The 72,089-nt window shown below is 39.3% G+C and overlaps 2 protein-coding genes across 2 annotated transcripts in view; both read left to right on the forward strand.

Annotated features, from left to right (window-relative positions):
• The first annotated feature begins 8,289 nt into the window (after positions 1-8,289).
• LOC108709516 (uromodulin) lies at positions 8,290-27,268 on the forward strand. Its single transcript, XM_041583902.1, has 11 exons — positions 8,290-8,346; positions 15,108-15,165; positions 15,866-15,958; positions 16,171-16,373; positions 18,493-18,644; positions 20,567-20,806; positions 21,094-21,250; positions 22,413-22,479; positions 23,452-23,475; positions 24,453-24,476; positions 25,949-27,268. The coding sequence occupies exons 2-11, from the start codon at positions 15,117-15,119 to the stop codon at positions 26,011-26,013; spliced, it is 1,074 nt and encodes a 357-aa protein (XP_041439836.1). The 5' UTR covers positions 8,290-8,346; positions 15,108-15,116; the 3' UTR covers positions 26,014-27,268.
• Positions 27,269-44,253: 16,985 nt separating this feature from the next.
• LOC121400562 (uromodulin-like) overlaps positions 44,254-72,089 on the forward strand; it is a 30,216-nt gene continuing 2,380 nt past the window's right edge. The window contains exons 1-7 of the mRNA XM_041583903.1: positions 44,254-44,305; positions 65,689-65,781; positions 65,976-66,181; positions 68,108-68,265; positions 69,905-70,144; positions 70,450-70,606; positions 70,897-70,963. Coding sequence (XP_041439837.1) covers positions 44,257-44,305; positions 65,689-65,781; positions 65,976-66,181; positions 68,108-68,265; positions 69,905-70,144; positions 70,450-70,606; positions 70,897-70,963 — 970 coding nt within the window. The 5' untranslated portion in view covers positions 44,254-44,256. The remainder of the gene's footprint in view (positions 44,306-65,688; positions 65,782-65,975; positions 66,182-68,107; positions 68,266-69,904; positions 70,145-70,449; positions 70,607-70,896; positions 70,964-72,089) is intronic.

Here is a 72,089-nt window from a genome sequence, read left to right on the forward strand (position 1 = left end):
ACATCAAAATAGCAAAAGAACCGCACAACCAGGTCGTTTGAAGGTGAAAAAATCTAAATATATTTATTTCAACGTTTCGGCTCCTAACTCAAGCCGTCCTCAGGAAGTGAAAACAGCACACAAAACACAAATATTTAAAAGCTAAAATGGCGCCAAAGTTCAAAGAGTGACTCATCCTAAGACAGTGCTCTTGTTGGTGATCACAATTATATAGTATCTGACCCCATTGTGAATGGGTGTAAGTTAATTTGTGACTAGATCTGCCTATTTAAGCCCCATGGGAGACTTGTGAATCATGGCAGTCTCAGCAAATCAATCTAAATAAAAAGTGTCCTACGTGTCCCTGTGTATTATATAACAATCTCGTGACTGAGTGTCAATAAAAACATTACGTAGCGCATATCACATGCGCTACTTTACTTACGCCCCTAGGACATTGTCAACTGCGCTATTTCCAAAGATATCGCCTCCTCTGTAGAACACATACCTCCGATTAGGGCAGAAGTGTCCGTCATCCGCTCCACATCAGTCTGTCAGAGTCAGCCCGTAACCAGCCTGCAGCGAGCTCCTCCCGGCTTCAATAAAACCCTTGTGTCTCCTGCGATTGGTGTACATACACCCGTCCATCAACCATTGCGCCTAGGCTCACATAGCCATTGCCAGTGCTGCTGAGGCCAAAACTCCTGCCTCCTTCTTCCTATCTGAACTGATTGGCGCGTAACACAGGTTACTGATAGGCACCAATACTCACACCAATCAGTCCATCAGTAGGGTATATGTTGCTCATATATAATATATGGTTTTTGGATGGGGTTGTCTCAGGCACTATAGGGTTAATTTATCCAAGCTCTAAGCAGTGTCTGGGTATTATGCTCGATATTCTGACAGACGTATCACCTTCTGTCGGGGTTCAATTACTTCTGCACTGAGGCATGTGTCTCTACTGTCGGCCGACCTTCAATCGCCACTCATCTTTGTCCATCCAGGGGTTAAGAAGAGAAGCCTGAGAATCATTACATAAATTGTTAAATCACCAAACCTTATGATGAACACTAAGGGGCAAATTCATCAAGGGTCGAATTTCGAGGGGTTAAATCCCTCGAAATTCGACTGGGGAATAGAATCGAATAGAATCGAATAGACTATTCGGGCGAATTTACGCGCTGGCGAATAGTCGAATTGGCGAATATTCGCCAGTTGAATAGGCGCTCGATCGAATATTCGCTCGAAGGATTTTCATTCGATCGAATGCCTTTTTATTCGATCAAAAACTTGGAAAACAAGCCTATGGGACTTTCCCATAGGCTTTTAAAGCAATTCGGAAGGTTTTAGGTGGCGAAGTAGGCAGTCGAAGTATTTTTAAAAGAGACAGTACTTCGACTATCGAATGGGCGAATAGTCGCAGCGTTTTTGCGCTCGATCCAGTACTTCGACTATCGAATGGCGAATAGTCGCAGCGTTTTTGCGCTCGATCTATTCGAATCATTCTACTCAGGCGAATTTACGCCAATTCGATAGTCGAGGAGCACAAAAATTCGAAGTTTTTTTACTTCGAATCCTTCACTCGAAGTTAGTGAATCGGCCCCTAAGTATCAATTTCCAAGCCTTCTCATCACAATATAGTATCAATCTGTGCATATTTGGTCAACAGATAGCAACAATGTAAATCAGAATGAAAATCAGAATGAAAATAAGCTCCAATAAAAGTCTCAAAAGAAACCATAAACTGTCCAAAGTATTGTTGTTGGTATCTTTTTGTGAGTTGGTCCTGATGAATACAGTCCTTGATTCTAGTGTACACTAAGTTTGAATAAGCCAGTATCCTCCTGCGTTGTTTAATGGAGAAGTCAGACAACAGAATCAATCCATAATGGAAGTCTAGTAGAGGATGTTACTTAATATCACCAAGTTAGTAAAAGGGAGATATTGGTAGAGTTTCATTTAAACCATGGGGAACCAACGTATTCAATTTGTGGATCCACATTAACTCTCTCTGTACAAGTAATAAGTCTCTATTTCCCCCTCTTTTGGGGACAGGTATATGATCTATGATCATGTGTCGGAATTGTGGTAATGTGTGTTTGTAAATCAGCCAATGCTTCGAGATTGGTTGGTCCACTTTTCCTGAAGTCAAGGCCATTCTAATAGCACTCCTGTGATTGTTCATTCTCTCACGGTATGTAGTGGAGGCTTTCCCTACATAATGGAGTCCACAGGGGCACCATGCCATATAGACCAAATGGTCTGTGGTATAAGTCACCCTATGTGTTATGTTGAATTTATGTCCAGTCCTTGGATGAGTGATCTGGGAGCCCTGTACCATTACAACTAAGGCAGCTAGCACACAAAGCAACCATTCCTTGTCTAACCATGTCCCTCCCGCCTTGGGGGTGTCAGTTAGGTCTTTCTTCACAAGTAAGTCACTTAGGCTGCGGCCCTTTCTGTATGCCACTAGTGGAGTCTTCTTCTCAAAAAAGGGTAAACTAGCATCAGATTTTAGAATTTCCCATCTATTCTTCAGGGATTCCTTCAACCGGGCACTCCTATCAGTCCAATCCATCACAAAAAGTCAGGGTTTTCATTGGGGCAATGTTCCTGTTTAACCAACAGCTCATCCTGTGTATGGATTTTAGCCCGTTGTAACTGTTCATTAATCAACTCTCTCGGATATCCCCTGGAGGCAAACTGTGACATTAGTGCAGAGAGTTGCAGTTCAGCCGTCGTCCTGTCAGAATTATTCCGAATAATCCGCAAAAATTGTGAATAAAGGACCCCTCGGGACATGTGTGGTGGGTGATGTGAGTGCGCATGTACTAGGCTGTTACGTCAGTCGGTTTCTTATAAAGGGAAGTCCCCAACCTATCCCCTTGTCTAAAAATAGTAATATCCAAAAAAAAGTGGATATGCTGTGTGTCATACTCTAAACTAAGTTTGATAGGTAGGTTTAGATTATTCAAAGAAAGATGAAACATCTTGAGTTCTTCCTCTGTCCCTTGCCAAATCAAAAGCAAACCATCTATATAGCGTTTGTAAAAACAAATGTTTCTTCCCCCCATAGATAACAGATATTGGACCTCAAACTGTTCCATAAACAGAGCGAATGAGGGGGCAACGTTTGAACCCATCGCGGTCCCGGAGATTTGAAATTGGAGGCCCCTTTAAAAGTGAAGTAGTTGCGGGACAAAATCAAATCAAGTAGTGAGATCAAAAATTCTGTGGGAGGTGAGCCCAAGTGTGTTTTAATCAATGCATCCCTGCATGCCTCTATGCCACTGACATGTGGAATAACCGTATACAAACTAGACACATCCATCATGACCAATAAACTGTCTTCCGGCACATTTAAAGGGATCCTGTCATCAGAAAACATGTTTTTTTTCAAAACACATCAGTTAATAGTGCTACTCCAGCAGAATTCTGCACTGAAATCCATTTCTCAAAAGAGCAAACAGATTTTTTTATATTTAATTTTGAAATCTGACATGGGGCTAGACATTTTGTCAATTTCCCAGCTGCCCCTGGTCATGTGACTTGTGCCTGCACTTTAGGAGAGAAATGCTTTCTGGCAGGCTGCCGTTTTTCCTTTTCAATGTAACTGAATGTGGCTCAGTGGGACATGGGTTTTTACTATTGAGTGCTGTTCTTAGATCTACCAGGCAGCTGTTATCTTGTGTTAGGGGGCTGTTATCTGGTTACCTTCCCATTGTTCTTTTGTTTGGCTGCTGGGGGCAAAAGGGAGGGGGGTGATATCACTCCAACTTGCAGTACAGCAGTAAAGAGTGATTGAAGTTTATTAGAGCACAAGTCACATGACTTGGGGCAGCTGGGAAATTGACAATATGTCTAGCCCCATTTCAGATTTCAAAATTGACTATAAAAAAATCTGTTTGCTCTTTTGAGAAATGGATTTCAGTGCAGAATTCTGCTGGAGCAGCACTATTAACTGATTCATTTTGAAAAAAAATTGTTTTCCCATGACAGTATCCCTTTAAGTCCTTCAGGAGTGTCAGTAGATGAGACGTGTCCCTAATGTATGAGTCCATAGTTTGTACTGCAGGTTGTAGGTACCGGATGGAATAGGGAACCCATTACTGAAATAATCGGACGCCCCGGGGGCTCAGTGATTGATTTATGGAACTTGGGTAAAGTATATATAAATGGTACCTCAACAATGGTGTTCCCATTGATCCACCCCCAGTCTAGGGCCAATTTAGTTAAAGAATCCAAAGAAATTTTATATGAATTCCAGTCTGGTATATGTGTTTGTATCAGCCAATTGTTGGCAGATCTCACTTTCATAATATGTCCTGTCCAACAGTACTATGGCGCCTGTCTAATGATGAGATTATTGTCCGCCTTCAAATATTTATTTAAATATTTATGCAAACCTCTCTAACTGTGAAAACTTTGAAGGCGTACAATTCATATGTTCTCTTATTCTCGTTTTTAGGGTTCTATTAATCCTTCCTATATACTGCAAATTGCAGTAACGAAAGAAAAGTAACTAGATTTAAATCGAATGTAACCAATGAAGAATTTAACATCAAAACAGTAATAGCATGCAATAGCAACAATGTAATATATTTACTACAATGTCCCTGCAATTTGCAGTACATAGGAAGGACTAATAGAACCCTAAAAACGAGAATAAGAGAACATATGAATAATATTAAAAAAGGCTAACTTACCCATAGTGTATCTGCTCACTTTAAATCACATCAAAATTCAGATCCCTCCCTTCTCAAAATTTATGGGTATTGTCCAAAAGAAAACACATTGGCGAGGAAGTGATATTATACAGATTATATCAAAAGAAGAAACACTTTGGATTCTAATAGAAAACACTAACACCATGTAGTTTAAATATAGCTATTGACCTTAAATGTTTTTTAAACGAATAATAAATTAAATTAGTTTTTACTAAAATTTTATCATACACATTTCTGGAATTATATGTAACTAATTATGTTGTAAATTAGAAATTTTGTAACTGTGTTCTTAATTAACCAATTGTGAGCCAATGAACAGATCTTAAAAGGATGATGCAATATATCATGTGATATGTCCCTGAGGAAGTACTACAGATACGAAACACGTTGGGCTTTTCTAATAAAATTTCCTATTGATTGGATTCTATACGTAAACCAAGCACATCCAATTCCGGACCACCGAAGAATCGCATTCTGCAGATCGCTTCGCTGACAGAAAGCAGGGACGATTTCTTTCCATTGCAATGCAGCGGATCCTACCTAACAGCGTGGAGAAAAGAACTACTGACAGCGATCTCAAAACAAAGTCCCCTAAGTTTCATCCTTTCGGTAAGTGCAAGTTCCGGCGTTACTGCTCTATAAAGTTTTAACTTGCAGATAACTGATCTTCAGCTTTTTGCATCTCCACAAGCGGCTCAAGTTTCCGCGATAAGCCACACAACTAATTAACACCTTGTGAGTAGATCTATTTATTGTGGAGCACATTCCAAAAAGAACATACTGCACTTTTTATCTTTACATCTAGGTGCTGAGATATAGTCGCATCGTTCCAGAGTGCACTGAATCTATATATACTTACATTTTTTTTTATTGTGGACCAGTGGATCCGTGATTCTCCTCGGTGCTGCTAATTAACTCTAATTGGAACTTTTGCGCAGAGTCTACCTTTGATTGTTTTATTGCCAGAGTTTCATTCACAGGTGTGCATTGCACCCCTATGCTTCATTAATACCGAAGAATCCTCATATGTTATAAGTTAGAGCCACCTGTGATGTCTCCTGAAATAATCCTTAACAGGGTCTGGTGTGGCATAGCAAGTGCTTGCTATCCCAGAATATTGCTATTTGGTGTTGCACTTAAGTGAAGAAATCTGCATGTACTGAGATGAGGCTGCTTGAAAGTAAAAAATTTACTTTTTATCTTGCCATGACTAAAATAGCAACTCTTGCTCTTGTGTTTAGCAGATTTTACATTAGTTCTCCAGCAGTGAAGTTTTGGTTGGAATCCTAAGTGCACATCTCAGTAGCCTCAAAGGAAGGCTGTATGAAATATGTTAGTAGTAAACCACATTTCTGGAGTGTTACACCACATATTCTCAGGAAAACCAATGAAACACAGGTTGTTCCAATACATCCTATTTTCCATATCGTATGCTTTGAGTTATGAGCCGATTACTATTTATCATAGATCCTGCATCCTGCTTGTCATGGGGCCACATGTGTCCTCCAGTAGGCATATTCTTTCTTTGTTTATACTGTATATATGTACACACACGCACACACACAAACATATATATATATATATATATATATATATATATATATATATATATATTTATACTGCACAATTTCACCCCAGCACTCCAATATATAGCCCCCTGGGAAAAACTATTTTTGCACAACTTAACTGTAACATCTAGTAAAAAAGACAGTTTTAGTTACAAAGTTCATACAAAGTATGCATAAACTGACGCACCCCGTCAAGGCAGTGACCATGCATCAGTCCTAACTAAGTAAAAAAAGAGAGTTTTATCTTTGGGGGGAGAAAGACCATACCTGCTTTTCTTTTTATTTATCATGATCTCTTCCAAAGACACCATTTGATGGGGGATGAAAGAGCGAGCATTGAGCAGAGAGCCACCTCCCCATAATAAAAAAATAAAAAACACAAAGAAGTGCCGCTCATTCCTTTTTATTGTTACAGTTAAAAAGTCACCTTTTTTACTAGATGTTACAGTTAGCGTTGCCTAATTTGCATACAGTGGGAAGTTAAAGTTGAATGGACGTATATATGTTGCAACAAATACATTACACTACACAAGCCTGGGAAACCTTAATAAAATAAAGTTGTTAATATTCCCCTACACATGTGCCCAGTGTATAGTTTATGTGCCATATGTTAGGAAATTTATGCCTGGGTACCCAAATAAAATGTATGGACTTTTGCAGCCTATCACCGTGAATAAGTAAAAGACACCAGCGTTTTTTGGGACTTAGAAAATGTTTTCAACTAAAAATTGAAGAACCCCTATACATTTCGTTGCACTTCTCCTGGTTTGAGCTGGCAAAGGCAAGTCTGGCGGAACAGGTAACGTTGAGTAAAAGGCGCATCTTAGTGAATTTGTGAAGTAGTCAGAGGGAACTTTGCCTGGCGTAAGAGTGCGAAGTAGCGCTAGAGTCGATCTCCTTCGCTAGCGAAATTACACCTGCGCCCGTTAGTAAATCCGCAAAGTCCCAAAATGATGTCACGCTGGCGAATTTTCACTAACGTTAGTCACTTCGTCCTTTAGTGAATTTCCCCCCTATGTATATATACGAGTATATACTGTAGGTACATTTTTGGGTGTGTCACGTCACAGGGGGCCCACATCACATGTTACAATCCGGTGTTTGGCGCCGTTTTGGCATTTAAAAAAGGAAGTTGCTATTTATAACTCACTGTGCACCAGATGTGTCTCTCTCTCTCTTGTTATATAATTTGTATGTCAGCTGGCAGAACAGTAGCCTATTTAATATATTGATATATTTAAATATCTGGGTGCACGGGCACTTGGTTTTTACCCATAGAATATGGATTAAATAGCACCAGACCTAAGAGGAAACTACATAGAAGCCCTGTTCTAATAGGAACCTGCCCACCACCCATGGCATAGATAATGAATTCCTTTACAGAATAATGGGAAAATAGTAAAAACAGCTACAGTCTAATTATTCTTCTTACTTCAAATCCTTTCATCTACTAAGGGGTATAGGAAAGGAGTTCTTAACAGGCTACTACATATATATACTATAAGGGGGTAGACTGAAGTATAAACAGATTAATTAGCTATGAAGAAATGTTTCCTTGAGTAAGTAGATATATTTACATTACATACAAACTCAACATTTGCGGGAGAAAATTCTAAATAGAATTTACAAAAATATTTCCTTTTCAACAACTGTGAAATATATTAAACACATGATGTCCTTGACATTGCGGGAAAAGCATGCAAATTACTATTTACAGACAATTTAAAGATGTTTGCAGTCAAGCAACTGTTTGCACCCTGTGGTGCCATCTGCCAGGAAAGAATAAAATATTCACTGTTTAAACTTAAATTCTACTTAGCCCCACCCACTCTTTACAATTTCCATTTGCTAATAAGGGATTGGTTATGATTTTTGGCCATTCCTGGAATATTCTGAAAAAAATATTTCACATTTGTAGCTATATTTTTTTTTTACTAGAACACACCCCTTCCTCCATATCTAGAGTATATAAAGCACATTTGAGGAGTTTGCCTATAACACTGAAACCAGCATCCAAAAGCATCAGAACTTACATTAAGGGGACTTCATTTCCTCATCCATATCAGAAGGTATACATTTCATGTGTAGATTTATGAATATTGAATGTAATTAAATTTTATGTCTGCCCTTTTCAGGATAAATGATTATGTATAGGAACTCGTACAATGGTAACAACTCAATAGGAGTTTAATAATACAGGTATGGGACCCGTTATCCAGAATGCTTGGGACCTGGGCCTTTCAGAATACTTTCTCCATACTTAATGGGGCAGCTTTATCAAAATGCAATTTTTTTCTATAGGAATTCAAATTTTTTTCCCAAAAAACTCACATTTTTCAAACTTTAGTAAGCTCTGAACTACAATTAAAATCGACTTCAAAAATACTAAAAACAGTTCAATTCATGTAAAATTCAATGGCAGAGGTCCCTTTAACCATTGAAAGATGTATATGGTCATGGGAATGTCTGGTTTTTGTCTCTGTTTTTTTCTCAAAAACTCTAATTATTCAAGTTATCGGGTGTCAATTTGAGTTTTTGGGAATCAAAGTCGAGTTTTCAGGCATCAAACTTGAAAAGTCGCATGATTCAACTTAGGGGCAGATTTACTAAGGGTCGAACTTCGAAATTAAACCCTCTAATTGAAATCCTTTAACTTCGAATATTGAAGTCAAAGGATTTTCAGCGTATTTGAATAGAAATCAAACTATTTAATCGTATGATCGAACGATTAAATAGTTTGAATCGAACAATTCGTTTTTTAGCAATCAATCAAATGATTTCTATTCGATCAAAAAAACCTTAGAAAAGTGCTGTGGAAGGTCCCCATAGGCTAACATTGCACTTCAGTAGCTTTAATTTGGTGAAGTATGAAGTCAAAGTTTTTTTAAAGAGACAGTCGAATGGTCGAATATTCGAACGATTTTTACTTCGAATCGAAGTCGAAGTAAATTCGAAGTCATAGTATCCTATTCGATGGTCGAAGTATTCAAAAAATTACTTCGAAATTCGAACTTTTTTAACTTAGTAAATTCACTCGAGCTTAGTAAATCTGCCCCCTAATGTTCATATTTTTTCCTCGATCCAAATTTTGTAGTCAAATTATTAATATATAAGACACATTCATGTATGTGAGTTTAGTAGAGTTTATTTGTGATTAAAACATTTAAAAATTCTAATTTTAGCAAATAACCCCCTAAGTCTACAAAAAAAAATAAAATCACTTGTACATTAAGGGGGTTATTTATCTAAATCTGAAAAGTTCTCACTATTTTCTGAAAACTACTGCAACCAAATCCGCACTGACTTTTCTTGTGCAGAAAAAGTCACAATAAAATTGTAAAAAATCCAAGTCGTATGATTTCTTTCGGATATTGTGCTCAAAGCGTAAATTTTTTTTCTGTAAAATCGACCGAAAGCTACGAACTCAGAAAATCCAATTGTTGACGGGACACTGCCATTGACTTTTACATGTTCTCGGCAGGTCTGAGTTGGAGTACTTTTTTCATCTGACTTTTAACACCATTAAACTTTAATAAATAGTATTTTCCCCTTTAAAAGTCTGACTAGAAAAATTCAGAGCTTAATAAATAACCATCTAAATAAACCCAATAGAATTGTTTTGACCCTATTATAGTTAGAACCTAGTACAAATATTTTTTTATTATTATAGAAAAAGGAATTATGTTTTAAAATTTTTAATTATTTATTTAAAACTGGAGTCTACTGAGGGCGACTTTCCCGTAATTTGAAGTTTTTTGAATAACAGGTTTCTGGATAACAGATTCCATAATTGTATGTAATTTATTGATAATAGATACATTTAATTATAGAAATATGCAACATGCAAATGCATAAAATGTAGCAAATGTTTAAACAAGGGACATTTTGAGACGATAGCATGTTTAAATGTAGTATGTACATCAGAGATGGAAATCTACTGTTTTCTTCTTTCATCAATTACACATATTCATATGGGCATATTTTGTCCTGTAACCAGGTAGCACTGTCAGTAAACCAAGGTAAAATAGCTCAAACTAAGGGGCAGATTTATCAAGGGTCGAAGTGAATTTGAGGCAATTTTCGAAGTAAAAAAATTTAAAATTCAAAGTAATTTTTTGGATACTTCGACCATCGAATAAGATGCTAATACTCTGACTTTGAATCAAAGTAAACTAGTGTGAATATTCGACCATTCGATAATCTAAGTACTGTCTCTTTAAAAAAAACTTCGACTTCAATACTTCGCCAAATGAAACCTGCCGAAGTGCTATGTTAGCCTATGGGGACCTTCTACAGCATTTTCCTACGATTTTACTTCGACCGCAGATATTCAAAGTATTTAAATTTGATGGTCGAATTTAAAAGTATTATTTACTTCGAAATTCGACCCTTGATAAATCTGCCCCTATGTTTAGGCTTTATTTGTCCTTAAAAAAATCTAGATCTCAGTAAGCAGCTAAATCCATTTGATGTTTTTAGGGTTATGTAATAAAACATGAACATTTAGAGACATACAGCAATTGATCAGACATTTATGTTGAAATGGCAGCTGGTGAGTGCTGAGAATTGGCGAATGTGTAAAAATTGCAGATACATTTGGTCATTCTGAGTGGAATTTTCTGATTGTGCCAAAAGCTTATCACACAAAAATGAGAGATATTATGGCACAATTTCTTCTCTGGTAATTTTGAAACTATGAGGTTTATACAAGAACATAAAACAAAAATAGAAAATGGCACTATGAGTATAATATCCGAAAGGATATTAATTCTGCTGAATCCTAATAAATGACTCACTAGGGAGTAGGTGAAATCTGGTATACATGTAGCTGTACCTTAGCAATAATAGACCATTTTATGTGAAAACATGAACATTTGCATTTTATATATATATATATATATATATATATATATATATATATATATATATATATATATATATATATATATATATATATTCGAGATCCAAAGGTGCACTCCGTTAACTCAGTCGATTCCTGGGTGCCAGCCAAAGTGGGTAAGTATTTGCAGAAAGAAGCGACACTCACAGGTTGTTTTTCAGTGCAGATAAATTGTGCTTTATTCCACTCAACGTTTCGATCCCTCACAGGGATCTTCGTCAGGAGATTACAAAAAAAAAAAAAAAAAAAAAAAAAAATTTGACGAAGATCCCTGTGAGGGATCGAAACGTTGAGTGGAATAAAGCACAATTTATCTGCACTGCAAAACAACCTGTGAGTGTCGCTTCTTTCTGCATATATATATATATATATATATATATATATATATATATATATATATATATATATATATATATATATATATATATATATTTGGACTTACTTAGGCATCATTTTAAAAGTGGTATTCGCCTTTGAGTTATTTTAAGTATGATGTTTGAGTTAACTTTTAGTATGGTGTGCCATGTTCCATAAAGGCAGCCACTTGGTGTAGTTCCCTTAAATATATGTAAGGACCTCCTTGCCAATTCCTAGTAACATAGTAAGTTAGGTTGAAAAAAGACACATGCCCATCAAGTTCAACCTTTTAAGCATATATGTAACCTGCCTAACTGCTAGTTGATCGAGAGAAAAGCAAAAAAAAACCCATCTAAAGCGTCTCCGATTTGCTTCAGATAGGGAAAAAAATCCTTCCTGAGTCCAAGAAGGCAATCGGACTAGTCCCTGGATCAACGTGTACTATGAGCTATCTTCCATAAGCCTGTATTCCCTCACTTGCTAAAAAGCTATCCAACCCATTCTAAAAGTTATCGAATGTATCAGCCTGTACAACTGATTCAGGGAGAGAATTCCACATCTTCACAGGTCTCACTGTAAAAAAACCCTTCTGAATATTTAGCTGAAACCTCTTTTCTTCTAGGCAGGTGCCCTTGTGTCAGGTGGAAGGACCTACTGGTAAATAAAGCATTAGAGAGATTGTTATATGATCCCCTTATATATTTATACATAGTTATCATATCTTTTCTCCAATGTGAAAAACCCCAAATTGGCAAGTCTTTCCTCATAGCAGAGAATTTCCATACCTTTTAACAGCTTTGTTTCACTTCTCTGGAACCTCTCTAATTCAATAATGTCCTGTTTGAGCGCTGAAGACCAAAACTATACAGCGTTTTCTAGATGGGGCCTTACCATTGATCTGTACAGTGGAAGAATAACCCCCTTTTCCCCATTTAATACAGCTTCAAAACTTGTTTGCCCTTGAAGCTACCTACTGGCATTGCTGACTACAACCAAGTTTAATGACTCCAAGGTCCTTTTCCATTATGGATCTACCCAGTGCAGTCCCATTAAGGGTATACGTGACTTGCATATATATCCTTCATAAAGCCATGCTGATTACCGCTCATAATGGCATTCACCGGGACAAAACTTTGAATGTGATCCCTTAACAAGCCTTTTAAATAATTTGCTCACTACTGTTGTCAAATTTACTGGCCTATAATTGCCAGTCTTAGATCATAATCACTTTTTAAATAAAGGAATTACATCAGCTTTCCTCCAGTCCATAGGAACCAGTCTCAAGCCAAACTTAGTACCCAAGGGTATATTTCATCTGGCCCTGGCGCCTTGTTCACATTTATTTTTAGTAAAGCTTTATGAACCATACTGCCACTGACTAGATTGAGCTGAACCAACAGAGCAACTATGAGGTGGATCTGGGAACTCTGATTCCTCAATTGTATATACTGAAAAAGAGAACTGATTTTCAGTGATTCACTGATTGTAGTTTTACAACATTTATTATAGCATTTATATGCATTTAAATGCAGCTTCTGTCCCCACAGACTTGTAGTTTTGAAATGCCTTTCTCTTCATTCCTATTAACTTCTTTACTTCTATATTAAGTCATATAGGGTGGTTCTTTTTTTTTGCTCAAGACATACTTCTTAGTGCTTCTATATTTACTTCTCAAGGGAATAAATTGAGAACAGTAACATTTAAATGTCATTTTAAATGACAACCATTGCTGTTTTGTGTTTTTAGTAGAAAACATAATGTCCCAATCTAAGTTCTGAAAGGAAACCCTGAAGGAGTTAAATTAGCTTTTCTGAAATTCAGGGTTTTTGTTTCCCCAGTATATATTTGTTTTTTGCCCCAAACATTAAATTAAATAACATTATGGTCACTATTACCCAGGGGTTCAATTGAGACCAGTCAATATCTGGGTAATAAAAATCCCCCATTACGCAAAACCCTCCTCCCTACACCAATCTCTCAGCCACACATTAATCTCCCTAAGATCCTGTTGGCTTCTTAATTTTGCTTTTGGCACAGGTAATATATCTGAGAAAATTACCTTGGAAGTCCTCGCCTTCAACTTTACAAAAACAAAAATCATTCTGACTTTGCCATTGTCACATATGTTCCCCAGCCCCTCCCAATAATTTGTCCACTCGTTCCACCACATGCCGAACCCTAGCACCAGGCAAGCAGCAGACTATTTGGCATGTAGGGTCCTTGTGACAGATTACCCTGTCCACCTTTCTTATAATTGAATCCCCTATAACTAAAACCTGCCTTTCCTACCTCGCACTCCCCCCACTACCTGTATTTGAGGGCTCCGAGCGTCAGCTCAGTTCAGAGCTGTCCTCCCCAGCATCTTTAGCCAAAATGGAGAATCTGTTATTTTGGACTAGCTGAGGACCAGCCCCCTACACTTCCGTCCCCTATTTCCCCTCTTGACCATCACAAATCTGCCTACATCATGTGCCTCCACTGCCCCTTCTCCACCACCCACTACACTGGCCCTGCCAGTGGTTGCTTTCCTCCCCTGTGTTTGCTGTGCCACAAGTTCCCAGCTGCAGTTCAGATTCCAAGATGAAAATCCACCCACATCTCTCACATAAATACTGCATGAAACTGCTGCTCCAACACCATATACATATGACTAGACACACACTGAGTGTACAGGTTGGCCACAACAGGACAGAGTGAAGAAACCATTGCACAGCCATGTTTCTGTCTGTAAAAATGCTCCTTGTATTTGAAGTATGTGGTGTTTACGCACAAGTCTAGCAACAAGAATAGGTTAGGACTGAGCTCTGCTGCTGAAGGAATTATCTTGCTGCAGTAGATTTCTTACAGTCTCAGTTGCCTCTATGGTAGCTATAGATGTGAACAGTGGAAACATATGACACCATTATTTAATCAGCCCCTAATTTTATTGACAAACTCTTTGGCATTCTAAATGTGAACTGAAGAAGCTGCTCATATGAGTAGTAAAACATCCTCAGTGATTACTCAGCTTGTGCAGTTGCTCTAGAATATTTACTTCTACTAAATATACCATCACCTGGATGAATGAAAACATTCATATTTCTATGTATAATCACACCATCTGACATCATAAACACAACACCCTGATTGTGGTGTCAAACTCTTATTATGCAAGACCCTTGCCTGCTCAAGGGTCCGAAGCAATACCACATATATATTCTTTTATGCATCACATTTAATGAACTCATTGTCATGGGTGGCCCTCAGTATAACATCATCCACCCCTTTATAAGGTCACTGTTAACCCTTGTGCTATAGACAGAGGCTCTCTTATTCAAATCAATGAATGTGATCAACATACCCCATGCACATTTAGCCTAAAGGGACCCCAACCAGTTTTTCCCACAGTCCAAACAGATATTGTGTACATTGGCTATACATGTAGACTGACAAACAACTAAAGGTGATCTAGTCTGAAAGTTACATTATGTCATTACATATTTTACATGGTCCTAACATATTTATTGTGCTACAGTACAAAGACTGCAAATAATTAATGGTTTCAATCTGTATACAACAATTTTGTTTTCACAGACTGCGAAAATGAAGTTCTGTCTGGAATTCTTCCTTATTCTGTGCAGTTTCACAACAGGTAAAATGGTGGTAATCTTTGAGACTAGAAACTACCGTGATTGTGATTTCAGTCTTCTTGCGAGGCTCACTTGAATTTCTTATAAAGGCTGAAATTCTCTTTGCTCATCATTCATGGACATAGATGCTGATTATAAATTTCCATAGAGCAAAGTGCCGGTTTGTTTTCTTTACTGAAATGCCATTTTTGTTGTTTTTAAGAAGAAAAAAAGGTAGTTACAGCATTCTTCTGCCAAGAAAATTTGTATTGGGCTTCCTTTTCTCTAAAGAAGGCCCAATTAAACATAAGTCTCAGATAAGTCAATATCTATCTATCTATATATACGTATATATACCTATTGGAGATCATTTTCTTTCCAGTACAAATGAACATTAGGCAAATATAGAGCAGGAAAATCCTATGGAAGTATTAAACACTGTTGACTTAGCCTTAGACCATCATGTATTGTACTGTATTTAGATTGGCCTTCAGATTCTCAAATGGAATATCATGACTTGAGATAAATTAACAAACTGTTCACATTTACACAGATACCTATACTTAGTAAGCTTAGCATGCTAACATCAAATTTATTAACAGAAGTAATAGTATTATCAAGCCCCTACATATAAAGGCATACATGGCTTGGAATCATGATGAGATGAGCTTATACTGCCTTATACATCATATAAATTTGCGATTTTTATGTCTCTTACTTTAGTTTTTACTGTCTGTCCATCATGCTTTTCGGATGAGGTCTGCAACAATATAACCAATAACTGTGATTGTAATCCTTCAAAGTACATTGAAACAGGTAAAGTATATACTTTTTGTGATCCAGAAGTCATGGTGAATTAGTCTGTTTTCAACATATGTAGCTCATTGTATTTAAACAACTGAATTTACGAGTGTGCATTTGTGCCTGAATATTGATAGAATATAACTATGAAAGCAGGGTGTTATACATTATTTATTCTTACCTTGATGATGTAATTATTATTCTGACTTCCTTCTGTGTGTACCTAGAGCAATATCCACAACCAGAAATAACATGCAACTATGACATGGTTTTGCGGATACCAAGGTGCCAGATGGAGCGAAATGGATATGACTCTTCCAGTTTGCGTCTGATTAATCCAAACTGCAGACTTTCTACATACCCAGATAATATATCATATTTGGGTCTTTTGTGGCACATTGGGACAGGAGAGTGTGGTAACATTAAAACGGTGAGCTTATTATAATCCAAGTGCATAAAAGCATTAAACAACATTGCTTCAGAAAAATGGATTTCTGTTTTCTAAGCCTCGAACCTCACAAAACATAATATTAATAATATATGATAATAGATTTCTCTCATTTGTCATAAAATTAGTGCCTATAGCAGACTAATGTAGAACATAGAACTAATGCTAATGTAGAACACAGTATAAAATTATTTAATTGTATATTATATACTACATATACAAGAATCATCTGCAGATCAACATAGAAAAGGGGTTCGGCCGAATCCAAAATAGTGGATTCTGTGCATCCCTAGTTGTTGAGCAACATGTTGCCTCAAGCCCTTGGTTGGGGATCACTGACCTAAAGTATGAAGCCTCTAAGGGGCAAATTCACTAAAGCGCTAAGTGGCTAACGCTAGCGCAAATTCGTCAGCGTGACGTCATTTCATTACTTCGCCGATTTACTAACAGGCGCTGGCGTAAATTCGCTAGCGAAGTGGACCTACTCTAGCGCTACTTCGCATCCTTACGCCAGGCGAAGTTGCGATATGGCGAAGGGACGTAACTACGCTAATTCACTAACTTGCGGATTTTCATGAAAGTTAACTCTTGCGCCAGACTTGCCTTCACCAACTGAGACCAGGCGAAGTGCAATAGAGTAGATAAGGATTGCTTCAAAAAAAGTTGAAATTTTACTAAGTCCCAAAAAATGCTGGCCTCTTTTCCTTTTTTAAGGGTGATAGGCTGAAAAAGATCGTACATTTTTTTGGGGTACCCTCCTTCCCCCCTACATTTCCTAACATATGGCACCTAAACTATACAGTGGGCACATGTATAGGGCAAAATAACAACTCTATTTTATTTTATGAAGCTTTCCCAGGCTTGTGTAGTGTAATGTATTTGTTGCTACATATACGTCTATTGTACTTTAACTTGGCGCCGTATGCAAATTAGGCGTCGCTAGTGTAACTTCGCTTGACGAATTAACACTAGCGCAACTTCGCTACCATTCGCCTCCCTGAGCTCAACTTTGCATTTTAGTGAATTTGCGTAGCTCTGGCGAAACTACGCCTGGCGAAGTGCGGTGGAGTGTGGCCAAGCTGTCGCCGGCGCAACTTCGGATCTTAGTGAATTTCCTCCTAAGTGCTAAAAATGATACAAAGTGCTCAGTCTTTCAAAAAAGTGCAATGCTAAATTACTAATCCCATAGGCACAAGTGTTAAGCTGGCCATAGACGCAAAGATCTGATCGTACGAATCGAGGATTCGTACGATTTTCAGAACGTGTGTGGAGAGTCCCGACATTTTTCGTCCGGCGGAGATCGGTCGTTTGGTCGATCAGACAGGTTAGAAAATTTCTGTCGGCTGCCGATAATATCTCTGCGTGTATTGCCGATCGTACGATTTTCAGTGGGAGACTGTCACTAGCTTTGGTTGGACATAGATATCGTACGATTGCTGTCAGGGGCAGAACATTGCTGATCTGTTCTTTAACTAATCTGACTGGTAAGACTTTGATCTGAATGGTTAGTGGTTGGTCGGGAGATGAGAAAGTCTGATCGTACGATGATTCGTACGATCAGATCTTTGCATCTATGGCCAGCTTTACAGCTAAGCTCCTTTTATAATAAAGAAGAGAAAAAGAAAGAAACCTTGTTTAAGAATGTTTAATTTGACTTATTTAAATTGAATAAACAATCCTTGTATGTTTTAAGAATTTGGGAATTATTTTGAATAAAAGGAATTGGTGTTATCGATATCAATTGAGAGCTATGCTCCTTATGAACCATCCCTGCAGAACTTGAACCCATGAGATTTAGTATTGTGCTTTAGGGCACGGTGAACATAGCAAACTTCTGGTCCTCTACTTAATGCTTGCCAGATGCAGGTGGTTAGTACTGTGTCCCAGTGCAATTGCACCTGTTGGTGCTCCCAAGGTTGCAAGTCTAAATGCAGGGAACACCTATGTACTATCCTTTGTACTGAACACAGTCAGTGTGGAGAAGCACAGGTGTTTTCATTCAATTCTGGAGAGGAGCAGGGTCCATATATAAAGAATACTATTAATAAATGCAGTTTGCTAGCAAATTCTGATTATTTCTTTACTTTTCGTTTTTTAACAGGAGAATTCAAGTCATATAACTTACTCCAATATTTTGTACATAAACTCAAAAACATCTGCATTCATCACAAAAAATAACATCACTATAAGCTTTTCCTGCAGTATTCCACGAAACATGGATATTGGATCTTTTCCTCTGAACGTTGTAGCAAAGTGAGTGATAAACCTAATAACAATCACAATAGAATCAGTCTTAAAAATGTATGCATTAGTGAAGAACATAAATACTGAATGAATATGAGTATAAGATGGAATTAAAGCATAAATATTGCGTGGAGATGTGCATGAAAGTACAGGAATTTAGGGATGTTTGCTGAAAATAAGCAAAGTGATTCACCCATCCATGAAAAACGATATTTGAGGAGAGTTTAATTGTATCATTATTGTGTCAACTGTTGGATAGATTTTGTTGGAATGATATGATCGTTCACACACCTTTAGCAGCCCATTCATTAAGTTCGAGTGAAGGAATAGAAGAAAAAAAACTTTGAATTTTTTTTGGCTACTTCGACCATCGAATGGGCTACTTCGACCTTCGACTACGACTTCGAATCGAAGGATTTGAACTAAAAATCGTTAGACTATTCGACCATTCGATAGTCCAAGTACTGTCTCTTTAAGAAAAAACTTCGACCCCCTAGTTCGCCACCTAAAAGCTAGCGAGCTCAATGTTAGCCTATGGGGAAGGTCCCCATAGGCTTGCCTAACTTTTTTTGGTCGAAGGATAATCCTTCGATCGTTGGATTAACTCCTTCGAATCGTTCTATTCGAAGTATTTAATCGTTCAATTTAATTCCTTTGATCATTCGATCGCAGTATTTGCACAAAATTCTTCGACTTCGATATTCAAAGTCGAAGGATTTTCATTCCCCAGTCTAATATCGAGGGTTAATAAACCCTTGTTATTCGACCCTTGATGAATTTGCCCCCAAATGTTACAATAAGCATACAATTTTATTGTGATAAAAGCTGTCATTTGCCACAACAAAATCTGTGCCATCCATGTGTATTATAACACCAGAGAAGTAATATGGGGGGGTGGATTATTTATCAAAATCCGAAAATTTCTGATAATTTTCTGTTAAATAATCCTAACCATGAAATCTTCTGATTTTTGCATGAAACCCAGAGCAGACCAGGCTATCTTCGGGATTTCTCCTATTGACTTAAATTCAGACTTTTAACACCCTCGGGTTTTAATAAATTCTGAAAAGAATTTTCACACTGAAAATTCGGATTTTATAGTTATAAAAACTAAAATTTTTCGAGTTTTTGGCATTCGGACTTAATAAATAAATCCCACTGAGAAATTCGATCAAACCATGCAGCTAATTTCCTAGTTTTATGCTTCAAGCTTTACAAACTTTAGACAGATATAACAAATTATTAATTTTAATTAATATTAATATTCATTTTGCCCTCCCAGACTGTAACTACTGTTACATGTTACATATATAGGGCAAAGGAAAACACAAAAAAATAACCAGGCATATGAAACCAATATTATAAATTTCAATGTTTGATTTATTGAAACAGTGGTAGCTAATTTGTTTTATAAAACTGCTTTGAGTTGTCTAGTTATTTTAAAATTTTTTCCATACAAAAGGTTGACAATTGACATCTTTGAATCAGCAGCTCTGAAATCGTTTTTTTTTTAACTATTGCTGCTCATTCACCCATCACTTGCATCTCGGGCATTGATGCAACTTGTGGTAAATTAAAGATTGGTGTGCCGTACAGCTTTCCATAGGAGAGGCAGTAATTACCCTGCACCCATTAGTGCAGATTGAAGGGCTGCAAAGGATGGGTGAATGCTGCAGGCTCCTGTAGCCCTCTGTTTGTGAATACAGAGCCACCATCACACTATTTATTGGGGGAAGTGCAGGTCCTTGTAATCCATTGTGGCATAAATTCAGGTGTAAAGATGCAAAACATAGTCTGTGTGCTTCACACCTTGACTAGCACTTTATAAAACATCTCTATAGATTTTCATATAGATTTTCACAAAAAGTGTTATTTTCTTCTGTATACATAAGGTATTGGTTTATGTGTTTATATGTATATTTATATTTCAGGAACGTTTCATTGACTATCCCTGGTGTTATCGGCAAAATCACTTTAACCATGGAGATTTACACTGATTCCGCATTTACCACCCCTGTCACCACTAGCACTCAATTGGTGGTGGAGCAAACAGTTTATGTCTCGTTGGTGATGCAAACAGTGGACATCTATGCCCTAAAAGTGGTCAATATGTATGTTTCTAATTCGTCAAACCCCTCTGCTGATCCAAGATATTATCTGCTTCAGAATGGGTAAGTTGAAGAGATGCCACTCCTCCTATATTCTTTAAATACTGACTGAGAATAAATCTGGTTCTTGTAGGTGAAAACAGAAAAAATGAACTCACAGATGAAGTGCATAAATTTACCCTATGCAATAAAAAAGCATGGCAAGATTTAAAAAAAAGTCACTATTTGAATTATTGGTTTAAACAATTACAAAAACAAATAAGTAAGGATAAATAAGTTGTACCTGTCTTGGTATATAATTCTACAGATGTCTCAGTAAAATACATAATTTCTGTCTTTTTTCTTGCCAGCTGTCCAAACCTTAACCTTGGAGCCTTTCAGCTTGCACCAATATGGAATGGACAATTCACTCAAGCGAGATTTCAAATGAAAATGGCCAAGATTTCTGGCTCAGATTTTATTTATCTATACGCAAATGTTGCCATGTGTAATAATTCCTGTACTCAGGTAAACACATTTTAAAAATGTCTTTCATGAAATTAACTACATTTTTAAATAATCTGCATAGTTTGTTGTGCGTAATTTGTATTTAGATTTGAAATTTGTTGCCCAAATTATATTGTGGGTGAGGGTTGGTTTATGCAATAAAATATGTCTCCAGAAATTAGGACTGGACTCCTGTTTTAACAGAAATGTTACTAGATATACAGGTGTGGGATCTATTTTTAAGTTATTCCATTCATTTTTTTCAGTAATAGTGTAAAGCACTTTTTCAACAATAAATTTTTATTGCAGATTTTTCATTTAGTTGTACAAATAGTGAGTACATTTACAAATGAAAAATGAAGGAAACATTAAAATTAAACAGTAATTAACACAATCTGCCAGATTTATAATCCTACAAATCAAATCAAAAGATTGTGCTGGTATGTTGAATATAATGTAACTTGATAACACTCCTCGAGAGGTTTATTAAGTGCATTTATTAGGCTCAGGTTGCTGAGAAAATCTCCATCAGTATGATGCTGAGACTATTAGGGGGTTATTTATTATAATCTGTTTTTTTCTGGTCGGACTTTTAAAGGGGAAAAACACCATTCTTTCATAGAATTTTTTTTTTTAATTTTTAGAGATTTATTAAACCCTGATGGTGCTAAAAGTCTGATTAAAAAAGTACTCCATCTCAAACCTGCGGAGTTCATGTAGTCAATGGCTGATGTCCTGTTGACATTTTGAAGATATACTGATCTCCGCTGGGTTTTGGTCAATATTCTGAAGATTTCATGGTTTTCCCATAAAATCTGAAAAAGTCTCAGGTTTTATAAGATTCAGATTTTTTCACGATTTTATCGAGTCTTTCACGCACAAGAAATGTTTGGGAAAATGTAAATAGATAAATAGGGAAAAAAAATCTTTATTTGTTAGCATTAGTATACAATTTCTGTTGGGACCAACGCAGCTTATTCTCAGCATCTTGACCACTTGTAACTTGTCCCAATGTGGGTACCTGATATAAAAATACTGAGTTGCACAGCTGGGTTGGCAGGTGCCATTTCGCACCACTTTGGATCCTTTAGTTGGCAGGGTCTGGGTTTGGGGAGGTGTTTTGTTTTATTAATTTCCTTGCACATTACAGTATCTAAATCTCTTCTCTCTCTTCTTGAATTAGAACTGTAATAGCCGCTCTGCAATTGATCAAAGCTATGATTCAACAATCGGCGTGCGCCTTGACTTCAGTAAGTGACCACTTTTCTTGCTACCTTGCTTGTCTTGCCAAACACAGGAATTAATACCTACTACATTAGTAGGTAGGTACTACGCAGTGTGAATAAATCCTTTAAAAAATAGATGTATTTTAGTTCTAAAAATATTAATGGAATTGTGTCTGGGTAAAGCATCAGTCCCATGCAAAAGGTATGTGTTTCTTTGTTGAAAAAAACTATTCAATTACTGTCATAAAGGGGAGGAGGGTAACATTTAGGGCTGCCACCGCCTGTCCAATTTTCCAAATTAAGAAAACTGGGTAGGGCTCTCCTAGATTGATGTGCAATCACAGATCTCCACCTCAAAGCCCCACCTGTGATGTCGCCGACCAACCCAGCGACATCACTGTTCCATCCTGTGACATCACCTCCCGCACCCCTGTCTGGTTTTTGGGACGAGGAAAGATGGTAACCCTTGTAACATTTTTGTTTGGAGAGGTTACTGGCAGAAGTGTTTCTTTGCAGAACTTGTAATTATATCCAGTATGTGAGCCACACAGTAAAATCACGTACAGTACATAACAAACCAGGCACAAACAATATTATTAGTGAGCAGGGAGATACAATAAAGGCACAAACTTACAACATAAAAATGTCATCTAATGTTTCCAAATAATTTGTGTGGTTCATTTAACTGTGTGGCTCATTTTAACACAAAATGGTACCATTGAGTGAAGTTTTTTAATTAATAGCAAATCAGATACTAGGCATACCTAGAAATGAATGGGCCTCACTGCAATAATTTTAGGGCTCACTAACCTTCAACAAAATGTAAAGTGCCAATTGGGACTCCTGCCCCCCCCCCCGAAATCTCTGGATCTGCTTCCTTTAGTTTAGACCCCTGCTAAGGTGTTGAATCATTACAGTTTCTGTTTTAGAATTCTGTTTGAGGACACATTCTGTTTTTTACCTTTTTCAAGTGACAAAAACATCTTTGTTTTACAGATTCAGCCTTCACCACCCCTGTCTGTAAGTAAAATTAAACCTCTCTTTTCTCTGTATAGAAGCAGCCCCTACCCCTTCAAAATGCAAACTGTATAGGCAAGTGTGCTTCAGTCATGAGGCAATGTGAGAACGTTGCCTCAGACTGAACTTTTTCAAGGATGGCAAAAAATACTTTTTTAAGAGTCAGATTTCTGCTTTTTGAAAAATTTGCAACTACATGAAGAAAAGTCAATACAACCAACTTGCTAGCAATGCATTAGAATCATAAGAGGAAAAAAAAGTGGTCCTCGTGTTACTCCAAGCTGCATATAAAGTCCTGAAATATTCCAAAACTATATAACCAAATTCCCCTGCTAGCAATAATACAATGCCCTACATGCATTCGAATGTGAATATTTTTATTATTTCTATACATATATACATATCACTAGATCATGTTTCTTCTGCTATATTTATACAAAGAAATAGTAAACAGTGAAATCTTTAGAAGAGGGTAGGTTAGAGCAGTGATGTTAAACTTGAGGTTATCTCTGTTGTTGAACTGCAACCCACATCAATCCCAACAAACTCCCTTTAATGCCACATCAAGCCTCAAGGTTAATAGGGATCCACCATATTTTAAATGTAAACAATAATTAAAGTGCAGCTGGAATTTGTATTAGGATTTATTTGTGTACACTTTGATTTTCTGGCCACTCCATGTCTCCTACACCAGTGGTTCATTTTAACACAAAATGGTACCATTAAGTGATGTATTTTAATTAATAAGAAATCAGATACTAGGCATACCTAGAAATTAATGGGCCTCACTGCAATAACTTAGGGCCCACTAACCTTCAACAAAATGTGCCCCCCCCCCCCCCGAAATCCCTGGATCTGCTTCCTTTAGTTTAGTCCCCTGCTAAGGTGTTGAATCATTACAGTTTCTATTTAAGAATTCTGTTGGGGGACACATTCTGTTTTTACCTTTTTCAAGTGACAAAAACATCTTTGTTTTACAGATTCAGCCTCCAGCAACCTTGGCTGTAAGTAAAATTAAACCTCTCTTTTCTCTGCATAGAAGTAGCCCCGATCCCTTCAAATTAAAACTGTATAGGCAAGTGTGCTTCAGTCATGAGGTAATGTGAGAACGTTGGCTCAGACGGAACTTTTTCAAGGATGACAATATAGGGATACACCGAATCCAGAATTCGGTTCGGGATTCGGCCAAGATTCTGCCTTTTTCAGCAGGATTCGGATTCGGCAGAATCCTTGTGCCTGGCCAAACCGAATCCTAATTTGCATATGCAAATTGTGGGGAGGGCGGGATTTCAAGTGAATTTTTGTTACAAAACAAGGAAGTAAACCAATTTTTTTCCACTTTTTCCCTTCCCGCCCCTAATTTGAGTATGCAAATTAGGATTCGGGTTCGGTATTCGGCCGAATCTTCCAAGATGTATTCGGGGATTCGGCGGAATCCAAAATATTGGATTCAATGCATCCAAAAATTTTAGGAAAAAGAAAGTGGTCTTCCTGTTTCTCCAAGCTGCATATAAAGTCCTGAAATATTCCAAAACTATATAACTCCCCTGTTATATAGTTATAGTTATATAATTCCCCTGCTAGCAATAATACAATGCCCTATATGCATTTGAATGTGAATATTTTTATTACTTCTATGCATATATACATATCACTAGATCACGTTTCTTCTGCTATATTTATAAAAAGAAATAGTAAACCGTGATGTTAAACTTGAGGTTATCTCTGTTATTGAACTGCAACCGGATATGCAAATATACTCACGTGCACACCCGAGCCCTATGAAGTAATAGACCAGGTGCTCGGACCCTAGGAAGACGGCACTTCCGTAATACGATAGGAACGAAGAAAGCAGGTACCGGCACACAGGTGCGATTCAAGTAGGGAATTTAACCCTTACGTGTTTATTAAGTCGACTTAATAAACACGTAAGGGTTAAATTCCCTACTTGAATCGCACCTGTGTGCCGGTACCTGCTTTCTTCGTTCCTATTGAACTGCAACCCACATAAATCCCAACAAACTCCCTTTAATGCCACTTCAAGCCTCAAGGTTAATAGGGATCCACCATATTTAAAATTTAAACAATAAGTGAAGTGCAGCTAGAATTTGTTTTAGGATTTATTCGTGTACACTTTGATTTTCTGGCCACTCCATGTCTCCTACACCAGTGATTCGGTGTAAGCCTATTGATTACAGTGGACTTACGAGGGTCATTTTCTGGGCTTCATTTGATTAAAGGGTTTGTTCAATTAATTAACTTATACACACACGAGTGATATATATGCAGCCGCTGAAGATGGGGGACATAGGACATTGTAAAAACACAGTCCTGGATCAGGTGAAAGCGAAGGAAGAGGTACATGCCCAGTCACTGTTGCACCCTAAACATGTGCCTCTTCTGTCTACCCCTAGTTCCAGCTGGGGACTTGGAAAACCTACACGTCTTATTTCTAATACATTGTATCTTTTTACAGGTTTCTCTGTGAAATGGGCTTTGAGTTCACTTCTTCTGCCCTTAATACTGATGACGATCATGTGACGTGTCCCATCTCATGGAGTTCCAGACTATAATATTGTGAAATTGGTGTTGGTGAAGATCAGGGGGAAAATGCTTTTCACTTCAGTGCAGCTTGCTCTGAATCATTTTCAGAATACATACTGCTACTGGTATTACTTTTAAGTTGACTTATGATAATTATTAGCACTATCTATTTTTATGCTTGTCTTACAAATGAAATTCATAGAAATTGTGACATGAGCCTGAGACTAGAAAGTGATTTAATCCTTTTCCCAGTAACAGTCACATTGTTTCATCTAGCACAAAATTTGTATAGTAGATCAGCGCCTAAGGCAACAGAGAAGAAAAAACAAAAATAAAAATATAGTGCAGTGTGTTTGGATAATCAGACGGCACCCAGTGTCAAAATTCACTTTATTAAATCTTCCAATGTTGCTGATAGCAGGCATAAAAAGATCCCTTTATATCCAGTTAGTTTGTCATTTATTAAAAATAATAACAAAATAATACACTGCAAGAAAAGTCTCCACTAAAGATTCCAAATTTTATTACAAAGATCCCCTAGGAACATATTTTCCAATAGAAAGAAAAAGTGAAAAAAGGAAAGAGTTTAAATTATATGTAGAGCTCTTCCAGTTGAATAAAATGAGGAGTCTGCCAATGCAAGGAAATCATTTTTAAAAATTTGGATTATCTGGATAAAATGTAATCTATGGGATACAGGCATTCTGTAATTTGGAGCTTTCTGCATAACGGGTTTCCAGATAACGGATCCCATACCTGTACCATATAAAAAGTCTAGTAGTGGATCCCCTACACTGGTTGACCCAGGCAAATGCCCCTTTTGACCATTTATTAAAATAGCCCTGACTGAACCCTGAAAGAGGGCGTAAAGGGTTCAAAATAAAGGGTCTCAGTTATTGAAGAATGGAAACCAATGAGTGGTTTCATCCATTATTATGTGTCTATACCATCCAGAATGTCAGGTTTCCGGGCTCAGAACTACATTTCTTAATGAGCCCCTGGAGCCTTTAATTTCTTATCAAGTTTTGAAATTGTATACTTTTTCCAGCTCATAATAAATTTCAGATAACTTCTACAAAATCACATGATGTGATCTGAAAATTGAAATCTTCTGCTTGGGATATTATGTTAAAAAAAGATGATGTAATAAAGATCAGGCATGGCACCCAAGATGTTAAATGCTAAAAGTTTGTGAAGATTCTCAGTTATCCAGGTCATGGAATATCCGTAGAAATAAATCAAATTAATTGTACTCAATGTGTTTTGTTTTCTTGAAGACATTTCACCAGTCATCTAACTGGCTTTCTCAATTCAGAATAGCTTGTAAATAAAATCTCTCTGGAATAAATGCCCTGGAATGTTGCTCCAATCAGCATAATCTGTTCATCATAATCCGCAAGGATGTCATGAAGTTAGGTGTTTATTGCATTAGCATGATTGGAGCTTTGAGGTGTGCCAAAACAGCATTGCATGTGGCAGACAATAGATGTTGCACCCCCCCCATCTCTATTCTAACTTGGTTTTTCCTGTTTTTACATATATGGCTTCTTTTAACACCTCTTTTGAACCAGTCTCTCAGTCTAGAATCTGGTCTTCAGACATGTCCTTTTTCTTTTAGATGTAGGTACACTATTGATTCCTGACCAGAGGAGCTGACTCTTCTGTGCTGCGCCACTGCTGCGCTCTGGTCAGGGCCTTTCCACAAATTCATTCACCAAGCCTCTGCATCAGTTAAGTTATGGTGTGTAGTGATGGGCGAATTTATTGACCAAGCGCAAATTCGCTGCGAATTCTCTGCTGGCAAATAAATTCGCAAAACCGCCGCAAGGACTTGTATTATCCCAACCAGAATACAAGTCACATCAGAATTTACCTATACTCCTATGCTGGAAGCCCTATACAATATCCAAAGATGGCATAACGTACCCAACTCCTGGCTGGGCAGGGTATACTCCCTAAAAATGACTCTCTTATCTAAACCTGTATACTTGTTCAGAGCTCTGCCTGTGCTCCCCCACCTAAAAATGAAATAGAGAAGCTACAATGTAAAATATTTGATTTTATTTGGTTCAATAAACAGCCCAGAATAGCAAAGAAAATATGCCACCAACCCATATCTCAGTGAGGTTTGGGAATTCCACAACTGGAACTATAGAGGAAAGGGGCTATGATGGCTCAATAAACTAAATGGCATGCACCTGGTCAACAACATAGACTTGATCACCCCAAATCTGGAGCATAAAAATAGACTCTGTTGGATCATAGAAATGGAAAAACTTACACTTTGTTGAACAATAGTATGAAAATGTATGGGGAAGAATGGAATATATGGCTCTATAGACAGTGTATGTTACATACTTTGCGAAAGGGTTATTTAAACATCAGCTCAGCCCCCCCCCCCTTATCCCTACATACTCCTGGTTCAGATCTCCCAATAAAAATACAGGAAACAAGAATGTTGTTACATAAACATAGGCAATGTTTATTGACAATTGCAAGATGCACGAATGATACCACTGCTTTTTCTCCATTATAGTTTTTGAGGCAATTTTTCTACTGTGTTCGATTACTGCAAGATTTCATCCCAATGAAATATTGGGGAAAAAAGTGTAACAGGTGGATGGGTCAGTGTCTTTCTGATCCTTCCCTTGGGTTACTATCCACTGGTTTCGGTACCCATGCAAGGGGTCCAACTCCCAGCAACTCCCGGTAGGCACAATATAATTAGACTCTTTATCCTCAGGTGGGGCCCTCACTTATGGTATGGAGGAAGGGATTACCATTGGTATAAGCACACACAGTATTCACTCTTGATCACATAAACTTTGGGCACCAGTGGTTCTTTAAAACAGCAGAACATTTATTGAACTGGTGGATCACTTTACGAAGCAAGTAGTGGCAGCAGGTCATTTACACAAATGTATTACTCACAGATACTGTCTGATCCTTTGTTAGTCAGCTTTGTGAATTGAGCCGCCTTTCCTGCCTTTGGTGCACATTCCCCATTGAAGCGACCTCACAGCTGGTCTCACGCTCCAAGGATCTCTCTATACCTGAGCCTAACCACTTGAGTCCCTAACCTGGTGGCAATGTCACCGCAGGGTGCTAACCCTTCACTAACTCCTCGTTGGAGCCTTGGCTGCTCACTAACTTTCCTGAACTTATGTATCACTCCTATAGTGACCTATTACATTTTCTGACCTGACACTTGCTTCTCCTATACTGAGGCCTACCTCTACCTCAGTCCCAAGCAGCAACACCCCACTTTCAATGGGTGGTGCACTGGACAGAGACAGAACACATGGCAACATCCCTTTTTATAACATCTGGGGAACTACTCCCCCTCCCCTATGGGAAATAGGACCCAACCTAGCTTGCTAAGGACCCAGCCTAGCTGGCTAATACATTCACTGGTGCATGAAAAACCTTTACCCTTTCTATAGTGACATCTACTGGGCAGTCACTGAACTGCCAACATAATACGTTCACATAGGAAAAATTAAACCAAAAAACATAAAGGTTAGCAAAACCTTTACCCTCTGTGAACCGGTAACTGGAACACAGTGTGAAGGGAGATATATTTCCCCTAGGTTCATGTTTTACTCCCACATGTACAGCAGTTCTGAGTGGGTTAATTCCCCTAGAAAGTCTCACCTGGGGAATAATTAGCAGGCTAGATCAGTTAGTTGCTAGAGAGGGCTGGTGGTGAGAGAGGAAGATTGAGACAAACACTGAGGAGAGCTGGGAGCTGAGTGTAGCCATTGGAAGCAGCTGGTACTGTGACTCTGGGGAGTTGTACTGTTTGTGTTTGACCGGAAATCCCAGTAGGGGACCGGTAGTAGAGAGGGGAAACCACCCTGTGTATTAGTTAGAGCCCAAGTGTTGCAAGGATTTTGTTTTGTTTTATTTTGTTTTATGCTGCTTTGTTCCCAAAGTCTTTATATCTGAACAATAAATGGACTTTTCCCTGTTCAAGACCTGTCTGTTCGTCTGATCCTGCTCACACCTCCTACAAAAGTTTTAAAAGAAAACATCCAATTTATGGGAAAGCTATAAATACTTTAGTAAAAGGATTGTGAATCCACCACACTGGCAACTAAAACTTTACTATTCTCACTTACCAAAAGTCATTTTTGGAATTAAAAACACTGCATACCTGTATATTGCCTCTGCACTTTTAAGACCAGCATCTTGTGTAATTTTTTTGAACAGTTCCCATGTTGATATTCTATACATTCCTGTGCTTCAATTCCGACCAGTTCTGCATGTGAGCTCAAAATACCTTGCCCTCTTTCCTGCTTTTGTGCCTATTATCTTGGGTTTATATGGCTTCTCAATACTGCTTTAACCCTGTTTTATCTAGCTTTGTATTTGTGTATAACAGGTCCCAACTTGTATCTTATTATTCCATGCTTGCCTGTAATAGGTAACTTAAGAAAGAACTCATTCTCAAGCCTTTTTAGTGTCAAAAATGAACTGTAAAATAAAACCTTTTTTGCAGATGATTGTGGCTGCGTTTATCCTTTACTAAGGGTTTTATTTTAAAGTCTGAAAAGACAACGTCTGAAGGACATCTGAAAAAAATTGCATGATTCAATTTTTTTTATGATTTTATAGAGTCTTTTCCCACACAAGAAATTTTTGTGAAAATGTATTGATATATAGGGGGGGGGAAGTTTATGCTGATTTGGTCAGAGTGGTTTTCTGAAAATAGTGAGAACATTTCGGATTTTGATAAATAACCTCCAGAGGTGTCCAAAAGGTAGATCGGGATCTACCAGCAGACCTGTCAGCAAACAGCTTGTCTAAATCACCCTCCTGTTTCATGCTTTTCATTCAAATATTTATTATTTTAAGGTTGCATAAGAAATAATTTGTTAAATATAGCAATATACAGAATACAGAGAATTCCAGCCCCAATGTATTAGAAGGCTTCACACCCAAACCTTACGTAGGCTATGGACACACAGGCTGTTGTCAGCGGCTGTTATCAGCCTGAGTAATTTTGCAGGCTGAGAGAAGCAGATCTGCTCAGTGCCCCTGCTCCATTGATTTGAATCTAATCACACAGGCTGAGGTCAGCAAATTAGACAGGCTGAAAACAGCCGCTGACACAGCCTGTGTGTCCATAGTCTTACAGGTTTCTCTCCAACTCACAGCATTGTCCATTTTCTGCAGTCATTTTAGTAGCATGTCTATAGAGATCTAACTGGCATATCTCAGGTTAATATGCACATAATCCATTTTCTGCAATCATCATATGAGCTTGCCTGAGGTTAACAGAGTGTTCATAATCCATTTTCTGGAGTGATCATACGGTCATGTCTGTGGTTAATGGAGTGTTTACTGTCTATTTTCTGTAGACACGTTTGGGTAATTCTGGATAAAGGGAGTGTTAAATGGGGGGCTGACCTAAAACTTTCATTTTGGGGGCACCACGCCTCAAACCAGGTGTGCCAGTAGCCTTAACAATGGTAGTTTTATGCAGGGTCTTGGGCATATATTGCAGCATTAGCAAAGGTAGTGCCGTTAAGTCCTTATTCTAGTAATACAAATATTGATGCATTGTTCACACATGAGAAAATTCAAAAGAGACTAGAACATGTTAAGATGGGATTCATCCCATTTTACTTAGGGAACTAAGCTCTGTGATTGCCAAACCTCTTTACTTAATTTTTCAGGATTCATTGAGGTCTGGCATGGTGCAGAGAGACTGGCAAATTGCTTATGTGGTGCAGCTATTCAAAAAGAGATCCCGTTCTCAGCCTTACAACTATAGGCCAGTTAGTCCGACGTCAGTTGTAGGAAAGCTTTTCGAAGGTTTAATAAAGGATAAGATACTGGACTTCATAGCAAATCATAATACTATGAGTTTGTGCCAGCATGGTTTTATGCACAATAGATCTTGGCAGACTAATTTAATTTCTTTTTATGAGAAGGTGAGCAGGGACCTTGATTCTGGGATGGCAGTGGATGTGATTAACTTAGACTTTGCTAAAGCATTCGACAGTGCCACACAGAAGGTTCATGGTTAAATTAAGAATGTTGACCTGAAATATAGTATTTGTACCTGGATAGAGAACTGACTAAAAAATTACAAAGAGTGTTGGTAAATGGAACATTTTCTAATTGGACCAGTGTTGTTAGTGGAGTACCGCAGGGCTCTGTACTTGGTCCTTTGCTTTTCAACTTGTTTATTAATGACCTGGAGGAGGCCATTGAAAGTACTCTTACTATTTTTGCAGATGATACTAAATTGTGCAGAACTATAGGTTCCATGCAGGATGCTGCCACTTTGCAGAGTGATTTGACTAAGTTGGAAAACTGGGCAGAAAACTAGAAAATGAGGTTCAATGTTGATAAATGCAAGGTTATGCAAAAATAATATAAATGCAAGTTATGCACTTAGGGGCATATTTATCAAGGGTCGAATTTCGAATTGAAAGAACTTTGAAATTCTAATTCAAAAAGACCAACCGTAATTGGGTTAGAATAGGTCCATTTTGATTGAATAGGTCCATATTCGACTGAATTCGATAGGGATGTAAATTAGGGGAGGGTAGGCAAATCAGGTAACTTTTTGAAACAAAAGAAGATTTTTTTTCCACTTTTTCCTTTCCTGCCCCTAATTTGCATATGCAAATTAGGATTTGGCTCGGTATTCGGCTGAATCTTTCACCAAGGATTCAGGGAATTCAGCGGAATCCCAAATAGTGGATTCGGTGCATCCGTAGAATTCAAATCATTTGAATCAAAGGAATAGCGCATTTGATCGACTTCAATTCAAAGTTTTTCCAAAAAAAACTTTGATTTTTCAAAGTTGGAAAACTGGGCAGCAAACTAGAAAATGAGGTTCAATGTTGATAAATGCAAGGTTATGCAAAAATAATATAAATGCAAGTTATGCACTTAGGGGGATATTTATCAAGGGTCGAATTTCGAATTCCAACTTTGAAATTCTAATTCAAAAAGACCAACCGTAATTAAGTCGAAGTTTTTTTTGGGTTCGAATAGGTCCATTTTGATTGAATAGGTCCATATTCGACTGAATTCGAATCCAGTATTCGGTTCGGGATTCGGCCTTTTTCAGCAGGATTCGGATTCGGCTGAATCCTTGTGCCTGGCCGATCCGAATCCTAATTTGCATATGTAAATTAGGGGCAGGTACGGAAATCAAGTAACTTTTTGAAACAAAAGAAGATTTTTTTTCCACTTTTTCCTTTCCTGATCCTAATTTGCATATGCAAATTAGGATTCAGGTTTGGTATTCAGCTGAATCTTTCACCAAGGATTCAGGGAATTCAGCGGAATCCCAAATAGTGGATTCGGTGCATCCGTAGAATTCGAATCATTTGAATCAAAGGAATAGCGCATTTGATCGACTTCAATTCAAAGTTTTTCCCAAAAAAAACGTTGATTTTTCAAAGTCCACAAATTGACTCCAGATAGGTTCTAGGAGGTCCCCCATAGGCTAAAACAGCAATTCGGCAGGTTTTCGATGGTGAATGGTTGAAGTCAAATTTTTAAAGAGACAGTACATCTTTTTGCAAACTCGAATCGAATTTGGACTATTTCCTAATCGAAGTACACAAAAATAGCTTGAAATTAAATTTTTTTCAATTCAAAAATTCACCTCGACCTTTGATAAATCTGCCCCTAAATTGCAGAGTATTGGGAGTTTCCTTAAATGAGAAGGGTTTTTGGTAGATAACAATTTGTTTAATTCTGGGCACTGTCATTCTGTGGTCACTAAAGCAAATAAAGTTCTGTCTTGCATACAAAAAGGCATTAACTCAAGGGATGAAAACATAATTATGTTCTTGGTAAGGCCACACCTGGAGTATGCAGTGCAGTTGTGGACTCCAGTCCTTAAGAGGGATATAAATGAGCTGGAGAGAGTGCAGATACGTGCAACTAAACTGGTTAGAGGAATGGAAGACTTAAATTATGAGGGTAGACTGTCAAGGTTGCGGTTGTTTTCTTTGGAAAAAGGCGCTTGCGAGGGAACATGGTTACACTTTACAAGTACATTAGAGAACATTATAGACAAATAACAGGAGACTTTTTACCCATAAAGAGGATCACAGCACCAGAGCCACCCCTTCAGAGTAGAAGAAAAGAACTTTCATGTGAAGCAACATAGGTGGTTCTTCACAGTGAAGACAGTAAGGTTGTGGAATGCACTGCCAGGTGATGTTGTGATGGCTGATTCTGTTAATGCCTTTAAGTCACAAAAATTGGAGCGCTCACCTCCCAAACAAACACTGTTGAAGTGCCAGGTGCTGAACTAGAAGACCCAATCCTGTCCTCGGGTCGCATCAATACATGGACAAAATCAGGAGCACACTGTTAAATTTTGCAATTTAACAGTGTGCTGCTGATTTTGTCAATGCCTTTAAGAGTGGCCTGGATGACTTGTTGGAAGACATATTATCAAAGGCTATTGTGATACTAAACTCTATAGTTAGTATTGGTATGGGTATATATAATTTATGTGAAAGTATGGAGGGATGTATGTATGGATGCTGGGTTTTTGGAGGTGTTAAACTTGATGGACTACTAACTGTGTAACTATGTAACCGCAGTACACTGTGCCCCATAAGTAGCAGCCCTGGGGTGCCTGAATAAGGTTTGGGTCACAGATGTTCTAGTACGGCACTTTGCACAATACACCTTGTACTTTATTTGCTGCACCTGCTTTTTTTGTTCAGCCTTCTGGCTAGACAGGTTGGAGCCATAGTTTTTTTAAATAGATTTAATAGTCACTTTCACTTTCCTTTTATGTCTCAGGAGTTATGAGATTTTGTAACTCTGTGTCACAAATATGTCCCCTATTATGCTCTATAATACAATATAATTAATATATAAAAATACATAATAATAATCATATAATACTCTTATATTAGCCAAAAATATTGGGAGGGAACCACATACTGTTTTCTGCACAGTTTTAACCAACCATTATATTAGGACATGCAAAAACCTTCAGGTTGTAACTGCTGTTAAAGCATGTAGAACTCAATTAATGTGTACAGTTGACATACTGTTAGTGATGGGCGAATTTGCGCAGAAAAATTGGCGAATTTCCAGAGAAATTTGCGAAACTGCGACGGCGTCTCATTTTTGACACCGGCGTCCGTTTTTTACATTGGACGCTGGCGACATTTTTTTTTTTGACGCCGGCAAATTTTGCGAATCGCGAAAATTTGGCGCAAATTCGCATCTGCCGAATAAATTCACCCATCACTACATACTGTAACAGTGAAAATGGCAATAAAAATATTGTTATAAACAAAAAAACTTGAATAGTCACGCAAAACCAAAAAAATCATTAATATTCTAATGATTAAGGATATTTATTGCTTGTGGCCTACTGACTAGTGATGGGCGAATAACTAGAAAGCTCTGAATTATGTAAAGGCTGTCTCCCTTAGACTACATTTTTATCTAAATAATACACATTTAAACAGTATTTCCTTTTTCTCTTTAATAATACCTTGTACCTGATCTAAGTACTAAGATATAATTAATCCTTTTTGGGTTTATTTAATGTTTAATTTATTTGTTAGTAGAATTGGATGAATGTATGAAGCTCCAAATTACAGAGAGATCTGTTATCCTGAAAAACTTTGAGCATTCTAGATAATAGGTCCTGTACCTGTAAATATATAACCATAGTAGCAATAACTATAGTAGCACCAATTGCAGCCTAGACTCATCAGCGTATATCTTCTATTGGATGTTTCACATATTCTCCTCTCACTAAAGAATTGTCTGACCTTTGGTTTAATCAGAAATCTGTTTTTTTTCTTCACTTTCTGTGTTAAATTATTATTGAGATAGGGTTGCCACCTGCACCTTAAGTTACAGTTATGTAGCATTTTGCTTTCATGATTAGTGCTACATGTTCTGATTGCAGTTAAGCATGCTTTCCTCCGTGTAGAATCCCAAAATATAGGAGCGCACTTCCAGGGTCACAGAATGGTCGCTTCAGTTTTTCAGTAAAAAATTACTTTTATTTAAACATTAGTTAAAAAGAATTACATCAGTTTATGGTCTGACGCGTTTCTTATAGACATACTTCATCGGAGACCTCCCATATTTTGGGATTCTACACGGCGGATTGTCTCCTTAGTGACGGACTCGGGGCGGCAGCACCCGGGTCACATTACCGAAAGGGTAAGCCTATCTGTATAACTTTACATGTAAAAAATATTTTGGACACAAGGTCTTTCTCCCCCCTTTATTTGGGGCACCATTAAGAGCAGGGTTCGGGGCATATTGCACCCGAACCACTACATTGGAACGGTGAGCAAATTGAAATGTGTGATGAACTGAATGGATAGAGCTTATAGAAAAACTTATAAATTCCTCGTATTGGATGCATGGTGTAACATTGTTTGCAAGCATGCTTTCCTCCACAACACTTTTGGCCTGATTTCTCATGGCTCACTAATCATATGTCCCCTGTTATCTTAAAGACCTGTATTTCTTGCACCAGGAAGAAGGAAGAAGGAAGAAGGAAGAAGGGCTTTTAAATAAAAATAATTTACATATTATGATTTACCTTAAAAATTAATCATTGCCAGTGCTCCTCCCTTCTCCACCCTCATCCTCTTCCTCTTTTTCTTCTTTTCTTTCTATCCGTTACTGTAAGAAATGCTATGGAAAATTTCAAAAATTGTTCATATAAAAAAAAAATAGTAATAATTTACATATATTCAGTATATATAGTTCACGAATAGAAAGCACTCTCTGCACAATTTTCATAAAAGTTAGAAGACCTTTATTCCTCTGACCACATGTCTACGTGTTTCGGTCCATAGTGGACCGTCATCAGGATAATGTTTAAAAGCAAAACACACCTTTTATCCCCAAATCCACCAATCAGTGCAAAATTGTGCATCCATCCTATGCAAATGCAATCACTCGCATATGCCCATTTACTGCACTTAAAGTGCCCCTGTTATAAAATATCAATAAATATTCCTTAAAGTGCACATGTGCAAAACACCAATACATATTTTCACACTATATATATTTTAAATTTATATATAAAAAAAATATTAAAATCCCATCATTACTTAAAAGAAGGGGAGGTATCTCTCATAATCGGAGCACAATCTGGCAAATAAAGTTTATAAAAGATTTCATCTATGATTAACTGCATACCAGGTTATCGTACTCCATATAATACTACAATACATTTTTACCACTTAAATGGACAATGATTATAGTATCTCCAATTCTAAGATGATCACTCCCCCTCATTATCTATATGAACAGTATAACCAAATATTGCCAAACCTCCAGATCATTCATATATTAGAATTATCTGTCTAAGTTGCATATTCTCAGATTCAAATTCATATACATTATTTATGTGAATAGATGGTCAACATCAAAAATATTAATTCACATAGTGCTTTAAATGGTGCAATAAATATCCGTTATATTTTGATAGCATCAGCATATTATACCCAAAAGTAACTTTCAAAGATACTAATCCATACTCTAGAGCAGTGCTGTCCAACTTCTGTGGTACCGAGGGCCAAAATTTTACTGGCCTATGTGGTGGAGAGTGATAATGGAAGTCAGTGTTGGCCATTTCCCCTTTTAAACCACACCCACTGTAAACCACACCCATGTTACCACAAGAACTTTTAAGATCATATCCACATTATTGGTGGCAGCACACCAAATGGTTGGTGCTCACTTCAGGGAAATCCCTCATCACTCATATGTGAAAAGTTGAAGTCATGTTAAAACATACCTTTAAATCCATATGCCTCATTCTCCCCTGTGGATAATACAACAACCCCCCAACACATGATTAAACACCTTAGGGGCCCTTGACTACAATTTCCAAATGCTAACAAACCCCAAGAACAAACCCCTAACAGGCTTACATCCCACAGGTAGCGTAGGGCAAGCAGAGAATAGCACACACAAGCAGCACCGAGTAAGCAGAGAATGGTACACTCGAGCAGCACTGGGCAAGCAGAGAATGGCACACACAAGCAGCACTGAGTAAGCAGAGAATGGCAAGCACAAGCAGCACTGGGCAAGCAGAGAATGGCACACAAAAGCAGCACTGAGTAAGCAGAGAATGGCACACACAAGCAGCACTGAGTAAGCAGAGAATGTCATACACAAGCAGTACAGGGCAAGCAGAGAATGGCACACCCAAGCAGCACTGGGCAAGCAGAGAATGTCACACACAAGCAACACTGGGCAAGAAGAGAATGGCACACACAATCAGCACGGGGCAAGCAGAGAATGGCACAGACAAGCAGCACTGGGCAAGCAGAGAATGTCACACACAAGCAGCACTGGGCAAGCAGAGAATGGCACACACAAGCAGCACTGGGCAAGCAGAGATTGGCACACACAGGGAGGGAAGGCAGAACAGAGCAGGAGACAGGCCACGCAATCATTCTAATATGTACTACATACAGTAACACAGTGCAGCTGCTCGATTAGCATTTTGAATGAGGTGTGAACAGGTGAACAATGTGGACAGTTTCAGTCCGGGTCTAAGGTGTGAACAGTACAGACCTTTAGAATGTGAACAATAGAGGTGTCACTAGTGTGAACAATACAGGGGGATCACATGTGTGAACAATACAGGGGATTAAAATGTGAATTTGAGATTTAAACATTGCAGGGGCCAGTTACTCTCTGTAGTGATACCTATTAAAGCGTACATATGGTATGCAGACACAGCATGTGGGGGGCCACAGAAGGGGGGTCGCGGGACACATGCGGCCCGCGGGCCACCAGTTGGACAGCCCTGCTCTAGAGCATTAATTGGCTCAACATGTATCTAAGCAGAACCTTGCAAGCAACCCCAATTTTTCATTATTATTATTCAGGGGCATTAGAAACCATTGGTATGACCTCGATATATATACACTGTGTGACCCATTACGGTCCACCATGCAGTATCGAATCAAACCCTATAGTATCATGTCCAAGATATTACAAAAAACATGAAAGGGAATACATTTCATTTAATCCGATGGTGGAGATTGTGTGAGAGAGTCCGAACCCATTTCGCTTCTCTTTGTAGCAAAGTTTTATCCCTATCACTTCTCCTTGGCAGAGGCGGGATATGATCAATATCACCCATAGAGATGCTAGAGAAATCTCAGATTTCCCAGAGGACAATGCCAAACGAATTGCTGACCTGTGATTGTTCATACATATTCGTAACGGTGTTACACATTTCCCAACGTAATATAACCACACGGGCACAGAATGCACAAAAATTCTGATGTACATGTAAGTTGTGTCGGATATTATATCTCTTACCAGTTTCATAACATTGTCACAAAGAATACTCATCTATATGGAGGCTGTATGACGTTTTTACCGAATGAGTTTCCGGCGTGTCTTTAAATCTTGCACGGGACCGCGAGTAGCGTACAAATATAGTCTATACGTTGACGTGATGATGCAACCCACGTCACCACGTGATGGATGTAAATATATAACCATAGTATCACCAATAGCAGCCTAGACTCAACAGTGTATATCTTCTATTGAATGTTTCACATATTCTCATCTCACTAAAGAATTGTCTGACCTTTGGTTTAATCAGAAATCTATGTTTTGTCTTCACTTTCTGTGTTAAATTTTTATTGAGATAGGTTCCTGTTGACCTGAAATGTCTTGTAAGCAATATTATGATATTAATTATTATTATAATGATATAATATAATATTATAATGAACACTGAATTAACAGATGAGTGTGACCACCTGCACCTAAAGTTACAGGAATGCAGCATTTTGCTTTCAATATTAGTGCTACATGCTCTGATTGCAGTTAAGCATGCTTTCCTCCACAACAGGGATTGACTAAGTACAACACTTTAGGCCTGATTTCTCATGGCTCACTATTCATCAGGCTTCATAACCCCGTGTCACAGATATGGCCCCTATTATCTTAAAGACCTGTATTTCTTGCACAAGGAAGAAGGGGAAAAAGGAGGAAGGGCTTTTAAATAAAAATAATTTATGTATGTATGTGTGTGTTTATAATTTTCCTTGCACTTCAAAATGCTCATTTAATCCTTGCTTTAGTTATCTACGGTAAGCCATTTGTCCAAAGTACACTTTGTCTACATTCTCTATACAAGAATATAACCAGCACAAAGAATGGATGCTTCTCAGGGTACATATGTAATTGTGGCCATATACACTGGTAAAAAAAATATACAAAATACATATTGCTAGTAAATAATGGGAACACAATAACATTTTTACACAAAGGGATATCATTATTACAAACTCCATTCTGTAAATTTTAACAATCGCTCTGTCTCACAAATGCATAACATCCATGTAACAGAAGCAGTGATGTGTAAAGTTACTTACAGAATAAATTATGTAAAAAAAACTTGGACAAAACATATAATGGTGTAAAAAAAATTTTTTCCACCCCTGGTAAATGGCCGCTCCATTGTGCCTGAGGCAAGATTCTCACCTTGGCTCATGGCAGAAGCGGCCCTGAGTATCAGGGTGCATTTACATACCAAGGCTCAGTGAGCAAAGTGTGAGTTTGAGTCTAATCACCATGCTTTTTCCCACAAAGCACAGTTTTTTTCACAGAATAAAAGAATCAAAATTTGAGCAAAATCTATCCTATAAAATTCACAAAACTACAGAAAAATGTGCAAAAATTTGTCATCTATTGACGACTTTTTTGCAGTGGTAATATTTTTGTAGTTTTTAGTTTTTTTGTGACACCTTTTTTCTGCTTTTGGCCTTTTTTTTTGCTGAATTGCATTGGAGTCAATTGGAAGAGAAAATCACATGCAAATTTTGCACAGTATAATGTTACACATGTGTCCTACATTGTTAAAGGACCTCCTATCCACTATGCTACAACTACTTTTTCAATGGAAAAAAGGGTGCCCATGTAGCCAATTTCTTAAAAACATGTCTGTGATATTTTACATTGCCTCTGGTCAACTGGCAAAAGTTTCTACTACTATACTTAGTAACTGTTGCTGTTTAACCAAAAAGTACAATATACCGTTTATACAGTATATTACTAGCTTACAAACACAGGCGCAACTAAAAAATCAGACCACCAAAAGATATCTGGGCGCTTAAATCCCAATTGCTCAAATCCCTTTGCTTAACGTGGAAGGAGATGGGAGGATAATATAATGTGTAACTTTTGGTGCCATTTTGTAAAACTTTTTGCTGGCGACAACTCATAAATTTTCAGAAAACCATACATGTCCTCCCTACCCACCACTATTTGTGAAATATGCTTCTATTTTTTTTTTCTCTTTTTTTGTAACTTTATATTAGGTATGAGGAAAATTTCGCTTGAGATAGCCTAACTCAACCAAGAAGGTATGTACATTATATACAGTCATGTTTATACAAAAATGGAATGCAGAAAAAAATATTAGTTTTGAGAACATTTTAAATATGATTTTCCACATGCCATAACATTACAGGAAAAGTATGAAAATTTGAATTTACAAGCAACTATCTGATTGTTTGGGATTTTTTGGCACGCCTAAATTTAAAAAAATAAATCTATATATATTTAACTGAAGCACACCCCTTCCCCTTTAGTATATATAGAATGTTCCTGGCAAATTATTTTATGAACCTATTCTATTGCAGATAAGATACCACCTAAAAGCATCTGAAACTACAGTTCCTCGTCCATAGCAGGAGGTAATATATATATATATATATGTATATATATATATATATATATATATATATATATATATAAATTAATGAATTATAAACCATTATTTCAGATATTTTGTCTGCTAATCTGCATTTTTGCCCTAGTAGGATTAATTAGCAGAGTGACTCAGATATGAATGCTTAGGCAAAGGAAACAAGGTCTAATATACTGAATTTAATGATGCTGCACTACACCTATTAGTAGTACTATATAAATAAAATGAAGAAAATATTTAAACCAGAAAGATGTGAGGTCTAAGTATCTAAGATCTCATTTCGACATGCTTTACTTAGAGGGTTATTTAATAATTTTTTGGTCAGACTTTCAAAGGGGATTTATTGAACCCAGATGGTGTTAAAAGTCTGCATAAAAAAGTACTCCAAATCAGACCTGCCTAGTTCCTGTAGAAGTCAATGGCAGAAATCCTGTTAACATTTTGAAAATTTGAAGGTTTCTTTGATAACCGGAAGATTTTGTGGTTTTGTGTGTCAAATCTGAAAAAGTTGCAGTTTTCGGCGACAAATCAGAAAAAAATTATACGGTTCAGATTTCTTCACGATTGTATCGAGTATTTTCTTATACAAGAAATTTTCGTGATTTGGTCGGAATAGTTTTTAAGAAAATATTGTAAGAAATGCCTTTGTGTGCAAGGCTTCATCCATAACTAAGTTGTTGTATTGAGCACTCCTGGTAAATAAAAATACAGACGTACTGAGGCAGGCATGGGGAACTACAGCTAAATGGGCAAACAACTACTGATGGTGTAAAGCCCTATTACATATTACGAATTTAAAAATAACTCATGACTAGTGTCGTTAATAGAAATCCAAATCGCTGAGTTTAATTCAAAGAAGCTAGTGAAAATATCCTTGAAAATTATTAGAAATGCATAATTATAAAGCAGAAAGGTAAGGATACTTATTAAGTTGTTGGTGCACTAACAGGGGCGATCCTGGCCCCTCCGCCGCCTGAGGCAGCAGCAGCTGCTGCTGCCCCCCCTCCCCTGGAAATTCGCTCTTAAAGTACCAGGAGCAGCATTTTTGCTGCCCCTGGTACCTAATGGGGCACTGCTGCCTGAGGCGACAGCCTCAACTTGCCTCATTGGTGAAGCACCCCTGTGCACTAAGAATGAAGCTGTTACACAAAGGCACTGTAGTTTAAATCTACTGTGTACTAAAACACTTTGCACAATTAAATAAACTGTGAAAAATTGCTCTTTAAAGGGTTACATCTGGATGAGCCTTCGTTTAGATTCTGATCATAGAAATACTGTCTGATATCAATAGCCTAAAGGGACATTTGAACAAAGAGAGAAAGAAGTACACATACTGTGACATTCATTTCAACTGCAAAAAGGGAATGGAGTGTGTTTTACCTGCATCAATGAGCAAATTAATGCCTACATACTTTGGTTTGTTCGGTTTGTTGCTAGAGATACAATTCATGGTAGGATGGAAATGTTTTGCAAACATTCTGTGAAATGAATGTCTCGGTGAATGTGTCAGTATGTGTACCGCTTTCTCTTTGTTCAAATGTGTAGCAATATGATACAATGAAAAATAGTGTGAATATGCAATTTCTACCTACTTTTTTTTGATACTCTTCTTAATCTTAACAGTATGTTTCACCCTTACCATATCATCTTCTTCCTCCCAATGCTACCCATGTCATTGTAGAACACTTTTCATAAGCTGGCGTTACTTGGGACTTTAAAGCTCTGGACAACAAAATCAAAATATTTTTTGTAAACATAACACCAATGTTTTATTTTTCTAAAATTAGGAAATATAAATTAGGATTCAGATTTGTTTCAGTCTTCCATAATTCAAATTATTGATTTAGTGCATCCCTACAAACAGCTGAATCTTTCATTATAGCCAGCTACATATATTTAGGAAGGCTAGAGTCACTGTATAATTATAACAGATACGTGTAAAATTGTATTGAGTGACTGATCCTGGTCCAGAAACACAGTGTTAGGATAGTCAAGTTATTCCTACCTACTGTGGGTACCACAAACACTGAATTTTGTATTCAAAAGAATAGAAAGTGGAAGGGCACATGTGAGGCCCATGTTGATCAATATATCCTATGGGGCTGATTTTACTAAAATCGAACGATTCGAAGGATTTTAATTGATCAAACGATTTTTCTTTGCTGGCAGTAACACTAGCGAATTGTCAGTAGCGTTAGCCACTTTGCCCTTTAGTAAATCTGCCCCTTACATACATTTTTGGAGGTTGTAGAGGTTTTTTTTAAGGTCATCATTCAGCATGGTTTTCCATTCACACTTTTTTATATTCTGATCTTTTAATTGTTTTTTCAAAAACCACAGTCTGAACAATAAGAAATTGTGCACACAATACATACAAGTGAACGACAAAATGTGTTCTTATAATCTGAAGAATATATATGTTAAATATTCCTAATATATCTACTGCTGCATTTTAGCAAAGACTGCTAATAATTAATGCTTTTAAATCTATTTACTAATATTTACATCTGCAAACAATGAAAATGAGGTTCCGTCTGGAATTATTCCTTGTTCTCTGCATCTTAACAACAGGTAAATAAATGTGGTGGTAATCTTTGACACTAAAACTTTTTCAGTCCAGCCTTCTTGCAGAAGACAATTTAAATTTGGATGAGGGGTAGGCAAACTACTAGTTTCTGATGATACTTTGTATAGAGCCTTAAGGTTAGTGCCATGCTGAGCTATTTCTTGCGTATAATTGCAGACCAAGAAACGGTCCTTCTGCTCATGTGAACCTCTGCACTGACAAGCACGGTGCAGACACACAGAGTGGATTTCAGCAAGGAAATATTTCATGCTCAGCGTGGCAGTAGCCTGTCAGTTTTCTATTTTTTATTAAAATGTTTTTTTTCTTGGATATTTCTGATAAAACATTCCACTTATTTTGGTTTTCATGGTACGCAATTTAAAAAATTGGTAACCTAAACATGCACATATAAACATTACCATATGAGTGAGGCCTTGATATTAAAGGGGTAGTTCAGCTTTAAGTTAACTTTTAGAATGGTCAACCCTAAGCACATTCTTAATTGATTTTCCTAATTGATTTTGTATAGGTTTTTAATTATTTGCCAAGATCTAAATCTTTCTAGCTTTCAGATGGGTGTCGCCTACCCCATATAATCAACAAATGCTCTGTAAGCCTTCACATGTAATGTTATTGCTACTTCTAATTGATCATCTTTCTTTTCAGACCTTCCCCTATTCACATTCCAGTCTCTTATTCAAATCAACCATAGCAATCTGGTTAGCACCCTAGCAACTAGATTGCTTAAACTGCAAATTGAAGAGCAGTTGAATAAAATGCTAAATAACTCAAAAATAAAAAATAAAAAATGAAAACCAATTGCAAATTTTCTCAGAATATCACTTCCTAAATCATACTAAAAATATGAACAATCCCTTTAACCCTTTCGCTGCCAGCCAATTTGGCCAAGTTGGAACTTCTATTGCCAGACCGTTTTTGAACATTTTTTGCTCTTTCACTTTAGGGGACTTTCCTGGGGGGGTCTTTTAGTTTACCCATGAAAACAAGATATTGTTTTTTTCAGGACAACCTAAGCTTTCAAAATATGCTAGAATTTAGTTGTCATTCCATTCCTGTAAAAAGATATGGGCTTCTAAGTGTATAAAAAAAACAAAAAAAAACAGTTTCACATGATACAAACGCATATATCAGAAGCATAATTTATTTTATGCATGAGAACATGGCAGATTTGGAAAGTTCTGTGTCTCCCGAACAAACCAATACCAAATATATATAATTTTATGGAGATTTCTCACTTCGATAGTTGAAAACTCTGAAGCAGTAAACTACCAAATTTCCAAAGCACCGCTCCACAAAACAGCATACATCTGATTTCAAGGCCAAACATTCCACTAACAGTAGGTTTACCCTAAAAAACTACCCCTCATTGGAAAGAACAGATTCCAACGAGTTCAAAATGGGTAAATATATATTTGTACTCCAAACTATCAAGTTGCAATTCTTTCCTAAAGTTAGCAGTTTTTATAAAAATGTGTTACATTTTTGAAAAATTACCTCAAAGTGTCCAGTCTACAGCATTGTATCTCCCACATATCATTATATACCAAGATACAACACCCCAAATATGAAAGCCCAGGGTCCGCTGAACAGTTTGATGCCCAATATGCATAGGTGCACCTAAATATGTGGAGTATAGGGGCCCCAGAACGAAGACACCCCATATGAGTTATCAGTTCTGGAATTCCAAATACTGCAGAAGCCACAAAAAAGAAAGCTCTCTGTTTGATTTCAAATTAAGCAGAGAAATCCCTGTCTAAGGCAGGATTTTTTGTTCTCATTTGGTGTGTGAAGGTGTTAGCTACTTGGTGTGTGAATTTTGGGAAGTTTTGAGTTGATTTACTTTATTTAAAATCGATTTTTATTTTGACCCAGAAGGTGAGTGATTGCTAGCCCAGTTCCCTTCACTTCCTGTGGGCTACAAACTCACTGACAGATCCCCTACCCCTCCCCCACACCTGGGTGTCAGTTTCACTTGTTTTTTTGTATTTAGTTTCAGCTGAAATTTATCACTATTTGCACAGATTGTGTGTGTGCTTTTATTTTTATCCTTGTTTTGTAAGGAGAGAAAGCTAAAGGGAGAAGGATTTAAGAAAATAAAACATTTTCTAGTAGCAGTGCAACTCCCAGGCACCTGCTCACATTAACCCTCTCCCTGCTAAAGCTTCTCATTGTTGCATTTACTTTTGTTGATTAATAGAATTAAGCTTACTTTTTTGTGGATTGTTTTGTAAAATAATGGGAGGGAATAAAAAACAAAATTATAAAAAAATACCTCAGGCTCCTAAAGGAAAAGGAGCTGAAAAACCTGGCTGTAGCTATGCTAAAAAGCACCAGTCACAGCCTTGGTCAAAAAGCTCCACTGCTTCTGTTTCTGCTGCTGCAGCCAATGTGACCCCTGCTAAAAGTTTTGCACAGGCAGTGGCTACTGGCAACAACCCAAGCCAAGTCACTGCTGGGGTAGAGCAGCTTACAAGGAAGCATGGGGTTAGATGTCTAATGACAGGAGCTCATGGCATAGAGGCTTACATAAAAGCTGCAGCTGAAGTGGTGGGCCCATCTGTAATAGTGGCAGCAAGTAAAATGTATGGGAAAGCCATAATATTTGCCCGTACACTAACTGCAGTGCATACTCTAGTGCAGAGAGGCATCACAGTAGGGGGTGGTTATATCCCTGTAGAACCCCTAGAAGGATTAGGCATAAAGATAGTCTTATCTAATGTGCCCCCCTTCCTGCAAGACCACTTATTGCTACCCCACCTGCAAGCCCTCGGTGAAATAAAGTCAACTATTTCTAAACTTCCCTTGGGTTGCAAGGAGAGCAGATTGAGACATATCTTCTCTTTTAAAAGGCAGGTGCAATTACTTTTGCCTCGGGGTCAAGATACTATTGAGGGGTCCTTTGGTGTTCCATTTGAGGGGGTGCTCTATAAAATATTTTACTGCACTGAAGAAGTGAGGTGCTTCCTTTGCAAGAACCTGGGGCACACTCGCCAGAGTTGCCCCAAAGGGCATATTAAGACCACAGTCCCTGTTCCTGCCCCCAGTACCTCTAATGCAACAGCATACCCTGCCACATCTATTGCTGCAGGCTCCTCAAAGGAGAAATCCCCTTCAGTAAAGAACCTCAAGGGGGTTGTTACACAACCCACCTCTGAAACCTCCAAACCTCCTCCTTCTTCACTCAAGTTATCTAAGGCTACAGCCTGCATTTCAAGTTCAGCAAAAGAGAAGGGGGGGAGGAATGTCAATGCATCCCTTAGTGCTGCAGTTGTTCTTGCCAAAAACCAACGTAACCCTGTTATTAACACTCCTAAGGGTGTGGGGGTGCCGGTGGTTGTAACACCTGTCGTGGTGGGAGCAGAGAGTAGCATTTCCTCTTCAAATGACAAGAAAAAGAAGAGGAAATTTAAATCCAACAGGCTGATACCTGAGGAATGGGTTTCAGTGGTCAATGATGGAGCACCCCCATCCAAGGGCAAAAAGGGCAGCAAAACATCTGTTCCTCATGTGGTGATATTGTCTAGTCCAACTGTTGGATGCAATAAACTGGTGCCAGACCATGCACCTATAGACCCAGTTGGGGAAGAGGAGGGGATTATGGGTCTCCCCACAGAGTCAGGGGTGCTGCATCTGTCTCCAACAGGGGATCTTCCCCTGGAGTATAACGGGACAGCTAATGAAACCCCTGCAGAGTGGGCCGTAAGTGTCCCTGAGGTGCTGAGCTTTGGGAACTACAACCAGCCTCAGTGTTTAGTGCCTCAGGGTATTTCACTCCAAGAAATGGAGAACATTGGGACAACCCCCATACAGGATTCTGCAGACAATGCTGCGAGGGAGGATAATGAGGCTAGAGTTGTAAATATGGAGGATAGCCAGACAGACTCTGTAAGGTCTACTGTGCATGTTAAGATCTCTCCTCCTTTCTCTTCCACTGACCCCAATGTTATTGCCATTCAGGAGGCACAGGAGGCAGTGGAAAGGGCAGAGGTTGCCCATCGAGCCTCTAAAGCTCCTGTTGTTAAGGAGCCAATTCCATCTGCTACCCCTGAGCCAAACACCTCCAGTGGTGTTCCAAGCAAAATCCAAGTATTATCTGAGCCGTTGCTGGGTCTCCAGATAGCAGGTGCTTCTGATCCTTCTCCTGCGACTTCTTGTGTAGATATTATCAAAGCTCCAGTGGAGAGGGGAAATTATCAATCCCTTAGCCAAGAAGAGTTCATGGATGAGGGGGACATCGAAGAGGAGGTTGACACAGTTGTGACAAATCCTTCTACCCCAATCATCCCAGCTGAGGATCTCAAGATGTTTCTTGAGAGCACCCTTGGTGTTAAATTGGAGAAGAAGCTACATATGGCTCTAGAGAAGTGGCATGATTTGACTTTGGTGATCAGTTCTGTGAGACAATACATCAAGGTCATAAAAGAGGCCAAAAACTATGGAACTGCAGAATATCTCCGTAGTGTTAAGTTCCACAAAAAGTGTTTGTCTCACCAGGCCTCTGTGAGGGCTAAAGCATTTACTAACACACAATAATGGCTCTAAGTATAAGCACTCTTAATACAAATGGCTGTCGGGAGCCTTTTAGAATGTTTCAGGTACTCTCCTTTCTACGCCAAGGAGGGTACTCTGTGAGTTTCCTTCAAGAGACCCATATCACTCAGGAGCTTGAAGCGACCTGGCATCTGGAATGGAAGGGTAGAATCTTTTTTAATCACCTCACATGGACGTCATGTGGGGTGGTGACCTTGTTCTCAGAATCCTTCCAGCCAGAGGTACTGAGTGTTAATTCTGTCATCCCAGGCCGTCTGTTACATCTCCGGGTCCGGGAGTCTAGTGGAACATACAATCTGATAAACTTGTATGCCCCAACTACTGGACCAGAGAGAAAGTATTTTTTTGAAAGTTTATCAGCCTATATGGAGACAATTGACTCAGATGAAGCCGTGATTATAGGGGGTGATTTCAATTACACCCTTGAGGCTCGGGACCGGAATGTTCCCCAGAAAAGGGATTCATCTGAGTCAGCTTTGCGGGAACTCATTGCCCATTTCTCCTTGGTAGATATCTGGAGAGAACAACACCCAGAAACCGATGCTTTCACCTATGTTAGGGTGAGGGATGGCCGCGTGTCTCAGTCCCGGATTGATAGGCTTTATATATCTAGCCATATTATGTCACGAGTTCGGTCCAGTAATATTAGCTTGGCACCTTTCTCGGACCACAATTGTGCTTCTTTGATAGTGGCAGTTGCACCATCTCTGCCCAAAGCAGCCTATTGGCACTTTAATAACAGCTTATTAAAGGATGAAGGGTTTGCAAAGGCAGTCCGGGAAATGTGGACAGACTGGAAGGGTTATCAGGATGAATTTGCCACACTGAGTCAATGGTGGGATGTAGGCAAGGTTCACCTAAAGCTCTTGTGTCAAGAGTATACAAAATGTTTGAGCAGACAGAAAAATGCAGAGATTGAGGCTCTGAATAGGGAGGTGCTTGATCTTGAGCAAAGGCTGTCAGGCTCTGAAGACCAAGCCATACAGTGTGAATATGTAGAAAAGAAAGAGACTCTGCGTAACATGGAACATCGACAGGCTCGTGGTGCTTATGTACGAAGTCGCATGCAGTTACTCTGCGATATGGATCGTGGCTCACGATTCTTCTATGCTCTGGAGAAGAAGAAGGGGAATCGAAAACAAATAACATGCCTTCTTGCGGAGGATGGCACCCCCCTTGAAGATCCGGAGGCTATCCGGGACAGAGCCCGGTCCTTCTATCAGAACCTTTTTTCTCCTGATCCCATCTCTCCAGATGCCTGCAGGGAGCTATGGAATGGGCTTCCAGAGGTCAGCGAGGGGAGAAGAGAGAGGTTGGAAAAACCAATCACTCTGAATGAACTCTCTCAAGCACTCCACTTAATGCCCCATAATAAATCTCCAGGGCTAGATGGATTGACTGTAGAGTTCTTCCAGTTCTTCTGGGATACTCTGGGACATGATTTCCATAGGGTTCTAAATGAGGCCCTCAAGACCGGTGAGATGCCACTTTCGTGTCGTCGAGCAGTGTTATCACTGCTACCTAAGAAGGGGGATCTCCGCCTTATTAAGAATTGGAGACCGGTCTCATTGCTCAGCACAGACTATAAAATTGTAGCCAAAGCTATATCACTCAGGCTCAAGTCTGTGCTGGCAGAGGTGGTTCATCCTGACCAGTCCTATACAGTCCCCGGCCGGACAATTTTTGACAATGTCTTTCTGGTTCGGGATTTACTACATTTTGCCCGGAAGGCTGGTCTATCTCTCGCTTTTCTCTCCCTGGATCAAGAGAAGGCATTTGACAGAGTAGATCACCAATATCTTTTAGGCACTCTGCAAGCCTATAGCTTTGGCCCACAGTTTGTGAGCTATCTAAAAACACTGTACACCTCTGCAGAGTGTCTTGTTAAAATCAACTGGTCTCTGACTGCACCTCTGGCCTTCAAACGAGGAGTTCGACAAGGATGCCCTTTGTCGGGACAGCTGTATGCACTGGCCATTGAGCCTTTCCTGTGTCTACTAAGGAAGAGGCTTACAGGACTGGTGCTCAGGGAACCTGACATGAGGGTAGTTCTTTCAGCATATGCTGATGATGTCATCCTTGTGGCCCAGGACCTAGTTGATCTTGTGCGAGCACAAGAATGCCAAGAGGTTTACGCTGCTGCCTCATCAGCTCGGATCAACTGGACCAAGAGCTCAGGCCTTCTGGAAGGTCCTCTACATGTAGATTCTTTGCCTTCTGCTTTTCGCGACATCTCGTGGGAGACTAAAGTCATCAAATATTTAGGTGTCTATCTGTCAGCTGAAGAGCGTCCTGTTCCACAGAATTTTATTGAACTTGAGGAGCATGTTCTTACCCGCCTGGGAAAGTGGAAGGGTCTTGCTAAAATGCTTTCTATGAGGGGGAGGGCTTTGGTGATTAACCAGCTGGTAGCCTCTCAACTCTGGTATAGGCTGACATGTCTTAGCCCAACCCAAGAATTCATTGCTAAAATCCAGAGAAGGTTGCTGGACTTTCTCTGGATGGGAAAGCACTGGGTCTCTGCAGGTGTTTCAAGCCTACCCTTGAGAGAGGGAGGACAGGGAGTTGTATGCATACGCTCTCAAGTACATACTTTCCGTCTCCAGCAGATACAGAGATACTTGTATGCAGATCCTTCTCCACAGTGGTGTACCCTAGCATCCAGCTTTTATCATCAGGTACGCAACATGGGGTATGACCGGCAATTGTTTGTCATCGAACCTGAAGGATTCATAAGAAGCCTCTCACCATTGCCGGCTTATTACCAAGAGACTCTAAAGACCTGGAGCATGGTGACTGTGCTAAGGCAAGGAGGCATTCAGGGGGAGGACATTCTAACTGAGCCCATACTTTACAATCCATCTTTAAAGACTAGGATGTTGGAGTCCACCAGCATCCGTCACCGCCTTTGCAGGGCTCAGCTAACCAGAGTTGGGGATTTCCTGGATTTCGAGAGGTCAGATTGGGTGGAAGCTCGGGCAGTTATGCCACGCATGGGGTACCTTACCACTAGAGTTCCACATCGTCTGCTTCAGGAGATCAAGAATAACCTCTCTCCTGACTCTCACTCATTTATTGATGGGGTTTTACGTGGTGGAGAACCACATCCACCTTGGAACTCTCCACCTCCAGCCATAAAAATAGCACCCAAGACCCGTCAATCCCCTGACACACCTCCTTCTCCCAACTTGAGCCAGTTGGAGAATTTTACCTCGACGTGCTTTTATGACATGACAAGAAAGCTATTGTACTCCCTCATGCTCCACACTGTACACTTTCTTGCTCTTGTCTCCCGCTATGATACCATCTGGAGGCGGGTGTTTAATGAGGGTGAGAAACCCCAGTGGCGAGCCCTTTATTCCAGCCTGGTGCCTAGACCCACTGGAGACTTGAGTTGGAGAGTGCTCCATGGTGCTTTGAGCACAGGAGAGTACCTGGTCCATTTTACAGACTCCACAGCTGCTTGCCCATTCTGTGGCAAAAGGGAGTCTGTGTTTCATGCTTATTTTTCGTGTGCTAGACTGCAACCTCTTTTGGCTCTTTTGAGGAAACTTCATCTGCAGTTCTGGTTACATTTTTCCCCTCACGTTTTTATTTTTGGACGCCCAGTATCCCGGGACAATCGAGAGAAAGACCTTCTCTTCAACTTGCTCCTAGCTTTAGCCAAACTAGCCATTCATAAGTCTAGAATGCAATGTTTGGAGGGTGGGAATCCTCTACCGGTAGAGGCTTTGTTCTGGGTGCTGGTGCGTTCCCGCATCCGAGCAGAGTACACCCAGGCAGTGTTCACTGGCCGGTTGAGTGAATTTGCTGACCAGTGGGCAATAGATGGGTTGCTTTGCTCAGTATCCCCAGATTTGGTTTCTGTTAAGACAACTCTCACACTTCATATTTAAGTGCACTTTAATTTAAGTGACAGATCTATTATATTCATCATCAACATCTCCTTTGAGGTGTAATTCATTTTGGTGAGCAATCACTCACCTGCAATTTGAATAATATTCCAAATACTGCAAAATCCGCACATTTACATCATTTTTCAAGGGGCAAAAGTACAAAAATGTATGTTCACCCCAGAAAACCATATGTTTTTGGAAAGTACACATTCTGACGAATCTAATATGGGTATGCACGTCTTTCTACTCCAAAGTACCAAGCCGCAAAGCTTTCCTACATTTGGCAATTTTTATAACATTACAGAAAATCACCTCAATATTGCAACTCTGAAGCATCGTATCTCCCACATATCATTACATACCAAGATAAAACACCCTAAATATGAAAGCCCAGGGTCCGCTGAACAGTTTGATGCCCAATATGCATAGGTACACCTAAGTATATGGCGTATAGGGGCCATAGAACAAAGACAGTTCTGTAATTCCAAATACTGCAAAATCAGCACATTTACAGCATTTTTCAAGGGGCAAAAGTACAAAAATTTATGTTCACCCCAGAAAACCATATGTTTTTGGAAAGTACACATTTTGACAAATCTAAAATGGGTAGGCACGATTTTCTACTCCAAAGTACCAAGCCGCAAAGCTTTCCTACATTTCGCAATTTTTATGACATATACAAAAATCTCCTCAATACTCCAACTCTAAAGCATTGTATCTCCTACATATCAATATATAGCAATATAAAACTCCCTAAACATGAAAGTCTGGGGTACGCTGAACAGTTTGATACCCAATATGCATAGGTACCCCTAAGTATGTGGAGTATAGGGGCCCCAGAACGAAGACACCCCATACGAGTTCTGTAATTCCAGATACTGCATAACCAGCACATATACAGCATTTTGCAACAGGCAAAGGTACAAAAAACTAGGTTCACCCCAGAAAACCATATATTTTTGGAAAGTACACCTTCTGCCGAATAAAAATTTGCTAAAACTGTCTTTCTACTCCAAACGTACATACTGCAAAGCAACGCTAAAGGCAGTGGTTTTTATGATATTTCTGAAAATCTCCTAAAAATATTGCAGTTGGTCGCATTTATCTCACCCAATTTCTTATATACAATTAGAAAACACCATAAATATTGACGCTAAGGGTCTACTGAACAGTTTGATGCCCAATATGCATAAATATACCAAAGCAGGTGGGCACGTGCGGACCCCAAATGAAAATCGTGCTTAAGAATTTCCTCGCTGTCAATTCGCCTTCTGTGAAGATAGCACTCTGACTCCATATAATGTGCCGTAAGACCCCCTAACAGTACGAAGACCCCCCAAAACCATATATTTTTGGAAAGTACACATTCTGCTGAATGAAAATTTGCTATAACTGTCTTTCTACTCCAAACTTACATACTGCAATACTATGCTAAAGGCAGCGGTTTTTATGACATTTCTGAAATCGCCTAAAAATATTGCAGTTGGTCGCATTTATCTCACCCAATTTCTTACATACAATTAGAAAACACCATAAATATTGACACTAAGGGTCTACTGAACAGTTTGATGCCCAATATGCATAGATAAACCAAAGCAAGTGGGCACGTGCGGACCCCGAATAAAAACAGTGCCTAAGAATTTTCTCGACTGTCAATTCAACTCCTGTGAACATAGCACTCTGACTGCATATAATGTGCCGTAAGACCCCCTAACAGTACAAAGACCCCCCAAAACCATATATTTTTGGAAAGTACACCTTGTGCCGAATAAAAATTTGCTAAAACTATCTTTCTGCTCCAAATGTACATACTGCAAAGCAACGCTAAAGGCAGTGGTTTATATGATATTTCTGAAAATCACCAAAAAATATTGCAGTTGGTCGCATTTACCTCACCCAATTTCTTAGATACAATTAGAAAACACCCTCAATATTGACACCAAGGGTCTACTGAACAGTTTGATGCCCAATATGCATAGATATACCAAAGCAGGTGGGCACGTGCGGACCCCAAATGAAAATAGTGCTTAAGAATTTTCTCGGCTGTCAATTCGCCTTCTGTGAAGATAGCACTCTGACTCCATGTAATGTGCCGTAAGACCCCCTAACAGTACGAAGACCCCCCAAAACCATATATTTTTGGAAAGTACACATTCTGCTAAATAAAAATTTGCTATAATTGTCTTTCTACTCCAAACTTACATACTGCAATACTATGCTAAAGGCAGCGGTTTTTATGACATTTCTGAAAATCGCCTAAAAATATTGCAGTTGGTCGCATTTATCTCACCCAATTTCTTATATACAATTAGAAAACACCATAAATATTGACACCAAGGGTCTACTGAACAGTTTGATGCCCAATATGCATAGATATACCAAAGCAGGAGGGCACGTGCGGACCCCAAATGAAAATAGTGCTTAAGAATTTTCTCGGCTGTCAATTCGCCTTCTGTGAAGATAGCACTCTGACTGCATATAAAGTGCCGTAAGACCCCCCTAACCGTACAAAGACCCCCCAAAACCATATATTTTTGGAAAGTACACCTTGCGCCGAATAAAAATTTGCTAAAATTATCTTTCTGCTCCAAATGTACATACTGCAAAGCAACGCTAAAGGCAGTGGTTTTTATGATATTTCTGAAAATCGCCTAAAAATATTGCAGTTGGTCGCATTCATCTCACCCAATTTCTTACATACAATTAGAAAACACCCTAAATATTGACGCCAAGGGTCTACTGAACAGTTTGATGCCCAATATGCATACATAAACCAAAGCAGGTGGGCACGTGCGGACCCCAAATAAAAACAGTGCATAAGAATTTTCTCAGCCGTCAATTCGCCTCCTGTGAACATAGCACTCTGACTGCATATAATATGCCGTAAGACCCCCTAACAGTACAAAGACCCCCCAAAACCATATATTTTTGGAAAGTACACATTCTGACGAACACAGAGTTGCTAAAAATATGTTTCTATCCCAAATTATCAAAGTGTAAATGAGGCTAAAACATTACATAAGGAAAAACAATGCAAGCATAAAACTGCAATAAAAATCACAAAAAAGCAAATACAATTAGGAAAATCAACGAAATAACAAAATAACTGATCCGACAGCGTGGTTAGAGGTCAGAATGCTTGATCCAGTAGTCATGCTGTGAAATCTAAAGTTTTTAGGGAAATAACATAAGGGAAACTTAGAAAATGAACTAAAAAAACAAAAAAAAACCCCTATAAGTGTGTGTTTGTGTATGCATGGATGTACAGCTCTAAAAAGTGTATAAATATTTGCATATATGTATTTGAGTATGTAATATATGTGCAAAAGTTTGAAAAATCAAAAAAATCAGAAAATCAAAAAAAAAAACTACTTTTACTAGTATGTGTACTGTGTATATGTAAATGCCTGTAAATGCCTGTAAATACCTGTAAATACCTGTAAATAAGTAAAAAAAGGGGCACTTACCAAATCTAGATGAAGAGGAGTCCTTTTCAGTGCTTTTCAGTTGAAACACGCCGAGTCACAGCACCAGGAAGTGCGTGGGCGGAGCAGGAACATGTGCTGTGCTGATGCTTGGGACATGGAAGCTGCTGAATCGGTTGCTGCTGTTGCTGCGTCTCTCTGCGACTCTGGAGTGGAGGATCGCCGATCTTTTTCAGGTAAGCTCGTTGCCTAGGGGGTTCTGCTGCTAGCTGCTCCTCTCTGCACGCTGATTTTGCAGTGTGTGCAGAGAGAGAGCTGTTTTAGTAAAGAACGTAGCTCCTACGTTCTTGGCACTTAAAGCCTTTTTTCAAAGAACGTAGGAGCTACGTTCTTGGCAGTTAAAGGGTTAAATCTGATAATTTGGAGATTTGAAAAAAGGATAACAAGTCCTGTATTATACAGCATAGAGAACTTTCCTAATGAAGGTTCAGAACATAGGAGGCTTAGGACTAGGGATGCACCGAATCCAATATTTTGGATTCGGCCGAACCCCGAATCCTTTGTGAAAGATTTGGCCGAATACCGAACCGAATCCAAACCCTAATTTGCATATGCAAATTAGAGGTGGGAAGGGGAAAATTTTTTTACTTCCTCGTTTTCTGACAAAAAGTTACGTGATTTCCCTCCCTGCCCCTAATTTGCATATGCAAATTAGGGTTCGGATTCGGTTCGGCCTGGCAGAAGGATTCGGCCGAATCCGAATCCTGCTGAAAAAGGCAGAATCCTGGCTGAATCCTGGATTCGGTGCATCCCTACTTAGGACACAGGAGGTTGAGAACATAGGAGAAGTATTTGCATTGTATAGTTAAAACAATATCTAGTTCAGGGATGTTCAACATTGTTTCCCCAGCTTCCACATAACTCTACCTTCATAACCAGCTGAACAGTATAAAAATTGTTTATCTGATAAAACAGACAAGGTGGAAATAATGTTATTTTTAAAATTATATTATAAATTAGCCAACCAGGGTACAGCAGAAATGCATGGTGGCCCAAAGTGGCCTTTGCAGAACCAGCTGTATCAGTATCATGAACATTTCCTCTTCCTGTTTGAAAAAGCATAGAAATGGTACTAAAAAGAATTGAACAGACGGAAGTGAAAGAAGTAATAAAAGGGGGGGAGGATAAAGAATAAAGTAGAGAAAGAAATTATATAAAGGGAGAAGAAAACTGCAAGGGACAGAAGACAAGGGATTTTTCTCACTAATCTTCCATAATTTTCTATAATGATCAGTCAAACATGAGGCTCTACCCAGTTCTTATAGATAAAGCAAGTGCTTAGTTTAGAATAACTCAGTATTTATAGGTGTCAGGATTTACCAGTATAATCCAGACGTAGAAGAGGTTGGAGCAGAAGATAATGAACCCACAAGCGCCTCACACAACCACTACCCACCTGGAGTGGAACAGGGAGCAGGGTTGTGGAGAGTAGCCAGTGAGACGTTCAGCGAAGTACAAGGGATTAGGCAAAAGGCGTAGTCAGGAGATCCGAGGTCAAAAGGCAGGCAGCAATAATCGTAATCGGTAAACAGGCAAGAAGGTCGAGACAGGCGGCAGTAATCAAAGTCCGGGTTCAGGCAAGGGTCAATAATCAGGAATCCAAAGTTCAGAGTCGCTAGGGTTTCAGTCAAATAACCTAATAACCAGGCAATGCATGTTAATCTGGTTTGGGTTTAAATACAGGAGTTTTGGCGCCAAACTGGCGTCATTGCGCTGACGTCGCGGAGCTGACGCCAGCACGTCCGTCACAGGCGTTTCCGCCTACGTCCTTGCGCCCGCGACCGTCGCCGGCGCCTCCGCGTCCGCGACCGTCGCCGGCGTCCCGCGTCAGACGCCGACGCGCATTAGCGCGTCCGCGCCTGCGCCGGACAGGACGCAAGCATGCGTTCTCACATTGCCCCCCATCAAGGAGCGGCCTCAGGACGCGACCACCAGAAGGCTTACCAGGATGAGTTCTATGGAATTCCTCCAGTAACTCAGGAGCGTGAATATTCGACGTTGGTTCCCAGGAATTTTCTTCCGGACCGTAACCCTTCCATCTCACCAGGTACTGGAGCCGCTTGCCTCTTAGTCTGGAATCCAGGATCTCCTCAACCTCAAATTCTTCCTGTCCGTTGACCACCACAGGTAGCGGAGGAGGAGTCGAACGCCCAGGGAATCGGAATGTTGAGGCTGGTTTTAGAAGAGCAGCATGAAACACTGGATGGATGTGCCAGGAAGCTGGAAGTTTGAGTTGAAAGGCCACAGAATTGACTTGGCGAATAATAGGGAAGGGACCCAGGAAACGCTGACCCAACTTCCTACTGGGACAAGAAAGCTTAAGGTTAACAGTTGATAACCAAACACGGTCACCCACCTTGAACTCTGGGTCCCCTCTCCGTCTCCGATCGGCATACATCTTGAAATTTTGTTGGGCCTGCTTCATGTTTTCCTGGATCTTTTGCAGATTATCGGATAAGAAGTTTAATCGGTCTTTGACAGCAGGAACTAAAATGTCAGAAACAATGGCAGAGGGAAAAGTTACTGGATGAAAACCATAGTTTGCGAAGAAGGGGGACTGATTGATTGAAGAATGATGGGAATTATTGTAGGCGAACTCGGCTAAGGGAAGAAGATTCACCCAGTCATCTTGGAGGTATGAAGAATAGCATCTCAGATATTGCTCGAGAGTCTGATTAGTTCGTTCGGTCTGACCATTGGACTGGGGATGAAAGGCAGAGGAAAGGGACACCGAAATCTTGAGTGCTCCACACAACGATCTCCAAAACTGAGAAGTGAATTGTGGTCCTCGATCCGACACCACCTCATCCGGAAGACCATGGAGCCTTACCACTTCCTTAATGAAGGTATCAGCAGTCTCAGAAGCAGAAGGAAGTCTGGGTAACGACTTGAAATGAGCCATCTTCGTTAAGCGGTCCACAAAAACGACAATCGTGGAACAATCACAAGACAACGGCAACTCAGAAATGAAATCCAAAGAAACCGAACCCCATGGACGAGAAGGCACCGGCAGAGGTTGAAGAAGACCAATAGGCCGAGAATGAGAGTCCTTGGACCTAGAGCAGACTTCACAAGACGAAACAAATTGAAAACAGTCCTTAGCCAACCCAGGCCACCAAAATATTCTCTTAGCCAGGATAATAGTTTTCTTGATACCTGGATGACCTGCCAATTTTGAATCATGAACATTCTTGAGGACCTCTAAGCGCATAGGTTCAGGAACAAAAATTTTACCTTGATGAAGAAGAAGACCCTCCTTGGAAACTAACGATGGTTCAGAGAGATTTGAGGAAGCGTCTTTAATTCCATCAACCAGGGTAGACTGTAGCAGGAGAAAATTATTAGAGTTTAAAATTGTTTCTGGAACCAAGGACGGTTCGTCTTCAGAAGAAAACATACGGGACAAGGCATCTGCTTTAACATTCTTAGACCCAGGTCGATATGTAAGATGAAAATTGAATCTCATGAAGAATAAAGCCCACCTTGCTTGTCTGGGTCTCAACCTCTTGGCCGAACGTAAGTACTCTAAATTCCTATGATCCGTAAAGATGAGGATTGGATGTTTAGATCCTTCAAGGAGATATCTCCACTCTTCAAGTGCTAGCTTGATGGCAAGTAGTTCACGATCAGCAACATCATAGTTACATTCGCTCTTGGCCAGTTTACGGGAAAAAAAAGCAACAGGATGCAGATCCTCCTGAAACCCCGCTCTTTGTGATAACACAGCACCCACCGCAAGCTCCGAAGCGTCAACTTCCAGGATGAAAGGAAGGGAAACGTCAGGATGATGAAGAATTGGGCCTGAAGTGAAGAGTGCCTTCAATTTCTCAAAGGCCGCCTGAGCTTGTGGTGACCAACAAAACTTTTGATTGTTACGAGTCAACTCAGTGATTGGAAGAATAACCTGGGAAAAATTCTTTATAAATTTCCTGTAAAAATTGGCAAAACCAATAAAACGTTGGACAGCTTTCTTGGAAGAAGGAATTGGCCAATCGAGAATTGCGGAGATTTTTCTGGAGTCCATCTGAATTCCCTGCGGAGAAAGGAGAAAACCTAAAAAGTCCACAGATGTTTGTTCAAAGACACATTTCTCAATCTTGGCATAAAGCTGATGAATACGTAGACGAGCCAGCACCTTCTTTAAATGTGATCTGTGTTCCTCCAAGGAATTAGAAAAAACAAGAATATCATCCAAATATATGATAACGAATATGTCTAGGAAGTCTCTGAAAACATCATTGACGAAATGTTGAAACGTTGCAGGAGCGTTGCAAAGACCAAAGGGCATGACTAGGTATTCAAAATGCCCATAACGTGTACGAAAAGCCGTCTTCCACTCATCACCTTCTCTTATTCTGACGAGATTGTATGCGCCACGGAGATCCAGTTTAGAAAAGATCTTAGCCTCCGCCAAACGTTGAAAAAGTTCAGGAATAAGAGGAAGTGGATAACGATTCTTCACAGTAATCTTGTTCAGATCCCGGTAATCAATACACGGCCTTAAGGAATGGTCTTTTTTCTCAACAAAGAAGATCCCAGCCCCTGCTGGAGAAGAAGATTGACGAATAAAGCCTTTGGCTAAATTTTCATCTAAGTAAGAACGTAGTTCCGATAGTTCAGACTCGGACAACGGATAAACTCGTCCAAAAGGAATCTGGGCCCCTGGAAGAAGGTTAATAGGACAATCATAAATACGATGAGGAGGCAACTTATCTGCCCCTTTCTTATTGAAAACGTCCGTGAATTCCCAGTAAGCTTGAGGAAGAAGATTGTGAATTTCGGAAGCAGGAGACAACGAACAGACTCTATTGAAAGAGAAAATGCATTGGGAAGAACAAAAATTTGAGAGAAAGTTCACTTCACCGGTAGTCCAATTGATGGACGGGTTGTGTTTCTGCAACCAGGGTAGGCCCAGAATAACGGGAAATAGAGGCGAAGAAACTACATCAAAGTTCATGACTTCAGCATGCCCTTTATTTAATACAACAAAAAGTGAGACGGTCTCTTGCACCACAGGGCCCGAGGTAATCAGGGAACCATCTGCCACACGGAGGGCTATGGGATTCTTTTTGGACTGGAGTGGAATCTGGAACTGCAGCGCCACTTTATTGTCCAGGAAACACCCGCTGGCCCCAGAATCAAGGATTGCTTGAAGCTCTACCCGCTTGTCTCCCCACTGCAACGACAAAGAGACAGTCAGAAGAGGCACGGGAACATGGCAACTGGAAAAGTCCCTTTTGAAAATCCTCTTACCCGTTGGACGAATCGGACAACCCCGAAGCAAGTGACCTGCTTGTCCACAATAAAGGCAGAGGTTGAGTCTGCGACGTCTGATCCGTTCCTCTGGAGTTAACGCAGATCTAATGGCTCCAATCTGCATCGGCTCTGGGGCTGCACTGAAGACGGGTGGCGGAACAGCTGGAGGAAAGGTGGAAGGCATTCGGATAGGAGGTGGAGCGGTTGGTAACATCCAAGACTGCGGTGGAAGACCTGCTTTCTCTGCCTCTTCTTCCTCTCTGCGCTCCCTGAGCCTTCGATCGAGTTGGATGGCCCGACAAATAAGTTCTTCCAGACTGTCGGGAATGCCAGTACGGGCCAATTCATTTTTTAGTTCAGACGAAAGGCCGAAGCGATACTGGTTCTTAAGGGCAGCCGGATTCCACTCCGTGTCATCTGCCCATTGCCGGAATTCTAAGGTGTAATCTTCTGCTGGGCGGCTACCTTGCTTCAAGGCACGCAGGGCGGCTTCAGCAGTAGTGGCTCTGTGCGGGTCGTCAAAAAGAACTGCCATGGCTTCAAAGAAGGAGTCTACTGTGGCCAATGCAGAACTGTGGCGATCCATAAGACGAAAAGCCCACGTCTGTGGTTCTCCCGTCAGGAAAGAGATAATCACCCCTACCCGGGTCTGCTCAGAGGGATAGGTATGAGGCTTGAGAGTAAACAGTAGCTTACAACTGCTCCTAAAATTCCGGAACAACTTTCGGTCACCCGCAAACTTCTCTGGAAAGGCCACTTTAGGTTCCGAAATCTCAGAAGTTATCACCTGGACTTCCGCTGGAACCGGAGGAGTTGCTGCGGCCGTGGAAGGGTGAACAACCGGTGGTTGGGTCCTAATGTGCTCCTGTAACTGAGCATAGCCACTTTGCAGCTCCCGGACAGCTTGCGTAAGGGAAGATAACTGTTGCGTCAGGACTGCAAACGGGGACGCCCCTTCAGCTGGATCCATCTTTGGCCTGGTTATACTGTCAGGACTTACCAGTATAATCCAGACGTAGAAGAGGTTGGAGCAGAAGATAATGAACCCACAAGCGCCTCACACAACCACTACCCACCTGGAGTGGAACAGGGAGCAGGGTTGTGGAGAGTAGCCAGTGAGACGTTCAGCGAAGTACAAGGGATTAGGCAAAAGGCGTAGTCAGGAGATCCGAGGTCAAAAGGCAGGCAGCAATAATCGTAATCGGTAAACAGGCAAGAAGGTCGAGACAGGCGGCAGTAATCAAAGTCCGGGTTCAGGCAAGGGTCAATAATCAGGAATCCAAAGTTCAGAGTCGCTAGGGTTTCAGTCAAATAACCTAATAACCAGGCAATGCATGTTAATCTGGTTTGGGTTTAAATACAGGAGTTTTGGCGCCAAACTGGCGTCATTGCGCTGACGTCGCGGAGCTGACGCCAGCACGTCCGTCACAGGCGTTTCCGCCTACGTCCTTGCGCCCGCGACCGTCGCCGGTGCCTCCGCGTCCGCGACCGTCGCCGGCGTCCCGCGTCAGACGCCGACGCGCATTAGCGCGTCCGCGCCTGCGCCGGACAGGACGCAAGCATGCGTTCTCACAATAGGTGCCAAGAAGGGCATTGACTGAGATTGACTTTGAAAATATATCTATGAATATTGTCTTATTCTAAAAGTTTAGGTGGTCACTAAAGGGATTTTGTTGTAGGGTTACATTCTAGTGGTGTTGAAAAAATCTACCATACTGAAAACAATATTGGCCTAGAATAGTTTTTCTTGGACAGCAGGCAGACAACACGTCCACAGACTTCATCTGAAAAATAAAATTGGTTGTACATAGAAAGCTTTTTTTTAAAAAAATGCAAAAGGGAAGGGCAATATGAGCATTAATCAGCATGGCTTTATGAAGGATAGGTCATGTCAGACAAATTTGATTGCTTTCTATGATGAGATTATTAAGAAGCTAGATAATGGGGGTGCAGTTAAGTCTCTTCGTATTTTGCCAAAGCATTTGATACCATGCCCCACAAACAGCGACTTTCTAAATGAAGATATGATAAGTCGTTTGCACATGGACAGGAAACTGGCTAGGGGATCGGGTACAGAGGGTGTTATTAAAGGGGTTGTTCACCTTTGAGATAACTTTTAGTATGATGTAGAGACTGAAATTCTAAGGCAATTTGCAATTGGTTTTCATTTTTTATTATTTGTGTTTTTTGAGTTATTTAGCTTTTTATTCAGCAGCTGAATAATGACCCTAGCAACCATGCATTGATTTGAGACTGGAATATGAATAGGAGAGGGCATGAATAGAAGGATCAGTAATAATACTTAACTATAACAATACATTTGTAGCCTTACAGAGCATTTGTTTTTTAGAAGGGAGTCAGCAATGCCCATTTGAAAACTGCAAATAGTCAGAAGAAAAAGGCAAATAACTATAAAACGATAAAAAACAAATAATGGAAATCAATTGAAAAGTTGCTTAGAATTGGCCATTCTATAACATAATAAAAGTTACCTCAAAGCTGAACCACCCCTTTAATGGTACATTCTCTACTTGGAGTAAGGTTCTTAGTGGGGTCCCTCAGAACTCAGTATTGGGTCCACTTTTATTTAACTTGTTCATTAATGACTTAGGGGAGGATATTATAAGTAATGTATCAGTGCTTGCAGATGACACAAAACTATGCAGTTCAATTAATTTCATCCAGGATGCAGCATCCTTGCAGCAGGATCTTGACAAACTGTCTTTCTGGGTGGCTACGGGGCAGATGAGATTCAGTGTTGAAAAATGTAAAGTCATGCACCTGGTATATAAGAATATTCAAATCATTAAACCCTTAATGGGGTTGCACTAGGCAAATCTATAATGGAAAAGGACCTTGGAGTTTTTGTGGATAATACACTTGGCTGTAGCCAGCAATGCCAGGCAGCAGCTGCAAGGGCAAACAAGGTATTAAGCTGTATTAAAAGGGGCATAGATTAGCAAGAGGAGGGGGTTATTCCACATTAAAGCGCGCTGGTAAGGAGCCATCTAATATGCCGTCCAGTTTTGGTCTCCAGAGCTCAAACAGGACATTATTGAATTACAGAGGGTCCAGAGAAAGGCAACTAAGGTGGTAAAAGGTATGGAAAGTCTCAGTTATGAAGAAAGACTGGCCAAGTTGGGGTTGTTCACACTGGTGAAGAGGCAGTTAAGGGATAATATAGTAACTATGTATAATTATATAAGGGGATCATATAATAATCTCACTAATGCTTTATTTACTAGTAAGTCCTTCCAACTGACACAAGAGCACCCATTCCAATTAGAAGAAAGGGGTTTCCATCTAAATATTCGGAAGGGTTTTTTTTTTACAGTGAGAGCTGCGAAGATGCGGAATTCTCACCCTGAATCAGTCATACTGGCTGATACATTAGATAGATTTAAGAAGGGGTTGGATGGCTTTTTAGCAAGTGAGGAAATACAGGTAATAAAAAATAGTACAAACTGATCCAGGGACTGGTTCAATTGTCATCTTGAAGGAAGGAATTGTTTACCCCCTCTAACGCAAATTGGAGAGGCTTCCGAAGGTTTTTTTTTTGCCTTCCTCTGGATCAAGTAGCAGTTAGGCAGGTTATATGTAGACTTAAAAGGATGAACTTGTTGGGCGTGTCTTTTTTCAACCTAACTTACTATGTTACTATGCCTTTACCAAACTTTTTACTTAGTTAACACCCTGAATGCAACTCTGCATTCAGTTGTTAACTTCAGTGCTGCCTTATTATAAATATTTATACTGTAAATTGTACAACAGTTCAGTCCTTAATATCGTATTATCGTATACGTATTAGGCTGCATTTGAATTAAGACATTATAGATGTCATTTGCAATTTTCCAAAAAGAAATTCAAAAGCACAAGAGCATGCTCCCTAATTTAGGGGGGTGGGACGGGGGACACCTATATGACTCTCCCGGGCAACCCTCTTAAAAAGAGTGCTGACAAATGCAGACAGCACTATATTAAATCAAAAGCCATAGATCTTTTTGCCCCAATAATAAACACAGAAACCAGTGGCAATTCTGTAGAGTACAGTTTGCAAAGTACAAAATAAGGGCGCAATCTACATCACTCAAAACTACAATAATGTTTATTGGCTTGGCATTTTACTGAGATAAAATTATTTTACCTTATACTTTATGCTCATTTGTGATTTCTTTTTAGTATTTGCAGTCTGCCCAACATGTTTTCCTGATGAGATTTGCAACACTGCAACCAACCTATGTGATTGTGATCTTTCAAAGTACAGTGAAACGGGTATGTAACACACTTCACTGTACTGAATTTGTCTTCAACTGGATGTATATTAATAATGTTCTTAATATTAGGAAACTACTGTTTTGAGTAAACAGTACTAATACTAAATTTGGGGACTACACAATTGTTCATGCATGCTGGTGGGACATTGCCTTGGTGAATTATTTCTCCTACTTCTTCCTGTGTGTTTTTAGTGCAAATCCCACAACCACAACTAACATGCGACTATAATATGGTTTTGCGGATACCAAGATGTCAGATGGAGAAAAATGGATATGACTCTTCCAGTTTACACCTGATTAAACCAACCTGCAGTCTTAACCAGCCATATGTAGCTGATGTCTCAACCCTCAGTTATTTGTGGCACATAGCCAAGGAAGATTGTGGTAACATTCCAACTGTGAGTTTATTATATTTTAGGTCAGTGCTGTCCAACTGGTGGCCCAGGCCAGATGCTCCCCTTTCCTTGTGTGGCCCCCACATGAAATTCTGGATGCTATTATGCTTAGCTTGCATTTAAAAGGTATCACTACTACACTACTAGAGCAGTCCTAATAGGTTTTCCTGTCTCCTGTTCCATTCTGACTGCCCTATTCTCCCTATATGTGCCATACTCTGCCTTCCCTATGCTCCCTGTGTGTGTCATACTCTGCCTGCCCTATGCTCCCTGTGTGTGCCATACTCTGCCTTCCCTATGCTCTCTGTGTGTGCCATACTCTTCCAACCTGTGTGTGCCATACTATGGTGCATGTGTGTGCCATACTCTGTCTGCCCTATTTTGCCGGTGTGTGCCATACTCTGGCTGCTCTACCCTGTCCGTGTGTGCCATACTCTGCCTGCCCTACTCTACCTGTGTGCGCCATATTCTGGCTGCCCTACTCTGCCTCTCTGTGCCACATTCTGCCTGCCCTACTCTGCCTGTGGGACTTGAGCTTGGTAGATGTTTGTTAGCATTTGGAAATTGTTATTATGGGCCCCTAAGGTGTTTAATTATGTGCTGGTGAGTGCTGTGGTATCCACAGGGGAGGAGGCATATGGATTGAAGGGTATGTCTTAATATGACTTATACAGTGAGCACCAACCATTTGTTTTTTTGTGAGCTACCACCATTATGTGGGAATGGATCAAAAACAGGGAGTGGTTATCACTGGCTGCCATTATCGGCCTCCACCATGTAGGCCAGGAAAATTCTGGACCTTGGTACAACAGCAATTTGGACAGCACTAGTGCATAAAAGCCTGAAACATAATAGTTGTACAGAAACATTTTCCTATTTCTACTTTAGTATACAAACATGTGCACATCAGGATTAAAAGAATGCTAACCCAGAGTAGGGTTATGAGCATTAAAACATATAAAAATATCTAATATTAAAAAGAGATTAATTCATTATCAATAATTAGTTCAAATCACAGAGGTATTGAATAATATTGAGTAAATATAGAGTCATATTTGCACTTTGGTTAGGTGACAGATTGCCATAGCCATGCATAAGAAGGGTTTGTTTTTTTTGCTTGTGCTAAATGTTTTCTAGAATACTACAACTATTTCTGCATCCTGCAGAAATATACAGTAAAATAAAATCTATAAGTGCTATAAATAATTTCATACAGCAAACATTTAAAAGTATAAGGGCTTATCATTGCACAGCCAGAAAATTGTTTAATTGTTTAATGTGTGCAACATTGTGTGCCTGTGGCTTCAGACATGCAATGCCACACATAGACAGGCATCACTGTGTAAAAAAGGGTATAAAGATGGCGTAATGTTTTTTATTAGCAACTTCTGCCGCAACTTACAAAGGTCTGAAGCAGTGTAAAATAATGTTTTTTGGTGGTGGAGATGTGCCTGATACAGACTACTGCCCCTCCCTGCTGCCTCCTACTCCCTTTATATTGGAAATGCCTGAAAGGAAAAGTATTGGCCTGTTTAATAGTTTAGGGGCAACATCTCCAGAGATATGTACTTCGAATGTTAGTAAGCATGCTACTTAGAGTTTTTTTTAAGAATCAGGTCAAAAAGTCAAGGAAATTGGAATGGAACATTATTAATATCCTATAAACCAGAGGCACTGCAGCTGTTAGATAACTTAATCTAGTATCTTACTGCTAGCTTGATGTAAATAGTTGTTTTCGCTACAAAAACTAAAGGGTCGCAAGCTGGGTAACACTGCCCCACTTCTGATTGTAAAAGTTGTCCAATTTTGTACCTTGTCACAAGGCTGGATGCTCAGTTAAAAAGATGAACTGCAAATGGATGACTACTCTAGAAGCGAAAATACAATTTGCTATTATATTCTCATTAATTTTGTTTATTTTTTTAACAGGAAAATGTAACTCATGTAACTTACTCCAATATGTTGTACATAAACGCAAAAAAATCACCACTTATCACCAAAAATAACATCACTATAAGCTTTTCCTGCAGTTATCCAAAAGACATGGAAACTACTGCCCTTAACTTTCCTGTGAAAACAATAATAGGGTAAGTAATTGACTTGAACTACCACAATACCAGGAGGGAGGGACCTTAAAAATGTAGCTGAAAATTATTTTGCAATGCATTTCTAAAGAAGAGCAGAAATTCTGTGTGGATATGGCCATAATACAAAAACAGAGCAGAAATACTGTGCATATGGTTGCGAATATCTAAAGACACATTTACTAACACAGTGCAAAGTTTGGATTTGATAAACATATTTTTTATCCACAAATCAGCCTTTTTTAAATTCTACAACTTCATTATAATAGCAGGAACATGATAAGTTGTTTCAACCACTAGAATGGCCTCACTTCAACTAAGCATGTTCATTAGACTTTGACTCACAACAACAAAATTACAGTTAAATATTGATTGTGTCTTCTGTCATTTTGCCCACTAAAATTCTTCATCCTTTTATAGGAAATAATGGAATTTATGCCAGATCTGATCTGGAGAAAAAATGACATTGATACTTTTTCAAAAATATAATATATAAATATTAGAAAAAATTTTGAAGTAGAAAGGAATTGAAAATCTGTTGTAAATGAGGAATTTGCATTTATAAAATTTATATTAAATAAATTAGGGGAGGATACAGAGAATGTGTGACCTTTTAGATGTTATTAACAGTGGTATAACTACAATACAGCAGACCCAATAGTCGGGGGGGGGGGTTCAGGGTGACAGGGGGGCCTGGACCACAGGGTCTGCTGTATTGTAGTCCCCCACTCTCCAGCCCCTGTTTTGTCTTTAAAATTTGCAGCCTTCAACTAGTTATGGGGGGTGGGGGGCTGGTGCTATCAGGTTACTCCACAGGTTGTTAACGTACACTATGCAAGGTGCAGTTGGAGTTGGTAGACTGAAATTGGCTTAAGAGCCGTATCTGAGGCAGTACGATTTTAAATACATAAATGGATTCAACAAAAGCTGTTTTTTAAGCCTCTGGGAGAGGTCAGGAGAGGGTTGGGTAATGTCAATATGTACCCGGCCCCTTTAAACATTTTTTTGTTGCAGGGGGGCCTGGCCTGCCCTAGTTACTCCACTTAAGTATATTAATATCCTATTTTGTTGACCTGGCTGTAACTGCTGCTATATGTTAAATGGGACAGATATAGCAGCTGTTACAAATTCGAGTTGGTGGTTTCAAAATCTAAATTTTGTCCCAAAAAAAAAAAGAAAATTCAAATTCGAATTTACTATTCCACCAACTCGAATTTGAATGTGTAATGTCACATCAAATCACACCTGGAGCCTGGAAACATTTTTAATTCAATACTTCGTCACCTAAAACCTGCCACGTTCATGTAGAAGTCAATGACGGAGGTCCATTTGAACCATTTGAAGATGTTAATAGTCTTCCTGACGTTCATTTTCGGAGAAAAACTCGTTTCGAATTCGATTTGGATTTTCAGGTCATTGCTATTCGATCAAATGTTAGACGTTCAAGTTTTTTCATAAATAACCTCCCATTCCAGTTGCGAGTACATTCGATTTTATTAGCGTTAAAGAAAATCACATAACTTTGAAATTCGACCTTTGATAAATAACCCCCAGACTGTTATAGTTTGGCACAAAATGTATTATTTTCTTTTGTAGAAGGAAGGTAGTAGTTTTGGCATTTATGAGTATACTTATATTTCAGGAACATTACATTTACTCTCCCTGGAGTAGCTGGGAAAATCTCGGTAACCATGACTATTTACAGTGACTCTTCATTTACCACACCTGTCACCATTGGCACCACATTGGTGGTGGAGCAACTGGTTTATGTCTCATTGCGGATGCAAACAGTGGACAACTACATCCTAAAAGTGGTCAATTTGTACACCTCTGCATCATCAAATCGCTCTGATGATCCAAAATATTATCTGCTTCAGAATGGGTAAGTTACAGGCAGGCAATTCTTCTTATCACACTTACCTGCCGACAAAGTAAGTGTTTGTATTTGTATTTGACCATATGTTAAAAGAGCTCAGGAAAAAAACATTTGTAACATACAGTGCAATCTTTCCCTACGCACAAAACACAAGAACTAGAATGCCAAAGCAAGTCATTATTAGAAATATGGTTTAAAAAAAAAATTAACATTTAAGTATAAAAAAATCTTTACCTGGCTTGACTGCAGGTTGGTATAGAATTTCAAGGGCTGGAACTAAAATACAATATTTCTCTCTCATATTTTGCCAGCTGTCCAAACCTTAACCTTGGAGCCTTCCTACTTAAACCTATATGGAATGGAATATACACTGAAGCGAGATTTCAAATGAAAACTTTCCAGATTACTGGCAGCACCTTTTTTTATCTATATGCAGATGTTGCCATGTGTAATAGTTCCTGTACTCAGGTAAAACCATTAACGGTATCTGCTCCATCATATATTTAAAAATTCCTGACTGAACTTAGCTTGCAGAGAGCAAAAACTGGACTTCTGCTTCCATGAAAATGGTATTAGATATACTGGACAAATGTAACTGTCACAAATAAATATTGTTGTCCTTTGATTTTTTGTTACAGAAGAGTTAGTCTAACCATAAACATACATTTTATGAGATTTTCAGGTCACTATATAAGCGACATTATTAATTTCCTGGCACGTTACAGTTAAATCTCTGTTTCTTCTTCTTCTTGATTTAGAACTGTAACAGCCGTTCAACAATCGATCAGGGCTATGATACAACAGTCAGCCTTCGCCTTGATTTTAGTAAGTGACCCCTTGTTCTTGCCACCTTGCTTGTCTTATCCAACACAGGAATTTATATTTACAAAATGGAGTGTGAATAAATCCTTTCAAATTATATGTATTTTATCTCTGAAAAATATGAATTGAATTGTGTCTGAATAAAGCATCAGTACTACAAATATAGTGCCATTCTCTCAAGGAGAGACTGGGAATACAACTAAGATATAACTTCAGCACAGAAAAAACGGGCAAATTCACTAAAAGGCGAATTTTTGCCAGAGAAGGAAGGATCTGCCACACTTCTCGCCACTTCGCCAGGTGTTAATTCGCTACCACTACGCCAATTCCCTAAAATGCAAAGTTGCGTCTTTGTAGCCGAATGCTGGCAAAGTTTCGCTAGCGGTAATTCATCAGCACAAGCATTTCATAGCGAAGTTTCACTGGCGTTCATTTCTGCCTAGTGAAACTTCGTTAATACTCTTAGGTCAATTTGAATAGGGCAGGTACATACAGTATATGTGGTATAGACGTCTTTATTAGACATGTTGGTGCAAATGCTTGAAGTTAGGGATGCACCGAATCCACTATTTTGGATTCGGCCAAATCCCCGAATCCTTCGTGAAAGATTCGGCCAAATACCTGAACCAAATCCGAATCCTAATTTGCATATGCAAATTAGAGTAGGAAAGGGAAAACATTTTTTACTTCCTTGATTTATGTCAAAAAGTAACGCAATTGACCTCCCTGCCCCGCAAATTAGGATTTGGATTCGGTTCTGCAAGGCGAATCCTGCTGAAAAAGGCCAATTCCTGGCCGAATCCCAAACCGAATCCTGGATTCGGTGCATCCCTACTTGAAGTGGCCACTTATTATTACAAATGTCCAAGGAAGCATAATAAGGAGAAAAGATATCCTCTAATGCCCTAAACATGAGCCCACCCTGAAACCTGAAACAAATGTGTTGAAAAACACACAAATCTTTAATAGTTAGGACTTTTGAAGGCAATCCCACTTTAAAATATGAAAAAATGCCAAGAACTTTTATGACTTTCCAGCATACAGGATAGGATGTCACTGAGGAGGATGTAGCTTCATCTTATCAGTTTGCCAGGTCAAATCTGGCGAAGGAAACGCTGGCAAAAGAGGT

The sequence above is a fragment of the Xenopus laevis genome, chromosome 2S (genome assembly GCF_017654675.1).
Source record: "Xenopus laevis strain J_2021 chromosome 2S, Xenopus_laevis_v10.1, whole genome shotgun sequence".
In the NCBI taxonomy this organism is placed as follows: Eukaryota; Metazoa; Chordata; class Amphibia; order Anura; family Pipidae; genus Xenopus; species Xenopus laevis.

What these genes read in the sequence shown, in the direction of transcription:
- LOC108709516 (XM_041583902.1), top strand. Translation starts at nt 15,117, where the DNA reads ATGAAGTTCTGTCTGGAATTCTTCCTTATTCTGTGCAGTTTCACAACA. An exon ending in AGTGTGGTAACATTAAAACG is followed by an intron (nt 16,374 to 18,492) that starts GTGAGCTTATTA and finishes GTTTTTTAACAG; the next exon opens with GAGAATTCAAGTCATATAAC. An exon ending in AGCCTTCACCACCCCTGTCT is followed by an intron (nt 23,476 to 24,452) that starts GTAAGTAAAATT and finishes TTTGTTTTACAG; the next exon opens with ATTCAGCCTCCAGCAACCTT.